The sequence below is a fragment of the Lactuca serriola genome, chromosome 1, assembly GCF_051521515.1.
Source record: "Lactuca serriola cultivar US96UC23 chromosome 1, Lser_US96UC23_V15, whole genome shotgun sequence".
Taxonomy (NCBI): domain Eukaryota; kingdom Viridiplantae; phylum Streptophyta; class Magnoliopsida; order Asterales; family Asteraceae; genus Lactuca; species Lactuca serriola.
In genome coordinates this window covers 7,860,565-7,932,653 of record NC_136408.1, presented here as the reverse complement: position 1 = coordinate 7,932,653, position 72,089 = coordinate 7,860,565, and the positions used below count along the sequence as shown (strand labels likewise).

Below are 72,089 nucleotides of genomic sequence, written 5' to 3'. Positions count from 1 at the left end.
TTAGTCCAATCCCAATAATCCTCCTTAGGGTAAAATGACCATTTTACCCCTAGTCCAACTTGGTCCATATCTAAAGCCCAAAACCATAATATAAAAAAGGCCCAACACTAAGTATGCTTCCCAAGCCGACTAGTGGACCCACTAATGGCCCACTTTGCTAAATTGGACAATCCCTCTAATAGGCCTTATCCTAAGCCTAAACATATTCTTGGTCCAAATTATCTGACTTCTGATGGCCCACTAACGCCCAAAGAACCAAAGTCCAATGTATGGCCCAATCTGAGGCCCAAAACATACCAAGCCCATATCTGATGAGTACGCGGGGAGTACTCCTCTATACGCTAAGCGTATAGGCTGTATGACTTGTATGCTGCGCGTACTTGCATTTACGCCCAACGTACGTCTCTGTTAGGTCACTTTTCCCACTAAGCACTTAATACGCTATTCCAAAGGCTATAATCACATATTCAAGTCCTCTTTAACGTATTAATTCATAAAGTCGATTACCTGATGGCTTGTAACCCACCAAGTAAGACCAAACTTGAAATATAGCAACTAACTTCCATGAATGACTCCAAATTCATGCATGGACATAAAAGGACCTTAAAGGTCGAAACTTTACTGCTTATGGGACATGAATATCGCTGAGAGTGGCACCTCTTGGCTTAGAAACAAACTTGAGTCATAAAGGCCCATTCTTGGAACTAAAAAGAGTCCAAAACAACACTACACTAGATCTAAGCATACTTGAGGAAAGTTTAAGGCTTTATACCTCAAGGTGATCTGGAATGGAACAACAATCTCGGATCTACAACTTCTCCTTTGAAACACCACCTTGCTTTGCTCTTCACTTGCTTGGAAAATGGCTCTTCAACACCAAAATGCTCTCTAATGGCCTTCAAAGCTCCAAGAACACTCAAGGAAGGATTAGGGTTTCGTGGTGGCTGTCTAAGGGTGAAATGGAGGCTGACCATTGAGGCATATTATTCCTTTTATAGTGGCACACCCTAAATTTTAGGGTTTAAGTTTGAATGGAGTACGCACCGCGTACCTCTATGTAGTGTCTATTTACTCTTCTATGTTGGGCGTAGCCCAGCTTACGATGGGCGTACTTTCGCGCCTACCACCTTGCATGCATGGTACTTTCTTTCCATCTTTCTCCATTAGGGACCAGTAATGCCAATAACTTCTTCATTGTAAGTCCGTTTCCGACGAACTTTATATCCACGAAAAGTTGGCGGGAAGCCCTATGCTCCTAGCTACAACCCAATCCTAAACCCTTCCTTATAAGACCCGATACCCATAAAATGCCGAATCGTCACATTACGCCTATACCCTTGTCCTCCGAAGCGATAACCGAGTACTTTCAAAAACGAGTGTTACAAGGTCGTGGGGAGAGATATGAATCACCACACCAGCTAAAGGTATGTTTGATAAATTACTCTATAAGTAGGGGTTATCCAATTAGGTTCAAGAAATGTGATAGTGTAAGGCTTGTGGTTGTATGTGCAAGTGACCCTGAGAAATTTCAATGTCCCGTTGTGGTAAGGGCCTCATGGATGAGCACTGAAAGATCATTCCAAATAAAAAAATTAGTTAAGCAACATACTTGTGTTAGGAATTTCTGTAGTACTAAACTTATGGATCCCACATGGATAACTAGGCATTTTCTGAAGGAGATGATTAGGAAACCAAATCTAAAATGTAAGGAAATGTAAGCTATTATTCAAAGCAGGCTCCATTGCAAGGTTTCATGCCTAAAATGTTATAGAGCAAACTTTAAGGAAATTTCTTTGATAGATGGAAAGTTAAGTGATCACTATGCAAAAGTATGGGATTATGGACATGAGTTAATGAGATCCAATTTAGGGAGTACAATTCAAATATCTGTCACTGTAAACCCTAATAACACTACTACTTTCTATAGAATGTATACATGTTTTAAGGCTATCAAAGAAGGATGGAAAGTTGGTTGTCCAAGAGTTATTAGGCTTGACGAAATTTTTTTGAAGGGACAATATAAAGGTGAGATGCTAACTACCATAGGGAGGGATGCAAATAACCATGTGTATCCCATTGCTTAGGTTGTAGTTGAAATTGAGAACAAGCTTAACTGGAAGTGGTTCTTGGAACTATTACATGATGATCTAGAATTACAAGCAGGCTTGGATTTGTGTGTTATTTCTAATCAACACGAGGTAATGTTTTCGATTATATTTAGTTGTCATTTCATTTATACATGTATCAAATAGTTACTAATGAAATGTTTTAATGTAATTGATACAGTCTTTTGGAAGGTCTAAAAGTTGTACTGCCACATGTGGAGCACAGACAATGTGCAAGACATGTGTATGCAAATTTCAGAAAGGTCTTTAGTGATATAGAGTTCAAGAATATGTTTTGGACAGTTGCCAAGTCAAATGTTGAGGGAGACTTCAAATTGAATATGGAGAAGGTCAAAGAAGTCAATCCTGCGGCTTATGATCATTTGATGGCAAGGGAGCCTAAATCTTGGTGCATGGCATTTTTTAAAGGTGGAATGGCCCATGAGGCTGTTGAAAATGGAATGGCGGAGTGTTTTAATGCCATCATACCTGATGCCTAAAAGAAGCCTTTGTTGGCCATGCTTGAGGAGATTAGACGATATGTGATGGAAAGGTTCTATAACTTGAAGCAAGGTGCACGTAAATGGGTGAATGATGTATATCCAGGATCTATTAATAAAATGGATGAGTTTGATATTGATATCAAGTAAGTATCATAAAATTGGTATTACAATTATCAATATGTATACTAACAAAAACTATTATTGTGTTTGCAGGAGTTGATATGTTCATCCAAGTGGTTTGAATGCTTATGAAGTGAGAAATGGCTTCTACTCATATGGAGAACTTAGAGGGGATGTATTGTCCATGCATATTTTGAGAATTGTTTGGGATACCTGTACCCATGCCCAAGCAACCATAAATTACACACAACAAGATCTAGCTAGCTTCATCAGCACATGGTTTGGTAAGGACAAGTTTTTTGCTACATATGAGTCTAACATCCTTCTTGTTAATGGAAGTAATATGTGGGAACAAACACCCTACACTAAACCACTGCCACTTGTTGAAAGAAGGATGCCAGGAAGGCCTTGTATGAAAAGGAAAAGGCATATTTTTGAGCATGAAGACAGGTTCTCCCCAGTCTCCTCTAAGCACAAAACTGTCCAATATCGGAATTATATGCAAAGGGGGCACAATAAATTATGTTGTAAGAATGCCTCAATCAACCCTACACCAAAGCCTAAGAAGAAAATTGGAAGGCCAAGGTTGAATCTAGAATTGACCAATTGCACAAGAGGTGGGAGAGGATCAAAAAGGGGTAGTAGAGGTAGTGGAAGAAGGTCTACTAGTGTTTATGAAAAATGTGAAAGTTTTGGGATATCCAAAAAAAAAGAACATGGGATTGAGCGTCAATTTATCACCCAAACAACACCTGATGTTGAGAGTGAATTTGTCCCACAAAAAAATATTAAGATTGATGTTGAAGAAACACAAGAGGAAAATGATGAAGATGGAGTTAAGGATGATGAACAACACCTATTATTGATAGTGAATATATTCCAAAAAAAATATTGAGGTTGATGTTGAAGGGGATGGTCTTGATATGACTGATATGGATCAAATACTGCATGAGTTGAGTTACCTTAGAGAGTCAAAAGATAATGAAGCAGAGATCCTTTTATGTATTAACATCACCCAATCACAACTTAAAGAATTTGATGCTTTGCTTCACCAATCCAAAAAAAGTTACAAAGGTAAAATTTATTTTTCAATAACATAACTAACTTGTATTTTTTCCCATGCAACTATGCAAGGATGTGCCTTTGGAGAGTGAACATGTACCATAAAAACAGGAGGACAATGATGAAAACAAGGAGGAGAGTAACTATGAAGATGGAGTTAAAGAAACACAGGAGGACAATGATGAAGATGGAGCTGAGGATGATGAAGAAGGAGTTGACGATACTCAAGTTAGGGTTAGATCAAGAAAACCTTCTGAAAGGATCATTGAAAACATGTTGAAGAAAATTATGGTGGACAAGAAGGGAATAGGAATGGCTCTAGAAAAACCTCTTACTTTGGATTAGATTGGTTAGGATTTAAGCAATTATATGTGCTATTTGGGCAAATTTGTTAGGAAGTCCTTTTTGGTAAATTTGTTAATATGCTCTTTATTTTGTAAACAATATACAATATGGTTGAATTGTTAACACTTTGGCCAATTTCGGTTTGTTTTGTTGATGTATAAATTACATCCATTTTGGTCATTATGTTATGTTGAAAAACATCCTTCATTTGCTCACATCATACACTTCCAATTGTACATTGCTCAAACATTAGGTATCCATAAAACCATTTTTCATTCCATAACATACAACTTACATCCAACTGTCATTTATGTAATCCAGATTACATACATTGCCAAAAGTTTTACAACAACCTAAAACTACTTCAACATAGTCCACACAATCACCAACAAACATTAAAAAAAACAATCTTCCATTTTTCACATTCACCTTGTACAGGAACCTATTGAATTCTACTGTTGTAAAAATCCATAGTTTCTTCCACAAAATCATTGTGTACTTAAATTGCATTGTTATGAAAATCCATCAACATGTTTATGTACCAGTTGTTTGGTAATGGGGGGGAGGGGGGGAGGTCGGCCCAAGCAAAATACTTGCAATCTTTTTACTCATCTTGTTATATAGGAAATAAAACCTAATTGGAAGATATTTGAGATGTAATTAAAGAGGGTTAAGGGATACTTACCCAGAAATTAGGGTAGTCGATGAACCTCCTGCCAGGGTTTGTTGGCCTCCATGATATCTACTTACCAACGGGGTCATCAAAAAAGCATGTTGCCCTTAATGCTTGCCTTTGTGATCGGATATTGTTCCTGCTTCCCACTGAGCTTAATGATACAATTTTTGGTAGAGTTTTGCTTCGACGGAGGGTAAGAAAGGGTTTTTACAGAGGGTTGGGTGACAGGGAGGATAATGGATGGTAAAAAGGACGAGTCAGCTGGGGTAACCAGATAATAGAAGGATTACGAGTTCGAAGGTCTAAACTAAGTGTAATAGTTGATAACTTGTCCTTTTTCATAAACGAAAATTAATTTAGGACTAAATCATAAAATGGGATAAAAGTTTGGGACTTTTCCACAAATTTCCCAAAGTTAAAATGGGAAAAAGTACCAATGTATAGTTTAGGGAAAAATTAAATGAGGCATATATAGGATTCAAATTTTTGTTACGAATAAAAAGAAGAACAAATTACTAAAATCATCCTTGTGCTTTGCATAAATTTTGCATTTGGTCCCTATCTTTTGTTTTGCTCTCAAACTGTCCTTATTTAAAAAGTTTGCTTTTATTAAGTTTTTCATCCTTTGTAGACATAAAAATACTATATTTCCCTTTATATATTTTTTCAATTTTTAATGTAACACCCTATTTCGAATTGTTTCATAATTTGGTCCGTGACCCAAAGATTAACTATCATAAGGCTTCAGACCATGGGGAATAGGGGTTTGGACCTGTTGTGATAGTTCTTCAAGCTTAACACCATTAGTGGATCGTATCGTCTAGTTAAGCCTAAGAATCACAACAGAGAAAGAGTCGACATTAGTCGTCGTCCGGGAGGGTGTAACGACCCGAAAATCACGACTAAAAATTTCTTTTAAAACATTACTAAAACTGGATTTATAAAACATATCATAAATCAAACATAACTTTCGAGTATTAAATTCAAAACATAATATCATTATCAGAGTCAAACATTCTCATGCTAACTGACTATGGTGCGTGCTCTGCAATCTTCCCGAGCTCCTCTTTTGAAAACCGAGTACCTGAAACCAAAACTGAAAACCGTAAGCACGAAGCTTAGTGAGCTCCCCCAATCTACCACATATCACACAAAAACATATAAAGCACACATTGGGCCTTGCCCACTGCATCGGACCGAAGTCCGGACTAACGGGGCCTTGCCCCCTACATCGAACCGAAGTCCGAAGCTGACATCGGACCGAAGTCCGAAGCTAACTGACTGGGGCCTTGCCCCCTCCATCGGACCGAAGTCCGAAGCTGACTGTCTGGGACCTTGTCCCCTCCATCGGACCGAAGTCCGAAGCTAACTGTTTGGGACCTTGTCCCCTCCATCGGACCGAAGTCCGAAGCTAACTGTCTGGGACCTTGTCCCCTTCATCGGACCGAAGTCCGAAGCTAACTGAACACAGCATATCATAACATATCAATTGGCATAAACTCACATATACTGCATACTACATCGGGCCGTAGCCCGGAACACATAACACATAAATCCTGTTTGAGCCACGAAGGCATCAAACATACTAACTACTGTATCAGATCAACATCCGAAAACTACTGCTAGCTAAACGGTCCGGCATTGTGGCCTTAGACTCGTTCCTACTGAAGGGAAACTCACCTGGACTGCTGAGCTCTGCTGATAAACCTCTGGCTGCTACTCAACAATCCCCTGAACCGCTGCTCCTCTAGCTCTCCGAGCTATCAATATACATATGACACTTAGTCTGACAGCCAACTAAGTCAACTCTGTTCAAAGTCAAGATCCTGGTCAAAGTCAACCTTCCAGGTCAACCCTACTCGCCGAGTCCTCCTAATGACTCGCCGAGTTCATAAGCTCAGGGTCTTTCTATTCGCGACTCGACTCGCCGAGTCAGTCCATGACTCGCCGAGTCCAACTAGTTCCAAGTCTTGTCCTGTCCAACTCGCTGAGTCACCACCCGACTCACTGATTCGAGTCTCAACTCGAAGGGTTTGAGGTTTCGCGACCTGACTCGCCGAGTCCACTAATAGACTCGCCGAGTCCAAGGCAATCTTCAACCAACTCGTCGAGTTGTTCTTCCAACTCGCCGAGTTGATGCCTAACTTCATCCGACTCGACGAGCTGTTCATCCCACTCGTCGAGTTCCTCCTCATCTTCAAGATACTCGCCGAGTCCACTCGAAGGACTCGCCGAGTCTATTCAGTCCTTAATCCATGCAGTGGCTTTTCGAGCCAAGCAGGGCTTCCAACTCATAGATCCATACTTCTAAGGCCTATCCCCCACGTAAAGTGGCAAACTTTACGTGTAGATCAAGAGATCTAGGCTTAAAACACATTCAAACTAGGGTTTATGGCAACATACTTCTTCAACATACCAAGGGCTGATACTTTAGGGGATTCAAGACCAAAACCAACATGGATCTGAGGTAGCAACCTCATATCTGAACCTCCAACTCGAATTGGTTACATATCATACCAATAATGACCAAAACTCACACATAAGAATAGATCTAGATGCAAAGGGAGTCCAAGCAACAGCTTATTACCTCCAATTGGTCTGAAATGACTCCTCAATCCCAGATCTACAGTCCCTTCTTGCACCTCCAAGGTCTTTCTTCCTCCTCCAAGCTTTAGTGCACTCTTCAAGGCAAGATCTAGCTCAAAAACGGATATGGCGGCCAGGGTTTGGTGTTCTGAGGTAGAGAGGCAGTAAAGGGACCCTAGGAAGGAGATTGAGACGCTTAAATAGGCTCCAAGTCCCGGATTTAGGGTTTTTCCTCGTTTAGACCCAACTCGTCGAGTCTCCTTGGCCGACTCGCCGAGTCAGTCGCTTACACATCGACCCGGATCCCGCTCGGACTCGCTGAGTCCCTCCTTAAAATTGAGGTCTTCTTTCTTTTCTTGACTTTCCAAACTTTGGGGTGTTACAGAGGGGGTCCCGAAACAAGACTCCAACGATCTAGAAAGTAAGTGTATATGAGAATTAGAGTTTTGTATTATATGGAGAGAAGGAGATCCTTTCTTCTGGAGATGAAGAATCTCTTTTATACATGTCTTCAAGGGAGGATGTCCCCAACAGTACCTTTTGTCTTGCTTTGATTGTTAGGACATGGAGGTGTCCTATCGGTGAGTCGTCAACCACTAGTTGTTATCCGCTATTGGTGTAGAGTTACTGAGAAGTGGTGCTCTGAGCGCTCCACTGATCGTTATGGGGAGCAATCAGGTACTATTTTGTCCTATTATAGACCTTAGTGTTAGGAAGTCGGGGCCTATGACGACACCGCAAGGGCGAAGGCCCAAACCTAACACCAACAACGGGTAACGACTGTTAGCTAGGTCGTCCAATGGATAATCATCCCGTTATCTTTGGTGTATTCTCAGAGGGATACGTTAACAAGACCCCTAGACTAGTAGAAGCCAATGTTGCCCTGTTTCCTGAATCGGATCACCACTTTCCATGGGGATACCTTCAGGAGGACAAAATCTCCGACCTGGAACTCTAGCTCGGATCGTCGCCGGTCTGCGTAAATCTTCTGGCGACTCTGGGCGATTAGTAACCTCTGTCTGACCTACTGAATCTACTCTGTCGTCTTTAGCAATATCTCAATGCCACCCATCACTCGTTTCCCTACCTCTCCCCAACAGATGGGAGTCCGACACCTCCTCCCATATAAGAGCTCGAAGGGAGGCATACCAATACTGGAATGGTGGCTGCTGTTGTAAGAAAACTCAGCCAAGGGAAAATAGGTTTCCCAACTTCCTCCAAAGTCCATAACACATGCACATAGCATGTCCTCAAGCTTCTGAATCGTCTACTCACTCTGCCCGTCTGTCTGCGGGTGGTATGCGGTACTGAAATGCAACCGGGTACCCAACTCCTTATGAAACTTCTTCCTGAACCTGGAAGTAAAACGCACATCTCGATCTGACACTATCGAGGTCGGAACTCCATGCCGTGCTACCACCTCCCTCACAAAAATCTCGTCTAATTTCTCTGCAGAAGAGCTCTCACTAATAGCGAGGAAGTGAGCACTCTTAGTTAACTGGTCTACAATCACCCATATCGCGTCAACCCCATGTGTAGTCCTCGATAGCTTGGTGATATAATCCATCAAAATATGTTCCCACTTCCACTGGGGAATCTCTAGAGGTTGTAACGGGCCATGTGGACATTGGTGCTCCGCCTTAACCCGACGACAGGTCAAGCACCTCTCAACTACCCATACCACATCCCTCTTCATATAGGGCCACCAGTAATCTCTCTTCAAGTCCAAATACATCTTAATGGCCCCCAGGTGGATCGAGAATCTTGATCTATGTGTCTCCTCCATAAATATATGACGAGCTCCACCTGTATAGGGCACCCAAATCCACCCTCGGAAAGTCATAAGCCCATGACTATCCGTCTCAAACTCGGAAACCTACCCAATCACCCGCTCCCTTTTACGGTTCTCCGCTCTCATGACCTCCACCTTGGCCTCTCAAATGGTATCTAAGACTGGAGTCATCGCTGTCATCCCCATGTACACATCTTGGATCGAAGCACTCGCTGCTCTACGGTTCAGGGCGTCGGCTACCACATTATCCTTTCCTGGATGATATAAGATCTCACAATCATAGTCCTTCACTACATCCAACCACCTCCTATGTCTCATATTTAGGTTGGGCTGATCCATGACGTACTTCAGGCTCTTGTGGTCTGTATATATGGTACACTGGACTCCATACATGTAGTGGTGCCAGATCTTGAGGGCGAACACCACCGCCCCCAAGGCCCCAACTCCAAATCGTGGGTGGGATACCTCGTCTCATGAGGCTTCAACTGCCTCGATGCATATGCTATCATGTGCCCCCTCTACATCAACACCGCACCCATCCCGGATATAGAAGCATCACAATAAACTACAAAGTCCTCCACTCACTCGGGGAGGGCTAACACTGGGGCTTCGCACAATCTCTGGCAAAGAGTCTCAAATGAGGCCTGTTGTTCGAGCCCCCAGGAAAAAGTAACACCCTTTCGGGTTAATCTGGTGAGAGTGATGACAATCTTGGAGAAATCTCTGATAAACCTCCAATAGTAGCCGGCCAAACCCAAAAGACTCCTAATCTCAATCGGGGATCTTGACACCTCCCATCTCATAACTGCCTCAATCTTGGTCGGGTCGACCAATATCCCATTTTGATTAATGAGGTGTCCCAGGAAGTAGACCTCTCATAACCAAAAATCACACTTGGAGAATTTGGCATAAAGCCTCTCCATCCTTAATACTCTAATAATCTCTCTAAGATGCTCCTTATGATGCTCTTTGGATATCGAGTACACCAAAATATCATCAATGAACACGATCACCGATCAATCCAACATAGGCCTGCACACCTGGTTCATGAGGTCCATGAACACTGTCGGTACGTTGGTGAGTCCGAAAGGCATCACCACAAACTCATAGTGCCCATAACGAGTCCTAAAGGTTGTCTTCTGGATATCCTCCTTGCAAACTCTCATCTGATGATATCCAGATCTCAAATCAATATTGGAGAACCATGACGCCCCCTGCAACTGATCGAACAAATTGTCGATCATCGGTAGCTGATAACGGTTCTTGACCGTCAGCTTGTTCAACTCCTGGTAATCAATACACATCCGGTGTGAACCATCCTTTTTCTTGACAAAAAGGATCGGCGCTCCCCACAGTGAGCTACTCGGTCTGATAAAACTTTTCCCTAGCAGCTCCTGGAGCTGTGAGGATAACCCCTACATCTCTAGTGGCGCAAGGCGATAAAGTGCCTTGGCAATAGGCGCCGCTCCGGGAACCAAATCAATCTGGAACTCCACCTACCTCTCGGGAGCCACACCCGGCAACTCCTTGGGGAACACATCCGGAAACTCACACATTATCAGAACCTCAACGATAGAACTGGCCTCTCCGTAGCAACTCACGTATCCATCATGTACGCCAAAAACCCCATACAACCCTATTGTAGACTCTGTCTCGCTCTGGAAGCAGAGCAGAAGGATGATCCAGATCTGGTACCCTTGCCATACACCGTAAGCACTCCCCCACTAGGGTCTCGTATAGTCACCAACTGATGCTCACAGTCGATCATAGCTCCAAACCAACTCAACCAATCCATGCCTACTATGACACAGACATCTCCCATCGCGATCGATACCAGGTCTATCGGGAACTCAACACCAAAAATCTATAGTACACATCCTCAGATTACATCAGTAGCAAAAACTGCATGCTCTTCGGCTATAGAAACCCTCAGAAGTCGACTCAACACCTCTCGTTGGATACTGATGTGGCGACTAAAAGTTAAAGACAGGAAGGATCGAATCGCACCCGAGTCACATAACACCAAATCAGGTACAAAACTCACAAGAAAAGTACCTATACACAACACAATATAAGCACAAAATATCTCAAAATAATCTAAATAAAGAAGTACGTACCGGCCATGACATCAGGTGTTACGCGGACCTCCTCCGCTGACAGCTAAAAGGCTCTCCCACGAACCCTTGGTGTCTTGACCTTCATTGGATGACTCTTAATAGTACATAAAGAAGCGGGTGCAGAACCATATGTTGATCCCTGAATGAGCTGAGGGCACTCGGCCTTTCGATGGCTGGTCTGGTTGCAGTGAAAACAAACTGCAAACCCCTTGGGGCAATCCTTCGCCATGTTCCCCTCTTTGCCACATTTGTAGCAAATTCCACCCCCCCCCCAACACGATCCCTCGTGACTCTTTCCGCACTTGCCACAAGTGCGGCCCTTTTGGCCCCCAGCTCTCGTATCAGCGGGCTTAGCCCGCTTCGTCGTCGGCTGTGACTGCACTAGTCTCCGGTCTCTACCCCAAGACTCCTCCTCCTTCCTAGTCTGCAACTCTAACTCAATCTCCCTCCACTTGGTATTGGTCTAAGGCTCAGCCAATGTCCGGTATATTGATTTCGCCACAAACTCTCGTATATCCCTCCTCAGTATGCTCGGATATCGGCTCACACATGCCTGCTCGGTGGACACGTGCTCAGGGAAGAGCAATGCCCTCTCGTGGAACATCCTCGTAATCTCAGTCACTAACTCTATCTTTTGTTTGAGAGATAGAAACTCTTGTGCCAAACGTTCCCTCTCCACCGGGGGAACATACTCATCTTGGAACAACTGAGTGAACCTATCCCATGTCACTGTAGCATGGTATGCAAGAGTAAAACTGTTAGTCACAAACTTCCACCAGTCCTTCGCCCCCGAGCGAAGTTGGTTCAGCGCAAACCGAACTCTCAAATGATCAACGCATGAACACGTGTAAAAACACGCCTTGATATCATAGATCCATCTCATAGCAGCAATCGGATCCCTTGTCCCATCAAACTCTGGTGGCTTCGAGTTACTGAACTCCCGGAACAACAACGAGTCACCTCCCCGTGGCCTAGCAGCGACGACAGTTGCGGTGGCTGCAGCAGCAACCGCCTCAGTAACAGCAGCATATCGCTCGTTAAATGTCTCAATCAGTGTGGTCTTAATAGACCCAAACATCACAGGTATCGCCTATCGAATGGCTGCGGCCACCTCCTCATGAATCATCTTGCGGATCTCCTCATTACTAGTCTCACTGCTATCGAGGTTGTGGCGTGTACCCACCATGATGTCTCTAAAACACAACACAAAAATCATCAGAGACTTGCTCGAGTATTCTCACACTCGATCACCCGTCCCTACTTGCTCCTTAGCATCCTAAGGATTTTTACTTGTGTTACGTATAGATCTGGTGCTTTCAGTAGTACGGGCCCAATACTACCTTCCACACCAACCTGTAGTCACCCCAAGTCCTCCTCCTAGGATCCCAATTCACAAGTGCTCTATCTCTCACGCATAACAGACTACTCTCTCAGTATACCCCTCGTATTCTCACCTAGGTATCTCTCCTAGATTATCCCTCAACTCAGAACTCTCTCTAAGTGTTTCTTGCTAAATACTCCTACTCAGCACATACCCAATGCAAATAACAGATGGCAGCAACTCCTAGGCTAAGGCATCACAAATCAGGAAACTCTAGCCCTAAATATGAAATACCTAGCCTATCCTCTAGCATACATCCCTAACATCTCATAAATATCTCATAACACAAATAAGTAAGGGTATTTTGGGAAATCACTGTTTGGGCTCTGGCTAATTGTACACACTACTCCAACTCGTTATTCTCTTTAAAATCTCTTGTTTTAGAAAAATCATTTCTTTTGAGATTTTTTTCTCAAATCCTCAGTTTGAGTCCAGACACACCCGAAGGTACATCCGAATCCCTCAAACCAAGGCTCTGATATGAACTTGTAACACCGTAAATTTTCAAACAAAAATTTTCATTTAAAATCATATTTATCTCATTAATACAATCACAATACCCCAAAATATCATGTTGTAAAAAACAAATGTTCATAAGTTGTTTAAAACACAATCCAGGATCCTCCAAAGCATATCTCCAACTCGTGTGTGTACAATCAAGCTGGTGTCTTCTCGTGATCCTGAGAAGTACTTGTAACACATAACACGGTAAGCACGAAGCTTAGTGAGTTCCCCAAAAATACCACACACATCTCATTAGCCTCTCATGGTTATACTCGAATAGGACCTTCTGTAAATGTGTCTCAGTGGGACCCTTTGGTCCCACAACTCGGGTGGACCCTCCAGTCCTAACTCAGTAAGCTCAGAATAATACACAGCATAAATCACAAAGACTTCATGCAGGATATCACAATACTCGATATAAGCACATAACACCCTCCGCTCACACAAAGATTACCACTCTAGGTAAGTATAGTGAGAAGACTCACCTCGTAAGCAAGCAAACAAATAATCTCGTACACAAATCTCTGAACTAGCCTCCGCCTAACACATGGGATAATTATATCTAAATAACACTTAATTCACAACTCTAAATAAGCTAAGTTATTTTCTCTCTCAAACTCTTGGAATGGGTAAAAGACCATTTTACCCCTCCATTGTCCCTAATAATCCTTATCTTGACCAAACTCTAAAGTCAACAGAAGTTAACACTCGAGTCAATAGTCCATGTTGACCTGACTTGCTGAGTGCATTTATGTGACTCGCCAAGTCCCCATTGTTCCTTCAGAATTGTCATGAAAACCCAACTTAACTTGCCGAGTTGTCTCATCAACCCGTCGAGTTACCCATGTCCAGACTCACTGGGGAAAACCCTAGCCGACTCGGCGAGTCCATTCAATCTATGTTCTCATTCATATGTTTTAAGTCAGATCTACAACCCCAAACTCTAGATCTAGCCTCCCAAGGCTGAGATACCACGTAAAGCCACAATCTTTACGTTCATGCATGGCACTTTGGGCTCAAATATGCCATAACAAATCCCTTTTTGGGGTTTTAGTCATGGAGGCTCTTTTATTGCTGAATAAAGTTGGGACGTTTGGACTCTAGGGACCTCACAAGCTCCAGATCTGATGTCTCACACACTTAAAAAGCTCAAGTCACCCAAAATCTCAATGAAATATGGAAAACCCCTAAAAGCTTCCTTTCAACAAGATCTACACAATATAATGAACAAGGTGATGACTTTTACCTTCTAACAGAAGCTCAAGGTGGATGAACATTGGATCCCACAGTCCTTCTTCGTTCCTTTCTTGATTCTCTCTTCTTCGCTTCCAATGGATCACAAAACACTCAAATATTAGCTCTCTTTTTTTCTCTTAGCTCATTATGGTTGATTAGGGTTTCACTCAGGGAAGTATGGTGGCTGGTGAGGTGGAAATTAGGGCTTAAGTCCCTTTAAATCGGACACAAATGTGGAATCTAGGGTTTCTTCTCACAGCGCCAACTCGCGGAGTTGGTATCTCCAACTCGTCGAGTTGGTTGTAAAATCCACGTGGCCAATTCGATTCTACTCGATGAGTTGGGGCTCCCACTCATCGAGTTGCTCAGTTTTCTCATAATTATTTAATATATAAATATTATGCCTGGGAGTCGGGATGTTACACTTGGAAGTGTATGGAGTCATAAAAATCATATCTTGGAGGTTAAGACCCAACCATGCATGTGTTAGTGACCAGCTAGGTGAGTTAGAGGGCTTATTTCATAGTTTGAGCCCCAACAAGGCATGCAAAAGCATAAAATTTGCAACTTTATGGCTTAAGACGCTATTATGAGCTTGGATCTAAGTTTTGGATGTTAAAGTTGAATGGATTAAGACTTGGGAACAAAAATGGGCTGATTGGCCAGTACGATGGGCGTACTCTAGAGTGCGTTGCGTGTATTGGGCCAGTACCCCGACTTCCGGATCATCAGCGTATGATGGGCGTACGATCCATGTACACTGCGCGTACGCCATCTGTGGGCTTGCGAGACTTTTGGGCTCTTGTTTTTGTTAGGCTTTGGACTTGTTTAAGTTTGGACTCAGGCCCACCTATTGTAGTGGTACATTTTTGGGATTAAGGCCATGTTGGGTGCTCTTGGGCCATATTGGGCCCTAGGGGGACTTGTAGTTGGGCTTGGAATGCTTTTGGACTAGTTGGATTTGGACCTTGGTAGGGCATGCCCAATGAGGAAAGGATTAAGCAACCCTTTCTACTTTTAGGATAACAATTAAGTTTTAGACCCTCGGGCTGGAGTATTGGCCCCATTTCTAAATAGGGTTTTGTGTTAATGCCTTAGGGAGAGTATTTCACAATTCATCCGCTAATTGTCATTTGATATCTTCAATCTGAGGTGATTTTTCATTCACTGTATCTGTGGGTCGAAGGCACCAATGCCGACCTACTAGTTTTTGATGTAGTGTGGCGATTGTCTTTGTGACAACTGTCAGTTATGCCTGTATTTGCTTGTTGACTCTATGATTGTATTATGATATTATATGGTAGTAGTAAGGGTGAAATAGACATGATATTTGGTTGAAATAGAACAAAGGGGATTTCAAGCACCCAAATATTCTTGACAGTATCCGGTTGAAATAAACCGAAGGGGATTGCAAGCACCCATATATGTTTGATAGTATCCGACTGAAATAGACCAAAAGGGTAGACAAACACTCAGATATGCTTGGTTGTATGTTTGTTTAGTATGTGGTATTTTAGGGGAACTCACTAAGATTTATGCTTATAGTTTTCAGTCTATGTTTCAGGTACTTCCAGTTCGAAGGGGAAGGGCCCGGCCTGATCGCACCGTATCACCCTATGGTTTCCGCATTTAGAGATTTTGGGAATTTGTACTCTGATAACATGTTGATATGATACACTTGCGACAATTTCATATTAGTATCGTATGATTTTAATGAATTAAAAACATAATTTTATCCGTATTTTTGGGTTGTTACAACAAAACTATAGCTCCCAGCTCAATGTCATAGGTAGTGTAGTTGTTCTGGTGCACTTTGAGTTATAGGGAAGCATAGGAAATAACATGGTCCCTTTTGCATCAACAATCACCCCAATCTTTGACGTGACACGTTGTGATAAATGACGGAGTCCTCTGTTCCTCTAAAAAGGGGTAGGATTGGTGTTTTACATCATTTGTTTCAACTTTTGGAATGCAAATTCATTTTTTTAACGGGTCGACATGGATCCATTCGTTGTTGAACACATTCCCTAGAAAGTGTACTTCTCTAATCCAAAACTCACACTTAGAGAATTTGTCATATAATTTCAACAATTCAAGGACTAGCCATAATTCTTGGTTGAAACCCTCCTTGGTTCGTGAGTATATAAATATGTCATTGATAAATATGATCACGAATTCGTTCAAGTATGGTTTGTGTTCATGGTTCATAAGATTCATGTATACTATCGGAGCATTGGTCAATCCGTAAAGGCAAAACTAGAAACTCATAATGATCATATGGAGTCCTAAATGTGCTCTTCAAGACATCTTGACGATATCTTGATGTTAGATCTATCTTAGAGGTGTGGTTGGATCCTTGTAACTGGTCGAACATATCATTGATTCTTGGGAGTGGGTAACGAATCTTGATCGTTAATTTGTTCATCTCTCGATAATTAATACACATTTGAAGGATTCGCCATTTTTCTTGAAAAAAATAACTGATTCTCTCGAATGTGAGAAACTTGTTCCGATAAAGCCCTTTTCAAGAAGTTCTTGTAATTCACTAAATAGTTCTTACATCTCTGATGGGGCTCACCAATAAAGAGACTTTTCTACTAATGTTGATCCTGAGACTAAGGCCCCGTTTGATAGTTGCTGATCGAGAAAGTGCTAACTGAGAAAGGTCTGTCTTAGTAAGAAATTCTGACTGAGTAAGAAATCATGTTGTTTGATTAAAAATCTGATTGAATGTGCTGACTGGTGCAAAATGACCATTTTACCCCGATGCTCTACACGTTTCTATGCAAAATGAAGATGATAATAATAATAATAATGATAATAATAATAATAATAATAATAATAACAACAATTATAATAATAATAATAATAATAATAATAATAATAATAATAATAATAGACATTGATAATAATAATAATAATAATAATAATAATAATAATAATAATAATGATAATAATAATATATAAAAAAAACTTCCAGCATAATAGACATTAAATATATTATTTTAGAAATAAAACACAAAAACCCATTCAGCTTGCTGGTAAACACCATCATTTTTACAAAGGAGACCTAAGTTCTAATCCCATAACCTTCATTAGCTATGAATTTTTATCCAAGCCAAGGGTACTATTGGAAACCTTCACTTTCTTTCTGGGTCAGCCATCTCCTAACTTCTTTCTCGATCAGACCTTGCTTTCCGAATCAGACGTCAAGATTTTGTCTATCAAACACTTTTGTCTGACCGAGTCAGCCAAAAATGTCTGACCTGACTCGGTCAGATGCATATCAAACAGGGCCTAAGTCGTTTCAAACTCGACTAGTTGAATTGGTGGTATTCTAGATAGATCTTCAAGAAGTTCATCAGGATAGCGTGCAATGTTATGTTTATGACAAGTTCATATGGAAAAAAACCCATCCTGATATGATTATGAACGAAATCTGATGTTAGGATTGTTATTTTTATTTCGATTTTTGTTTATCTTGCACTTGATTTCGATTTTCTTTTTGTCACCTGATACTAATTTCAAAGAACATCAAGAAAGAGTTCTACAAGTATGTAGACTGCTAAACACCTCCTGGTTTCTAGATTTAAGTGCTAGAAACAAGATTTTTTGAGGTCAAGAGCTTGTGGTTTTTTTTTTTCCAATTTGTCCTTGTTTATATCCATATAACAAATGTGTATAAAACAAGTATATCCATTGTCTAGTATTAGTAGATTTTGCTTGTGGTTGGTTCTTGATTCTCATCATTTTGCCTCACAATTTACTAGTTTACAATGTTCAAGTTATGTGGTTCCTGCTATAACCTTATACATTGAAATAAGTGATTACATTTTTCATGGTAAAATAAACTAATATAATAATTATGAAAATAAAATGCTATAACTGGATTAAAATTCAAAGCGTAATGTTATAAGAGAAAGAAATAAAAGTATGTAGTTTTCTTTAAGTGCTGATGTAAAGGAATTATTATAAAAAATGTTGTTTGAGGGTAATGTAGTAATTTTGCACTATCAGTTAGATGAAAAATCAAACAACAAGTTTCAGTCAGAAGTTAACTCAATCATAATTTCTAACTGAATCAGTTCTAACCTAGATAGTAACTATCAAATAACCCCTTAGATCAATAAATCAATGGAAGGGGAACTAAAAGAACCCAATAAAAGTGTCTATGGTTTGTTGATTTGTAGATCTTGATGTTATTGTTCACCATCTCTAAGTATAGATGAGTATAAATACATGTAGTAGATCAACCCAATCTAAGGTATAAATTGAGAACAAATTAGCTTCTAGATTTTGATTAGATACTTCATCAACGTTATACCCCAAAAAGAGGAGAAAATAAGCGGCTGTATGTGGATCGATTTCCATGACAACCACTGGTTTCTTAGGCGATGATGACGGTGGTGGTAACAATTTTCGTAGTTTTATGATGAAGGGGGGGATTGAGATAGATAGATAGAGATGTTCGTTTTGGTGGCGACGACGACGGAAACGGAAATGGGTGGTAGCCCTAACGATGGTGAGGCCAGTGCGATTGAGGTTTCAGATACCTTTCTTTCAAGAAATGGAGGGGGGACAAAAACATATATGAACATTCAAGCAAAGCTTCTAACAACAACAAGGTCCAAACAATTCAATTACAAAGAACTTAAAATAGCCACAAATTGGTTACATTCAAGTCGGATCATTGGGCATGGTGCTTTTCGACCTGTTTACAAGGCATTTCTGACATCTTCGGGCAATGCAACAACTATGAAGAGATCAAGGCATTCTCATAAAGGTAAAACAGAGTTCCTAGAAGAGCTATCAATTATCTCCTACCTAAGGCACAAGCATCTTATGCCACTTCAAGAGTGGTGTGTTGAAAAAGGGGAATTGTTTGTTTATGAGTTTATGCCTTAGGAGAACATTGACAAGGTGTTATATTAAGACATAAAGCATTGAAGTTTCTTAAAATGGAACCACATCTACACCATCATATTTTGGTTAGCCTTTGTTTTGAGAAACATGTTGTATGTGTTTTTGACTATTTATATGTGTGTGTTAGAGAGATAGATTGAGATGTGAGTATCATATTTCTAATTAATAAAATTTTAAATTAAATAGAAAAAACATAAACATGTATTAGAATAATATTTTAGTCTTTTTAGTTTTTTTTTTAAAACAAAAATTACAAACAAACATGGTCAAATGGACCGGCATAAAAAAAAAGGTTTGAATCAAAACTCAACAAAAATACATACCATAGACCATTTTTTTAGTTTTGTCAAAAATAAATATATTCATTAACAGTCAGATTTTTGCTTTCTAGTAATTGGGCAACTAGTTTAGTTCAAAAATTATAGCTGATACATTAGATTTTAAAAACATACTTTATTGGGTTGGAGTATATATGTCATAAATTATGAGAGTTTTAATTCAAATCATTACTTTAGATTTTTTAGTTCGAGTTTGATTTATAAGGCTTTTTTATTTTGTCTTTACCAAAAAAAGAAATTGATCTTTTAGCAATCATCTGTCACAAATGTTAATTTTCTTTATTAAAAGAAAATGTAGTAGAAATTTGACAATAATAATTTCAAAACCGAAATATGACAGTTTTAAATTTAACTTTATTTTCAAGTTGCGCCAATTACTCCCGCCACTCTCCAAAAATCGAGTGGCACCAGCCACCATGAGTCCAAGACAAATACGGTCAAAAACCACGTATTTTTGGGGAAAATAACCCGGTTCAAATTAAGTGACACGTATTTTGGAATATTATTGGTGTCTATAAATCAAATAAAATAATTAGAAAAATATTTTTTTATGTTATTGAGTTGTAAAACATTTTGATCCTTCAGTATATTTTTCTAATAACATTTTTATATAATTTATTTATTAATAAATCTCAAACAGTTACTATCTAATAAAATTTCACAAATGGTCCTTATGGTTTTGATTTTGTCCAAAACAATCTTTATAAAACATTTTTTTATATGAATGGTTTACTTTTACACCCCAATGATCCTTATGGTGGATGTTTGTTTGATGATGTGGTTAACATGCTCTATGTGTCTTGCAAATGAAAGCATTTTCGTCATTTTCCCTAAGGTTTATAGTGTGTACATATATGTTTAACTCCTTTTCTTCATATCTCACCCTAATTTATACCTTTCAGGTTTTCACCTCCTCCATGCACTCCTCTTAAAAGTCAAAACCCACAAGACCTTCTCCTTCCTTTATCCTCTGTCGGCAATCCCTCAACACCACAATCAACCCGTCATCACAAAAACAACTTGGACGAGGGTCACCGACAAACCCATCCCCACCCAATCTTTTCGTTGTTCTGATCTAACATCGAAGTCCCCATCTCGTCACATTCTTCTCGACACTCGCCCCTATAATCCTTCGTCTCTGATGTGAATCAACACCCCACCCCACCGGTAATGACGGTTTTGTATAGGTGCCTATAGTGTCACCAACAACACCTACCATGTCTGTTCGCAATGGAAAAAATTTCTATTCTTTTTATCTATTTTTCCTACACAGGCAACACCTACTTCAACCTCGACAACACCGGTAAATGAGATAAGAATGAGTTAGGTTTGTTCTAGTACCATCAATACGAAACCCCAGACAAAAATCCAAAAAATATCGTCACCCCCGAAACGATTCATTTGTTTCCTTGACTGCGACAATTTGAAACCCAAAATACACTTAGAGGTTTTATCTTAATTGATGGTCTAAGGAAAAAGAATCTTCGATTAAGGATCAAACACGATGTTCAAGGATATCGCTTTTTGAATTCAAACCCATCTAAACCACCACCTACTATGTTGATCTTTAAAATAATGCAACCTAGTTGAGGTGTTTTTCTAGCAGATATCTCATTGAAACTACATGTTTTATTTTTATTTTTCTCTTCGGAAACCTACCTATGTAGGTAAACGATTTTGATGTCGTGGGTGGTGGTACATGATGCAATCAAATTGCAGGGTATAAGGGGAGTTTTGATTAGTTGTCATGAAATGTTTATTTTAGGCATGATTTGTGGGTTTAATTTCTAGACTGGAGAAGGTGTATGTGTCGGTGGTTAAAGGAAGTGGTGGTGGTGATATATTTGATGTCGGAGATTATGGTGTTGTTTGGTGTTAAAGGTGGTGGTGGCAGTAGGCAGACGGTGGTCAATAAGCAGATGTTGGTGGTGGATTGTTAGTTGTCGGTGGTAGCGTTCTTGAATGTTAAGAGATGGAGAGGGAAAGAGGTATAGGAGATAAGGGTATTTTAGACCTTTCATATTTTGTTTTTTATATAAAGAATAAAAAATAAAAACAAAGGGTATTTTTATCATTTCATAAACATTTAACAAATATGTTAACAAAGTTAGTTATAAGTAGGGGTAGAATTGGTACAGTACCAATTCATTTTTCTCTAAACCGTGTACCGTATGTTAGGGTGCAAAGTCATGCTTGGATGTAGTGTTTTAGGCTTTCCTCTTTGTATGTGTAAATGGGTTGAGTCTTTCCTATAAATAGGAAGTGAGTGACTCTCATTATGTAAGTGAATCCATTTGGAGTGTTAGACTAGAGAGAGAACCTTTGTACAAACTCATTTGTATATTCTTTCTAGATCTAATAAGAGCTTACAAAGATTTATTTACTCCATGTGTTCTTGATTTTACATGATGATTCACTAGATATTTTCTTATTCCGCACATGCCATCATAATCAACACCACTACAATTGGTATCAGAGCGGGTGTTCTTGATTTGATCAAGAATTGATCCTTGATGACTTTCTTGATTTGGTGATTCATTTTATGATCTTGGATTTTCGTGGTTTAGAGAGTTTTTGGATTCTAGAAATCGAATTCATCTTTGATTCTATTCATAATTCGATTTTCTTCACTAGAATTCAAGTGATTTTTACTTTCTCTCTCTACAAAACCCATTTAAAATCACTTTCTCTCTCTAGAATTCTTCAAGTTTTTGTGATCATGGTGGGTTTACCATATGATTCTTGGATTGTGATCGTTAAAGATGTGAAATACAAAGTAAATGAAGATCAATTTTATGGGTTGGTGTTAAGCAAATTGATTTCATAGGGTAATATGGTTTCTTATGGAGATTTGAAGGATGATCATGGAAGCTTGGTATTTCAACCAATTTGTAAGATTGCATGGTTGAATAAAATTGTCTTGTCCATATTAGTTCGTAGTAGAAATCAAAAGGAAGGAGAAGAAAGAGATTTGTTCAATAAGAAATACATTTCTCTAATTGAAAACCCAAATGATCTTCGTGCTCTTAAGTTTGTTGAAGTTCTTGACAATGGAGTTCAATGTGATGTTCTTGATGCTCAAGAAAAAGGAGTTCAATTTGATTTTCAATATGAAAAAGTTTTTTGCTCAATTGGAGTTCAAACCGATGATATTTTTTGTTCCTGTGATTCGTTTGAAGGAATGATTCCTTATCGGAAGCCGGTGATCCAAGAAAATCACAAGTATCAAACTCCAAAAGATTTGATTCAAACTCAAAATGTTCATGTTGTTGAAAGTGGGTTTGTTCATCAAATCAAGTCTTCAAGATGCAAAAATATGAGAAAGAAAAAGAAGAAGAATATGAATTGGAAGAACAAGCGGGTTTACTCACAAAAATCGTCAAATGTTGTGAAGCCGAAATCCGTGAAACAAATTTGGGTTCCAAAGAAACAATCTCCAAGTGTTGCATTGAATTTGAAGTCAAAACCCAATAGTGTTGGAGGTTCTTTTGAAGATGTTCTTAGTTTGATGAAGAACACGAAGAACGAGTTGTACATCTCGCATGGTGGGTGGTACAATGTTCGACTTGGAGATTTTCTCATTCCAACAAAAGAACCAAGATCTTCCAAATTCGATTCGTTTGTTGAAAATGGATCTCGATTCGTCAAAAAGGTATCACAAATTCTCAAATGGATTCCAAAACGTCCATGATTTCGATTCATATTTTTCGTTTTTCATTTTTGATCGATTTGACTCATTGGATCAAATCCGTTTCAACCCCATTGTTGATCCAATTATTGTTTTTAGATCAATTCAAAAATCAAAATCAATTTCTCATTGTGATCAATTGTTATGATCAATTAAAATCTCGATTACTGTTCATTCTCGATTTGAGCCCATAAAGTTTTCAAAAACTGTTCATCTAAAGCCCAATTCGTGAAAAGATTGCTCCGATTTTTCTTTTGTTCAAACTTCTCGATTATTCTTAATCAGTTTGTTCTATCTTCTCATTCGATTCAAGATGAATACTCACAAAATCGAAATGCAAAATTGATTCATGTTCTTGTTCATATTCTTGTTCTTCATTCGTTTCCAGTTATTGTATTCTCGATTGATCTTGATAGCGAATGAGATTTCATCTTGTTGTTTTTAACAATTGATGAGTATAACTTTGTCTTGTGAATCGATCATATTTGATTTATATAAATCTAAAGTCGATTATGATCAAGCAGTCAATATTTGATTCAATTGAAAGTCAACATAATCTCTGAAAGTCAAAACCAAAGTTTTTTTTGTAATCGAAGGCTTGAAGTTCACAGTCGATGATTAGGAGTCGATGGTTGAAGGCGTGAGTTGATTTTCATTTTGGATGTCAAACTCTTCTGTTGATTTTGATATGTGAACAAATAATTTTGATGTTAGAGGTCACGATTCAGTTTCGTTTTGAGTAGGTTTGGTTTTAAGATCGAAATCAGGTTCAACGTGTTGTGCTCAAATTGATAGTCGAATTCCTGGAGACGAATTGGAATGACGAATCAGGAATCGTTTTTGGTGATGATGATAGTGCGAAGCCATGGATTTTGAAAACCAATCAGGGTATTTGCTTTTGGAGTTAACTGTGAAGAAAACGCGAAGAACTCTAGTCCAGGATTGGAATCGATTTTGATTTTGGAGTCGCTTATTGACAATTGAAGATCGATGTCGATAGTCGACTGGGTCAAGATCGATTGGTATTCTTTGAAATTCTGAAAACTTGATTTTTGAAAAGCGAAAACTTGGAATCTGAGTTTGATTTTGGAGTTCTTGGGTTGATTGATGAGGTCTAAAACCAAAGAACGAAGTGTTGATGATTTGGTTGGTTGTGTGAGTTCGCAAGTTCGATTGTTGATTTATGATGTATAAAACTGAAGAACGAAATGCGAAGATGTTACAGGAAATGAAAATTTGATTGCTTGTGTTTGGATTGTGAATGAAATGCGAATAATAACAAATTTGTGGTTGGTGGTCTCAAAATGGTTCGCATATAAAGATGTGATATGGAGTTCGCATCTGGGAGCAGTTCGCATATAAAAGCAAAAATGTTCGCATTTGATGATTGGGTTTGCATATGAAATCAATTGAATTCGCATATGAGTGATTCAAAGTCGAGTTCGCATTTGGGTTTGAAACATGAGTTCGCATTTGAGTCTCAATATCAATTTCGCATTTGGTTAGACGGGTTAAAGATGCAAAGTATTCATGGTTTGTGATATTTTTTTGGAGATGTGCGAAGAATCTGAGATGCGAAGTCTTTTACTGCATATGGTGATTTGGGGAAGAACACAAAGAGTTTTAGTTTGCACCACTGATCTTTTCACGAAATGACAGTTTATACCCAACTTCGCAAATGGGTAATAAAAGCTGAGAAATTGAAGAATTTTAAGTTCTGGTCCTTGCAGTTTGTGCGAATTTACGCTTTATGCCCGGGTTTGCAAATGGGCTAGATTTTCGCATATTTGACTGTTTTTGGCGCAACCGGTCCCTGCAAGTTTCAGAAAGTGACAATTTCTACCCGAATTTTGAAAAATCTTGCAACTTTCACCCAAAAAGTCAAAAAAATTCATAAATTGGGAATTTTTTTGTGGCTTTTTCGTGATTGTTTTTTCGTGCAAGATTTTTGGTGATTCATTTTTGGTACACATCAATGGGGAGTATTGTGAAGTTTATTCCTCGGGCGCTTCTTATCCTTAGTGGGTTTTATAATCATTTTTTTATTATAAAAAGGGGGAGAATGATGGGTATTCGAAGCTTCTTGGGTTTGTCGAATATTCATTTGCGGATTTGAAGACCCGTGTTAGTTCGAGGGGGAGTTTGGTCTTGATCGCGCTAGCTCGTTGGAGATTGAAGCCGGACATCCAATCCTAACTTTGAGGGGGAGAATGTTAGGGTGCAAAGTCATGCTTGGATGTTGTGTTTTAGGCTTTCCTCTTTGTATGTGTAAATGGGTTGAGTCTTTCCTATAAATAGGAAGTGAGTGACTCCCATTATGTAAGTGAATCCATTTGGAGTGTTAGACTAGAGAGAGAAACTTTGTACAAACTCATTTGTATATTCTTTCTAGATCTAATAAGAGCTTACAAAGATTTATTTACTCCATGTGTTCTTGATTTTACATGATGATTCACTAGATCTTTTCTTATTCCGCACATGCCATCATAATCAACACCACTACACCGTACCAACTCTAATTCATATAAAAAAAATTTCTACCGATACCGTACCAAGTATACTTGGTACCAATTTATTTGGCTACCAACATGTTTGGTTGGTACAAATTGGTAATGGTATATACCAACTTCTTTTAATTTTCTATTGTAAGATTTAAAAATAAGCAAAGACATCAAGATTTTGATGTTTAGTATAGAAATTAGTTACCTAGTTCTTTTTGTTTACAAAAGAATTATACTAAAACAAAGACATCGGGATTTTGATGTTTAGTATAGAAATTAGTTACGTAGTTCTTTTTGTTTACAAAAGAATTCTATTAAAGCAAAGACATCAAAATTTTGATGTTTAGTATAGAAATTAGTTACGTAGTTCTTTTTGTTTACAAAAAAATTATACTAAAGTAATAGTTGAAATATACGATTTCATATATATATATATATATATATATATATATATATATATATATATATATATAAAATAAATGAATTGGTAGGTACGGTATTACCGTGGTATTCAAATTTTTATACCATTACCGTACCGACATTGATCAATTGGTACGGTACTACCAACCAAACATGTTGGCTACCAAATGTATTGACTACCAAGTTTCTTGGTTTGGTTGGTAACATGTTGGTTGGTTTTCCGTGGTACAAACGCAAATAAATGGTAAACTTAAGGGTTTTTTTGCGAATTTAATATAATGGTAACCTGCAACACTTACTATCACCGGTAAAAGAGTAAAACCGAACATTTTTTCGAAAATGTTTGGGTAAAAACGGATATAAATTTCAACTTTGGGCAAAACCGACAAAACCCTGAAAACTTAATGGTTTTTATGACATTAACCCTATATAATATCAACCTATTATTAATAGAAGGTGAGAAAAGCCACACAATTAATTTTGAAGTTTCTTAATTAAATAATTGGTTCGGTTAAATTTAGCATGAAATATTTATTTGACCCACAAATAGTCAAAATCATTATATATATATATATATATATATATATATATATATATATATATATATATATATAAAATTTATTATTGTAAGTGAGCCAAACCTTGGATTTTTTGTTCAGTAACACATTTGTTTATGTTCATTTATTAAACAAAAAAAATACGCACAAGATTTTTTGTTTGTTTAGTTAAACAAACGTGATCTGTAACAACCTCAAAAAATCAAAGAAATTTAAAAAAATTTCAAATCAACCATTAACCAACATTATTTACAAAAAAAGAGCCATTTTTTCAAAATCAGAGTTTTCTCAAAACCTGGTAACATAAAACAGAAAGATGTGCATGATTACGCTTTCGCTTTTCCACGATCCTCAGAAAGAAGTACCTGAAACAATAAACTAAAACTGTAATCCAAAGCTTAGTGAGTTCCCTCAAAGTGCCAACATACTACATAACAAGCAAAGCACGTAAATATGAGCCTTCAGCCTGACTGGACCGCCTCGCAGGGCCTACAACCTATCTAGACCGCTTTACGAGCCTTCGGCATAACTGGACCGCCTCGTAGGGTCTACAGCTTATCCGAACATCCCCCGGTGTCTTGGCCTTCAGCACAAAACAGGACCGCCTCAACCCAAACACAATATGTCAACATATGTGACTAACAGACATAATCACAGAACCAATAAATATAGATAATCATACAGATTGACTAATTAGTCATATACTAGCATATCACTATCTTATAACGAAGATACTTAACCTAGTGGGTCGGCATTGGTGCCTTCGACCCACGAGTACAATGAGGAAAACTCATCTCTCAGTCTGAAAAAGGTATCTGATAGAACATAGCTTTGAATGATAACTCAACTTGTCACCTACATACCAAATGATGGCTAATCACAAATACCACTCAAAATACCTAAAATATCCTTAGGTCAAACTTGGTCAAATGTCAAAGTCAACAAACAAACCGAGTCAACCCAGCCGAGTCCGTTGGGCGTACTCATCTGTACGTAGGGCGTACTCCGATTGACCCATAAGTTGTCCCCTTGACTGCGTACGCACAATGTACCACTTGGTACGCCCATCGTACGTACATGGTCAACCCTTTTTCTTATTAAGAGATTAATACATGAAATCCTTATGTCCAAAGTCAGATCCAAGCCCTAAATGACGTCCTTGACCATAAAGTTCCCAACTTTATGGTCTTGCATGGCAAAAAAGTGCTTAACACTAAAAACCTTAACTACTTAACCCAGTAAGACCTTGTAGCACATGCATGGAAGGGAAGAAATGATCATGACCACATTTTTATGCTTATAAGCACCTCAAAACGTCTGAAAGGACAGCTTAAATGGATTGGAGTAGCTCATACTCAAAATACCAAACTAATGAGACCAAACGGACACAAACTTCATAGCTAACTTAGATCTATACATAGCTTCATCAAGTTCAAATCATTTTACCTCTAAGTGATGCCAAATGGCGATGAGACTCTAGATCCAAAGATTCCTACTCCTCCAAGATGATCTTATCTTCTTCCTCTCTCCTTCAAGGTAATCAAAACACACACACAAAGCTCAAAAGTGCTCAAAAATGGATTAGGGTTTGTTTAGGGACGAAGGTAAGTTGCAGGCTGATGAAAGAAGGTAGTTTGGGGACTTAAGGATGTTTAAATAGAGTCCAAACTAGAGATGGAAAAAAAACCGTACCTGATGGGCACCCGAACCCGAGTTGACCGGGTAAATCCCCGAGTTGACCGCGGATGTGGATGGAGATGAGTTTTACCCGAATGCAAAAAACAAATAAATGGGCGATGATGGTTCTACCTATCGGGTACCCATACCTATACCCGAAACCGGCCCCGGTGGGTACCCAAAATATATGAAATATATAGTATTATTTATGTTTTTATTTTTAATCAATTCGTGAATCGTAATGCATAATTGAAAGTTAATAGACAATAAGATTTTTCAAGAATCAAATGTATGTAATCTTTGGAAGACTTTTAATGGTTGTTTTTTTTTTCAAAAAAGTGTTTTAATATGTAAAATTGAATATTACTGTTTGAATGTTATTGTTCATATATGAATATATTCGGTGATTATAGTGATTTATATTATTTCTATAAGTTTTTTGTTTTGTTGGTTAATATATAACTATGAGTTATTTTTCATAAAAGTTCAAAACTTTGTTATGGGGAAAAATCTTTTACTACCCGTTTGGGATCCTTGTTCCCCATTGGGGATGGGGATGGGGACGGGGATGGGTATAGATTTTTAATCCTTGATGGGGATGGGGTCGGGTATGGGCATGGGGACGGGGATTCGGGTATGGGGATGGGGAACATGAAACCCGATATACCCGTCCTCGTTTTCATCCATAGTCCAAACCCTAAAAACTAGGGTTTAGGAATTACGCACTTAAGCCCCGCGTATGTTAGGTACACCCCCATGTACATGAACTCCCCCTAAAAATTACAAAAATGTCACTATGGGCCATTTTGCAAGCTTTCTCATGCCTAAAGGCCAAAATGCAATAATTCTTCATACTTAGGGTTAGAATTGAAAATACCTCATCATCGAAATGTTGCAATTCTCCCCACTTGAACTAGACTTTGTCCTTGAAGTCCGTTACTGTGAACAATCTCCGGTAATGCTCCCGCATCTCATACTTGGTTCCCAAGTCCATTCAGAACTCTTCCGATGCTACCACTGAACTTTGACTAATGATACCTCCTTGTTGTGCAGGGTCTTTGTCTTTCGGCCTAAGATTACCACTGGTCTCTCTACATAATTCAGACGATCATCAACCTGAATATCCTCCAAAGGAACGACCATTGAATCATCAACCACACACTTCTAAAGCTGAGACACATGGAAGGTGTGGTGGATTTAGCTAAGCTCCTCAGGCAAATCCAATCTGTATGCTACCTTGCCAACCCTGGAAATCACCCGAAATGGCCTAATATATCGGGGACCTAACTTTCCCCTCTTCCTTATGCGTATTACACCCTTACAGGGTGACACCTTCAGTAAAACCATGTCTCCGACCTGGATCTCCAACTCGGATTGTCGCTTGTCGGCATAACTGTTCTGCCGAATTTGAGTTGTTTGAAGTCTCTGTCTGATCTGATGGATAAGCTTTGTCATCTGAAGGACTACTTCAGTTCTTACCATGACCCTATGACCAACCTCTCCCCAACACACTGGTGCGACACTTCCTCTCATAGAGGAGCTCGAAAGGCAGTGCACCAATACTGGAGTGGTAGTTGTTGATGTATGCGAACTCAGCTAAAGGAAGGTAGGAGTCCCAACTCCCACTAAAATCAATGACAGAAGCTCTCAACATGTCCTCAAGTGTGAAAATGGTCCACTCACTCTGACCGTCCGTCTGCGGATGATAAGTAATATTGAGATGCAATCTCGTACCCAGTTGCTCATGGAACGTCTACCATGAACGAGATGTGAACCTAACATCTCGATCAGATATAATCAAGGTTGTAAAAATCGCTTGACGGTAGCTCGACGGTCAACTGGTGTTAAGGGATTAATCGATCTTGGCGGAGATTAATCGGAGACCATAGATTATTAATAAAATATTAAAATTAATAAAATATTAATATATCTTAAGAAAAACAAGTACTTTAAAATTAGAAAATAAGAAAAATTGTAATTTGGAAATTTGGAAATTTGGAAATACGAAAATATGAACATTTTGGTATAATATTTGAAAATTTTGGAGTAAAAAAAAAAAGTTGGTTTTTTGAATTTTTTTTTAATTTTTTAAAAAAATTTTCAATTTTTTTTGACCTTTTTTTTTTTGACATTTTTCGACCTTTTTGACTTTTGTTGACCGATTAATCCCGCCAAGGCCGATTAGTCCCGCCAAACCCGATTAATCCTAAATTTCCGATTAGTTCCCTAATCCTCAACGGTTGGAGAACGCCAAACGATTAATCCACAATTAATCGCCGATTAATCCCGATTTCTGCAACCATGGATATAATAAAGACTGGAATACCATGCTGATCAACGATCTCGCATACTTACAAGTCAGCCAATTTCTCGGCCGATGAGCTCTCGTGGATAGCTAAGAAATTGGCACTCTTGGTCAACCGATCAACTATCACCCAAATTGCATAATGCCCCTTAGCCATCCTAGGTAGCTTGGTAATGAAATTCATAGTAATATGATCCTACTTCCACATGGGAACCTCCAGTGGATGCAACTTGCCATGCGATCTCTAGTGTTTGGTCTTGACCATCCAACATGTCAAGTACCTCTCAACATACCATGTTATCTCTCTCTTTAAGCACGGCTACCAGTAGCTAAGTCTCAAATCCTGGTACATTTTGGTGGCTCTGGGGTGTATCAAAACCCTGGACTTGTGGGCCTCTTCCAACATAGTCTGTCTGACCCCTCCAAAGTTTGGCACCCAAACCCGTCCATATCGGGTCAATAATCTGCGACCGTCAATAGCAAACCTGTCACTCTCGCCCCTGAGTCTCTCTTGCTTCTAATTTTCCTCCTTGAATCCCTCGGTTTGAGCCTCTCTGATCAGATCCAACAATAGTGCATCCAACAAAATCCTAATACACAAACCTCCAATCACAGAACTAGCCGCCTTGCGGCTCAAGGCATCAGTCACCACATTGACTTTCCCGGGATGATATAGGATCTCACAGTCATAATCATTGACCACATCTTGCCACCTACGTTGTCTCATGTTCAGGTTCAGCTGGTCCATAAGATAACTCAAACTCTTATGATCCGTTTTAGATAGTACACCGAACCTCATACAAGTAGTGTCGCTAAATCTTGATAGCCAACACTACTGCCCCCAACTCCAGATAACGAACCTCATGTTGCTTCAGCTGTCGTGAACACAAAATGAAACAATTTAAGGGAAAGTAATCTATGTTGTTTCTGATGGGTTTTGAGCACTACAACAATCCTATGGTGCACATGCAACCCTAATGCTTTGGATCTAGGTTTTCTTAAGTTATAATGCAACATTAAATCATCCAAAGCATAAACCCTAACTATCATACAATTTGTGACATTTACAATCATAAAACAAGTTAGATGAATACCTTTTTTATTATAGTTTACAATCCTTGGCCTTCAAGAGCTTAGTACCTTAAATGTGATACCTCTAATAAGTCACAAGAACCAAAAGCAAGTTGGAAGAATATGAGAGAGATTGGGAGGCACTCAAAATTGGCTAGGGTTTTTCTTAGAAGCATAGGGCCGATTCTGGGTGTGTTAAGGGATCTATTTATAGTGTAGGTTCCTTAGGGTTTTAACCTTTGAAACCCTAATTTACTTGCTTAGGCCTTAAGCAATCCAATTACCCTTATGATAGGCCCTTGGACGAAATCTTCATGGACCCTCACATACATTTCGTCCAACCCTAATCAATATGGATCATTTTCCCAAACTATAAGTATTACTGATGTACCTAATCAATCTCTATTAATTTAATCAGTCTCTTTTGATCACTAAATTAATTTCGAATTAATTCTTGATCAATAATAATTAAATAATATGATTTCTCAATTAATATATTAATCTTATAATATATTAATAAATCACAATTAACCTCTTTCTCAAATCTCCATCCTATCAAATTACTATAGTGAAGGCAACCCAAAAGGACTATGTTATTACCAAGTCAGGTACATACTAATTATATTTATGGACTTAGACACTTAATCCAACAGTTTCCCACTTGGATAAGTCTAATAACTATAACTGCCAATCTAACTTCAAAATCTGATTAGCAATCGTAGCTCTCAAAAGCCGCTGTCGAACTCTGATCAAATCAATGATGCGTCCTTTAGATAAGGAATCATACAGTCCTCTGTTCTTCAAGATATCATGTGGACAAAGACATGGAACATAGTCATACTTATTATCCAACAGTTTATTTCCCGTGTTCTAATTTGTTTGAGATAGAACTTAATTGAACACATCAATTTAGTCCTGACCAAGACCGACACATAATTCAACACAAAATCATCGAGGGGCCCAAGATATCGTTTTTAATCCTCTTAGGATAAAAGGAACAGATAAACTTCGACTTATATGTTTGTCCTAACTACTTGTTAAATCATACACAATAATACGTTTTATAACATCAAGTTACTGATGCTTTTTCGTATTATCAATGCACAATCAACTTGTAATCAACAACTCATATATCTTGGTTTGAAGACTATAAGATACTATCGTCTCACAATTACCCATGAAAAATTCCATGAAGTGATTCATGTGAGCGTGGGTTAAATCCAATACTCAAATCTTATTTCAGGAGCACTCATGAACATTGCAACAAACTTTTGCTATGTCTAAACACCTTAGACGATCTACAAGCCAATTCATGACAATCTTGCATCAATACTTACTTCCAAAGTATGATTCGACTATGGATAATTTGAATAATCTTATTATTCTGGAAGTCAAAACATGCAAAATGAAACAATAGTAAACAATTGACACAAGATAGTAACTAAACTCATAAATAAAACTCATTTATTCAATCATCAAATGTCAATTACATTTTATCTATTACAAGTTTATAAATAGCTATCTAATCATTAAAACTAGAGTAAATTACTGAAATCGTCCCTGTGGATTGGTCAAAATTGCAAGTTTGGTCCCTAACTTTTTTTTTTGCACTCGGATCGTCCCTGTGGTTTGTTTTTTTTGCATTTTTTGACCCTTACATACATAAAGTTAGGGACCAAACATGCAATTTTTACCAAACCATAGGGACGAAAAACGCAACAAAATCAAACCACAGGGACGATCCGAGTGCAGAAAAAAAGTTAGGGACCAAACGTGCAATTTTGACCAAACCACAGGGACAATTTCAGTAATTTACTCTTAAAACTAATACCGTCCTTCAGCCTAATACTCCTAGCATGTTGCAAGTGCTTAACCCTACTCAGTCCTTTCGTAAGGGGATCTACTGGGTTCTCCTCTGACGATACCCTCTTTACTACGAGGAGTCCTTCTTCCACTTGATGTCTAATGAATTGATATTTCCTGTCGATATGCCTGGATTTGCCACGATCCCTCGGCTCCTTGGTTAAGGCGACCACACCCTCGTTATCAAAAAAAATCTCCATAGGCTCCTTTATGGCAGGTACAACTTCACGGTCTCCAATGAAGTTCTTTAGCCATATTGCCTCCTTCGACGCTTCACTCGCTGCTAAGTACTCTGATTTGCATGTTGAATCAGCCATAGTCTCCTGGTTGGAACTTTTCCATGTTACTGCTCCTCCATTTAGGGTAAATACCCAACCTGACTGAGAGCGGAAATTATCTCAGTCAGTCTGAAAGCTGGCGTCACTATACCCTCTCACTCTCAAGTCATCACTCCCACCAAGGGTAAGGATCCAGTCCTTAGTCCTTCGTAAGTACTTAAGAATGTTCTTTACTGCAATCTAGTGAGCTTTACCAGGGTTCCCTTGATATCTACTAACCATGCTCAAGGCGAAAGCCACATCAGGACGAGTACACATCATAACATACATGATCGAGCCAACGGCGGAAGCATAAGGTACTTGACTCATTTCTGCTATCTCGGAATCGGTACTCGGACTCTGAGTCTTACTCAGTTTGGTATTGCTTTGGATAGGCAATTCTCCTTTCTTGGAATTTTCCATGTTGAAACTTTTCAACACTTTGTCCAAGTTAGTACTTTGACTAAGTCATATTAGTCTTTTACTCATATTTCTCAATATCCTTATCCCTAGAATATAAGCAGCCTCTCTGAGGTCCTTCATAGTGAAACACTTCCCAAGATAGGACTTAACCTCCTACAAAGTCGGGATGTCGTTTCCTATGAGTAGTATGTCATCGACATACAATACCAAGAAGCTAACTATACTCCCACTAGCTTTGACGTATACACAGGACTCATCCTCGCTTCTCGAAAAACCAAAATCTTTGACTTTCTCATCGAAACAAAGATTCCATCTGCGAGATGCTTGTTTCAATCCGTAGATGGATTTCTCAAGTTTACATACTCTATTCGGTTACTTTGCATCCACAAAATCCTCTGTATGATTCATGTAGAAATCCTCAGCCAACTTTCCATTTAGGAAAGCGGTTTTGACGTCTATTTGCCATATTTCATAATCATGAAATGCAACTATGGCCAACATAACCCTTATAGACTTGATCTTGGCCACTGGTGAGAAGGTCTCATCATAGTCAACCCCAGGGGTTTGAGTAAAGCCCTTCGCAACCAATCGTGCCTTGAACGTATGCACTTCCCCTATCCATTTCGGTCTTCTTCTTGAAGATCCATTTTCACCCGACCATCTTACGGCCCAGTACATTGCCAACCAAGTTCCAAACTTGATTGCCATACATGGACTGAATCTCGCTATCCATTGCCTCTTTCCAATTCACAGACTCCGGGCCTGCTATGGCTTCCTTGTAGTTGTTAGGTTCATCCATATTTATCAGTGTACTATCACTAATAAATGTATAACCCTCGGTAGTTATATGAAAGCCATATAATACGGGTGGAACACTAACTCTACTGGAACGTCTAAGAGGTAAGGACTCGTCAATTGGTTCAACATGAGTTTCCTCCTCGGGTTGAGCGCTAGTGTTTGAGGTTCCTTCATCACTTGATTCTTGAAGCTCTTCAAGGTCAATTTACCTCCCACTGTCCTCTTGGCATATGAGTTCTCTCTCTCTCTCACACAGAAAACCCTTCTCCTTGCAATGAAGACAACATTGTCACTTGGTCTATAGAAGATATGTCCAAAGGACTTCTGCGGGTAGTCAATGAAAATACATCGCTCACTACAAGGTTCAAGCTTGTCGTGAGTCTCTCGTCTTACGAAAGCTTCGCAACCCCAAACCTTGATATGTGCCAACGAGGGAACCTTCCATGTCCACATCTCGTGAGGTGTTTTGGCAACCTTCTTAGTTGGGACTAAATTAAGAATATGGGCGACAGTATCTAAGGCATACCCCCAGAGTGAGATAGGTAATGAAGCTTGAATCATCATGGAACGAACCATGTCCTACAAGGTTTGATTGCGCCTCTCTGCCACACCATTCAACTGTGGTGTCCTAGGCGGCGTCATTTGTGAAACAATTCCACATTCCTTAAGATAGTCGTGGAACTTGATACTAAGATACTCACCACCTTGATCGGATCGGAGCATCTTTATCTTCCTTCCAAATTGATTCTCCACTTCTTGCTTAAACTCTTTGAACTTTTCAAAAGTTTATGACTTATGCTTGATTAAGTATATATACCCGTATCTGCTATAATCATCGTTAAAGTCACATAGAAGCGATTTGCATCCCTTGTAGTGGATCTAAAGGGTTCACACACATCATTATGTATGAGTGCAATAATCCCTCACCCCTTTCACAATACCCAATAAAGGGTGACTTAGTCATCTTTCCAAGAAAACAAGATTCGCACGTGTCATCCGACCTATGGTCAAACGACTCCAACACTCCATCCTTTTGGAGTTGGGCTATGTGTTTCTTGTTGACATGTCTAATACGACAATGCCACAAGCATGCTTTGTCCAAACCATTAGACGAATCGATATGCAACACATTATTTCCTAAGTTATCTACAACCATCACAGTTTTATATACTCCATTATAAGGCAATGCTTCAAAATAAAAGAGTACCATTATAGAAAGCATTTATAGAACCAATTTCATTATTAAACGAAAATCTAAAACCTTGTCTGTACAAACAATGAAAGGAAATAATATTCATCATCATCTCTGACGAGTAGCAACAATTATTCAACTCTAATCCTAACCACTACTAAGCACTAAGGAATAAAATCCAATCTTGGTAACAGGCGACGCTTTCCTATTCCCCATGATCAAGTTCATCTTCCCATGCTCCACATCCCTACTTCGTCTTAGACCCTGAAAGTCAGAACAAATGTAAAAACCACATCCTGTATCAAGGACACAAGAACTAGCATGTGATGAGTTATTAAATTGAATCGTGTAAATACCTACGAAGGTGGGCTTTATCTTCCCATCCTTGATATCATGCAGATACTTCGGGCAGCTTCGTTTCCAATTCCCTTTTTCATGATAATGGAAGCACTCTGCATCCTTTGGATTGGAAGAGGGGAGCAGCAGAACCACTTTTGGATCCACTGGAAGAAGAACCATCATGAGACTTTCCTTTGTGGCTCTTATAGGGAGCTTTCCTCTTATTCCCCTTCCCATGTCCAATTGCCAGGATTTGGGCAGCAGTAGTAGGAATGGGTACAATAGACTTGCCTTTTAAACCACTTTCAACAGTCCTAAAGTAGGCCTTGAAGCTTGCTTAGAGTGACTTCCTCCATGTTCATATGATAAGTCATTATAAACTGATCATAATAAGGAGGCAAAAAGTGTAGGATAATATCAATAGCCAACTCATCATCAATGTTGACCTTCAACTTCAACAAGCGGTCCATATACCTTTGCATCCTTTGAAAGTGGGCCAGGATGGACTCTTCATCCTTCATTTTTGTTGTTATCATGGAGGCAATGATTTCATACCTTTCTTGTCGATCACTTTGATGGTAACTTTCCATCAAGTCTTGGTGCATTTCAAAAGGTCAGAAGTCCTCATAGGACCTCTGAAGCTCAGGAGTAATAGTCACAATCATGATACACGACACCTTTGTCACGTCCTTCTCATGAGCCCTATACTCAGTCAATTGCTCAGGACTAGCAGTTTCTTCATCAATTTCCTTCAACTCTTTGTCAAGGACATATTCTTTATACTCGTATCGAAGGGCCATGTGTGTGTTACGAATCCAATCGTTAAAGTTGGACCCATCAAAGATTACCCTCCGACATAAGTTCATGAGGGAGAAAGAGCCAGAAGAGTTGGAGCCAAAAGCGTTGGAGGTAGACATATAAAAAAGAAAAACAAGTTTAATTAGATAGAAAATCCTTAATATGACACCCAAATGAGATATTAAGGCTAGGACCGTAACACAATAATTCACAATTCAGAAAAGGGATGTCGTAATCTAATTGCAAATTATTTTAATGGAGTTAAATGGCGATTTACCAATTTCACCACCCAAAGACAAAATTTGAAATAATTAAGTTTTATGAAATTCCTAGTTCTTTGAGATTTATTGAACTTTTCAATGACATGTTTCAATCTCGATTATGCCCTTTAAGTTTGTGACTGGGATACCGAGGATCACAAACAATGTGTGAATAACCATGAAAATATGCATGATATTCTCGATGTCATTTACCACCTAATTAATGTGCCGGTTAGCCACACACGCTCCATTGATCTATGATAAATCTCGAGCTACCCTTTGCCACCCTTCTCAGTCCCAAATTAGTGTGCCCGTTAGCCACACACGCTCCACTAACGACTTGGTAAGGTGCAAAGTGCAATTTCATGGAATAACATCATTTTCACATTTTCCTAAAGTAACTAAGATTGAGAATTTATGAAAACATTTAGTTCCTTTATAAGATCATTATACTTATTAATGAAGAATTAGTTTGTCCTATCCTACCTGTGACGACCCAAAAATCTTTTGTTAACGATGTTAGTTTTCTTTTATATAGGATTAAGTTGTACATATTTTTCATGCCAGATTATATGCTTATTATATAATAACATGATTAAAAAGAGATTAATTATGATTTAAAAGATTTAGTTAAAATTTAAATTATTATCTAGGATTTAGTTAGTAATTGAAAAAGATTAAAGGATGGTTATTATATATTTTTTTTATTTAAATCCAATTCAACGATTGTAAAGAAAAAGAGGAAATCATATATATTATGGTTAGGGTCGTTATTAAAAGAAGTATCCAAGATAAGGGTATCTAATTGTAAATTACAATTCAATCGGTGAATTGAATTATCTAGGTCTGACAATCGTGTCGTGTTCGGGTTGGCGTGTCGCGGGTTAGCGGGTTGACGGGTCAAAATATGTCAACCCAAACACGACCCATTTAAATATACAGGTCACGGGTTGGCGGGTTTGAAACATAAACTCATATATGACCCACCAACCCATTTATTTATACGGGTTCACAAGTTGGCGGGTTCGTGGGTCAAATTTGGGTTCGTGGGTCTAAATTTTAGATATTTAAGTCTTAAACATCCAAATGAAAATTAAAAACATTCGTAGAAATATGTTACAGACTTAGCCTTATAAGTTACGACTTATGACCTTAGACCATCCCCCACGAGTAATAATGTCAAAACAATCAAATGGTCTATGAATAAATGATATATATTATATAATACTTATTAAATATTAATAATTGATACATAAATACATTTAAAAATATAATAATTTTTTTTATTAAGAATATAAACGGGTTGGCGGGTTGACGGGTTAGCGGGTTGGCGGGTTGAAAAACTCAACCCAAACCCATTTATTTCGTGTCGTGTCACGTGTCGTGTCGAGAATTATCAGCCCTAGAATTATCTACCTAACTCACGATTGTATATTAGTTTTAAATAACCCTACGGAGGTTAAGGAAACTGCCACAACCTATCTGCTCTTCTTCGTTTCCGTTACCATATCGATTCACAATTTCACATACTTCCCCAACACCCTAAGTACACCGATCAAACCTCCTCCCTGGGGCTGCCATATTTGCGTCGACCAGAGAAAAAAAAGAAATAGGGAGAAAAACAAGTGTGAACAAGATATTAAAACAAGAGAGAGTGAGACTAGAGAAAAGGGAAGTTCGAGGGTGTGGTTATCTTGGGGACGTGATCAGGTCCTTCGAGAGTGGAAGAAGAGAAGCAAAACGTATTTGGCCTTGTTCTTACTATTGTGCGATCAACATCAGGTATGCACATACTAACTCGAGATTGAAAGGTCCGAAATTGTTATTGCGAAGTGCTACCAAAATCCGAATTAAAGCCTATGTCACTATGTGTTGTGAGATGATTCATGCCCCCTGATGCACTCGATCCCAGTAGCCCTATATGTTAGTGTTTTTAACCCTTGTTAGCTGTTGAATGACTTTGAATTGGTACCCAAACGTGTCCTGATTACTATTCCACCTCGCTGCTAATGTTTCTGTTGTAATACCCTTGCTGCATGATCTCTCTTTTTTCCATTGGTCTTGAATAATACCAGACATAAAGTGGTCGTCGTTTCTTTAAAGGTTCAAATTCTTTGTAACCTTATGTTATATGTTTTTAGTGATTCGTATACCAGTTTAAACCCTTATACAAATTCATCCACTATTTAGACATTATAGTACAATTATATTGGCCGCTTTTAGAATAAAATATGGAGTTACAATTAAAACCGTGAGTAGCAAGCTATACGATTTATATTTATAGAATGCACAGTAAAGTGGTGGGTGTTTTAAGAAATAATGATGATTCATGTTGACTAATTCTTAAGTAAAAGTGGTAATAAATTTCGGCTTTACATTCTTATTAATAAGACAAAAAAAATGAGGTTGAGCCATGGACGTACTATTTTGGTTGCAACGATTAATAGTATATTAATGTGGTTAAAAGTTCTTTGGCAATGTTATTAAACAATATACATAACTTTTACTTACATAAGCTTAGATTGTAATTGTAGTAAAATTATAAAGGATATTAATAAGAGGAAAACGTTATTAATTGGCTATCGTGTTTTATTATAAGTTTTTCTATTAATTATTTAAACTAATAAAATGGTAAGATGAGGATAATTATATGTATTATGTTTAGGTTCTCGACGACTTAAAGATATTACAAGGTGACAACTAGGGAAACCTTTTATATATATATATATATATATATATATATATATATATATATATATATATATATATATATATATATATATATATATATATATATATATATATATATATCGAGAAACTAAGGTGAGTCAATAGACTTTTCATAAACCTTGTACATAGTCGAAAACTATTTTTTGGAAACGGCTCGATTAGTCAAATTAGAATATTATTAATTGTTGATTATGCCTATATGTGCAGTATGAGATATGTCATTGTTTTGACTTTTGTGACATTTGCATGCTTAGTAAATTTAGTTGATATGCCTATCTTGGTACTTGATACGATAAATTGCAACTATGATATGCTATATGAAATGTGTGATATTTGACTATGACCTTGTTGAGTATCTTCTTGGTATAAATGTTATGAATCTTGATTATGATTATACGAATATTGCATGCTTGTACTTGATTTACGATCGATTATGTGAGGTTATGCATAAAGGGCAAGGGTAGAACCTAGCACTTAGCATGAAACCCTATTTGGATACATTTGAGCCTAGCTGGTTGAAAAATACCTTCTAGGAAAAGAGCTTAAGTCATTTATGAGTTGCTCGGTCTTTCTAGATGCCCGTGTGACACATGGTATGCATACACTTCGGTGTTTGCGGACTAGAGTGATGTTGGCCATTCGAACGAGGCTTGTACAAACATCACGTAGGTGTTGGGAGGTGGCGGACGAATGCCACCGCTTGTACCAACACCAGAACGACACCGTGATGTACTTGTACATTGCATAGTCGGAGTAGTGAAAGTGGAATCTTGGGGTCGGTGTGACGGGTGGGAGTCGCGAACCACCTAAAGCATTTGGTTGGCCAGACACACAAGCAGCGAACATGTTTTTATTTTGGGGTTAAGTATTACTATGAGACTACCTACGCCTATACGGTTATGATACATTCCTTTGATATGATGATATATGATTACCATATGATTATGCATGAAATAAGATTGTTGTTACACAAATGAACGATATGAGTGAATGAATGATACAAAATTGAATGATTGAATTTTAGGTGAAAGATGATTGATTAATGATTGATATGTATAATTTGTCTATATGATTATAATTTGAATGATTGACCCGTTAGGGGATGTTAATTTTTCCATTTGATTGTGTACAAACTCCTATTGGCTCACGAAGCATTTGTTGACACTTGTTTCTTTGCTTTGTGCCTTTATGATTGGTACATGTAGCTTAGGAGCTTGGCTTGGTGAGATGGGGTCATTTTGAGTACTTTATCTTATAGAATAAAGATGCCACTTGGACACGTTATTTACTTTTTGATACTTATGCTTCCGCTACAATAAAATATTTTTGATATTTTGGTCTTGAATTGAACGTAACATTGTGGTTTGAAATGTTTTTGAAATAAACAAAGTTTAAAGTCTTCCGCTGTATTTTCCGTTAAAAGATTTTAAGAGTAAATGAAAAAAATGACCAAAAATCATGATATTACACTACTCGTCCGGCTAACGACCCTTCACAAATCAAGGAAGCGGTGGGTCAGAGTGGACACTCATTCAACCGCCATTTTATATGCAGTTTCCTTATACCCCACTTATAGATCGGCTTCATGAATGAGACCTACTAACGGTAAGACCAGATTGTCTTATACATATATAAAAATATTAATTTGTTAATATTATAATAGTATAAAGGTTGAATTTTAAACTTTTAAAACTCTAGGGTTTAGAATTTAAATATTTCAAAATCAAAACTTTTTAATCAATAATTTAAATTCCAAAATTTGAGGGTAAATTTTGAAACTTTTCAAAACCTCTTAGATTAAATTTGAAAACAATTAAATAATCATATAATTAATGTTTATCACAAAAATTGACATAATCTACTTATATGGCAAGATAATTCAAATTAAATAATACAGATAATTAGTTTATTGATTATCTTAAAATTTAACAATTATCTTTTAATTGGATGAGGATAATCATTACCATATCAGAAAAATCGAATTGTATTGGTCAAAACAGTTTTTGGTAAAGATCCTAATCCAATTTTGGTCAAAATCCTGAAAAATCTGCCAACAGACGAGCCGACTCGTCGAGTCAAGCAATGGACTTGTCGAGTAGCCCCAACTCGTCGAGTCCCACAATGGACTCGTCGAGTTCATCAACCGATTGTAGATTTCAATTTGCTTCAGCTTTGAACAGTTAACCAATGTATCAAGATAACAAAAAACACCCTAAGCACTGATACCATTGATGAGCTTTGAGCACTACAACAATCATATGGTGCACATGCAACCCTAATGCTTTGGATCTAGGTTTTCTCAAGTTATACATGCAATATTAAATCATCCAAAGCATAAACCCTAACTAGCATACAATTTGTGAGCTTGTTATCCTTGGCCTTCAAGAGCTTAGTACCTGAAATGTGATACCTCTAATAAGTCACAAACACCAAAAGCAAGTTGGAAGAATATGAGAGAGATTAGGAGGCACTCAAAATCGGCTAGAGTTTTTCTTAGAAGCATAGGGACGATTTTGGGTATGTTAGGGGATCTATTTATAGTGTAGGCTCCTTAGGGTTTTAATCTTTGAAACCCCAATTTACTTGCTTAGGCCTTAAGCAATCCAATAACCCTTATGATAGGCCCTTGGACGAAATCTTCATGGACCCTCACATAGATTTCGTCCAACCCTAATCAATATGGATCATTTGCCTAAACTATAAGTATTACTGATGTACCTAATCAGTCCCTATTAATTTAATCAGTCTCTTTTGATCACTAAATTAATTCTTGATCAATAGTAATTAAATAATATGATTTATCAATTAATATATTATTCTTATAATATATTAATAAATCACAATTAACCTCTTTCTCAAATATTCATCCTATCAAATTGCTATGGTGAAGACAACACAAAAGGACCATGCTACTATTGGGTCAACTACATACCAATTATAGTTATGAACTTAGACATCTAATCCAACAGTGTTGTGTTAGCAAACAAAAACACGTTACATGTGGTGCCGTGTTCAATTTAAGAGAAAGTAATCTATGTTGTGTCATGTTAGGAAAAAAATGAAATGATTGCCTGATTTTCCACCTCTAGTTAAAGGTTGAAGTTCTATAAGTTTAAAATATGGACATAATATATAGGGATACGACGAGGGTAAATTGTAAACCTTTTCAAGTTTTACTTTTCATTAAAATATTTTGATAAATATGATATTTAGACATTTTTTTAAGTTTGCGTAGAGTTTGGGCGGTATTGTAAGATTTACGTATAATTATTTTATTTATATATGTTTCATATGTCCAAACCTTACTTAATATTTTTATAATATTCATTTTGGTTATATTTTTGGTACAATAGTTTGTTTATGGTGCTTACCCCTCTTATTCCAATTTTTTGTAAAGTTATTATTCATTATTATAAAATGCCCCCTTAGCTTTCTATAGATACCAAATACACATTCTAACGATTTTTCTATAGATTTAACAAGCAGGCTATAAAAACCAATCAAAATTTTGGACCAATCTGCAAAGATAGTCATCATAACTCTAGATAGAGTGAGGATCATTCATTGGATAAAATATATATTAAACTAGAATTCGTTTTCTAAACACATTCTTTTACCTCATGCCATTTGGAATTTCCTAGAATTAATTAAGAATTTTAGAAGATCAATATTGCAATCAACCATCTTTTTGGAACACACCGTAAAGAATGCAACTTCCACCCAACTTGGAAATGAAATCAGGCTAAGGCCTTCGAAGGGAAGAAACTAGACATTCTTACCAAGCTCCGTCACAAAACCTCATGCAAATTGAATTTCCATAGATTTAATTATGAATTTTACAATATAGCTAATGCGATTAGAATGCAAATTGAATTTCCATAGATTTAATTATGAATTTTACAATATAGCAAATGCGATCATAAGGTTTTCTATATCAATCTACATTGATTGAAATTTCTACAACATTTGTATTTGGAAATAGGTTAAGTCCTTTGAATGGAAGGAACTAGACTTCCATGCCTTTTCATGGATATAAAATTAAGGAAATACCATCTAGGCCTACAAGTCCCTGTCAACTATGAAAGCTTACACTAAAACTCTTATACTTGGACAATTAAAGTAAAATTTCTAAAAAAAATTATTATTATTATTATTATTATTACTATTATTATTATTACTATTATTATTATTATTATTATTATTATCTCTTTAAATATTTATAAAATCCTTATTATTTATTTAATTAACTTATCAATCCTTTATAGTTTTATTTCTTAATGTATACTTATTCTTATAGTATATTAAATTCTTTTGAAAAGTTGTATCACCCTACACATATTTATGATTAACTAGCTTATAGTATGTGGGAACCACATTTACAAAATTAATTAAACTTTCATAGTAAAAAAACTCAAAATTATAAATCAATTATTTTAAATAAATTATTAATTAAGAGATGTTTTTTTAGTTATATAAAATTATAATCTTTAATTTAAATAAATGTTTGACCTTATCATCTGTATTAATTTTATTTTAATTTCTATTATAATGTTATTAATTTAATATAATTAAAATGAAAAATTTAAAATTTAAAATTTAAAATGGAGAATTATTATATTGACAAGTAACATGACATTAATTAAGATGTCTAATAAGATGACACATGATCAAAGAAGAATAAACATATTTTTTTATTAGAATATGAATTGTTGTTTAATTTGGTGTTGTTGCACACAACATAGAATAACAATTTTTACCAAAAAAATATGATCATATCTTACGATAAAGATCATAAATTCATAAAAAATTCCACAAAACAACCATTTGTATCTTGTAAGTTCAATCAGTGTAGCTTACAACACGAAGATTTCTCATCAGTTGGCGAATTAATCACTTTTGCAGAAAATTGGGGAAGAAACCCAAGGAAGGCGATGAGATTTCTCAACATATGTCACAGCCTAATTTGGATCTTATGGAAACTTAGGAATGACCGAGTGTTCAATGGAGTATTTCATACTTCCACTTATGGTGCTGGGACAATTAAGTCAGTGGTGTATTTTTGGATAAAGTGCAGGGGCACAGAAGGAATTGGTGATCGGGAAAACTGGAACGTTTCTCTATTTATATTTTAAGTTCATACTAATGTATCTCATTCCATGAATGTTTCTGTTTCGACTTTGTAATCCCGTTCCCTTGCTAGTTACTTGCTAGTGGTGGTTCGTTTTCTTAATAATATTCGCTGTTTCAAAAAAAAAAAATCAAGGTTGTAGTTTAAGAAAATAACTTCATTCGTTATATTTATGTTCGAAACCTTTTTATCCCATGAAATGCATAATCTTTTTATCTTTTATTCTTACTTATCTTTCTAACTATATTTTTATATATGACAAATATTATATTTTAATAAAGTTAATAATATGTTAATATACTTTATCCTCGTATTAAATAAAAAAAATAAAAAAAAATATTTAATTTCTAATGTAATACCAACTTTTTACCATTGATCAAATATTTTAACCAAATATTTAAAACGCCTCTCAAAGTTAAAAAGATATTGACCAAATTAATGATATCGTGTGTTAATTATTACTAAATGCCAAAGTTAGTAACATAAAGAGGAAATTTTGTAATACATTCACACACAATTAGCATGAAAATTAACATATTTATTTTAAGAGTTTATTTCATAAAATATTTTACATTTTGATATGTTGATATTTTTTAGATTTTTTTTATCAAAAAGTACATAATTTTTACCTACTTTTTATTTCAATCACTAAACCGATTACCGACAGATAAATTGAGTTTATTCCATGAAAATTCATACATTTTGTATTTTATTATTATTATTATTATTATTATTATTATTATTATTATTTACAAAATAAAGCTAACTTTAATACATTCTTTGTTATTTCACAATGTATGAGGCCCGTGCATTATATTGATTGATTAAAAAAATTAAATATAAGATGTAGACATTAAGTATTTTCTAAATTAAAATTTTGAAATAAATATAAATGAAATAATGAATAAGTAATTCAATCTATACTAATAAAAAATTATTATCATGTTTTAAATAATCATGTTCAATATGAATGTGTAAAAATTAAGTATTTTTTAAAGTAAACTACAAGGACCATTTATGTAATTTGTCTTAATTAATCTATACTAATAAAACTAATTAATATAAATTCATAGGAATTAATTAATATATTAATATTAATAAGAATTCACAAATGGAGGTTTATTATATACATTAATTCACATTAATTACTATGAGGTGATATTTAATAGGTGGAAATTGAATAAAAATGAAAAAAAATACAAAAATGACAAGTGGAAAAGAAATAATTCAAAAACTCTTAGAAAATGACATGTGTCAAATTCAATGATAACATGACATTTGACAAAATTATCTTTATTTATTAGGGTAGATTAATGAAATAACAAAGTTAACCATATGTCTCTAACTTACATGCTCATAAGCATCGATCATATAAAGAATAACCGATTCTACAACGTAGATCATATTGTTGTTGCTTCTTTTTCTTTCTTTTTCTTGTACACCACATTGAGCCCCTTTAAATGGTTTCTTATTCAAGCATTAGAACGTAAACTTAAAATTTGCTATTGTGAAGATGAAACTCCTCTATTTAGCCCATGTTCCAAGACTATTTTCACAAGGTCTAATGATATGTTTTATTTTCATAGTGTAATAGATAATTTTATAAGTAAGTTGCTATTTATTATTTATTACTTTTTTTTTAAACTTTTAAGACCATTTTATCTCAAGTATTAAAAGCGTTTCAAAATGGATAGACAAATTTATTGTCATGTTTTTCATTACCTATCAACATTTTACAATAACTAATAAAATCAACATGAAGCTTAAGTGACCACCAAATGCACTATTAACACCGAAAGACGTATTAGAGGAATTCATTGTTACATATGCTTGAATAAAGATGTTTAGGAGAATATGTTTTGATCCACGAGTAGACATTCCAATCATTAATAAAGATCTCACCATGGTTCACGTTAAGCTAATGTCTGAGATCCTCCATTCATACAATGCCTGAAAAAAAAATGTAATTTCATGTTGGAGGTTATAAAGATAAAAAATAACTAATGCATGCGATCATCCATCCATACAATGTTTGAATAAATTTAGTACTCCTTGTAAAACGTTGATAAATACTTTAAACAAAAAGGTCTTAAATGTTAAAAATAACAACTTATTGCAAACTTGTCCCAACATTCTATTAAAATAAAGATACTATTAGACTTTGTGAAAATAGTCTTGGGACATCCTTTGAAAACATACTCAATCTTGTGAAAATAACAACGAGATATGAGGTAAATATATGAGCTTCATCCTCACATATTAAATCCATTTCAAACATTCATTATTAAGTTTATGTATTTGATGCCAACCCGTTGGGGAGGTATGGTGGGGAGCGACGCGATGCGTGACGCCCAGGCAGGCGTGCCCTCAGCCGGATGGCTTCGGGCGCAACTTGCGTTCAAAAACTCGATGGTTCACGGGATTCTGCAATTCACACCAAGTATCGCATTTTGCTACGTTCTTCATCGATGCGTGAGCCGAGATATCCGTTGCCGAGAGTCGTTTGTGATTCCAAGGAGGCCACGACCTGTACGCACACCGCAAACGGGGCGAAACAGGTAGTGTCCTTCTCATTTTTGTTTTCCTTGGCACATACCGTGCCGGGGTTTTGTTATGGTCCAACGGAATCCATGATGCCCCAAAAAAGACACCACGAACTCACGTCGGGAAGGGTTAGGGGATAAGGACCGAGGCCCTTATCACGGTCACCCCGTTGTGGTTACATGTTCACGGGTCGTTCTGCCTTGCAGGGTTCGACAATGATCCTTCCGCAGGTTCACCTACGGAAACCTTGTTACGACTTCTCCTTCCTCTAAATGATAAGGTTCAGTGGAATTCTCGCGACGTCGCCGGCGGCGAACCGCCCACGTCGCCGCGATCCTAACACTTCACCGGACCATTCAATCGGTAGGAGTGACGGGCGGTGTGTACAAAGGGCTTGAAGAAGAAGTCATTTTAGGGAATCCAATATGATATACAAAAAAAAGAAGGAGCATAAACGTGACTAGAGATTTATAATTAATTATTTTTAAGTGATTGGTGTTTAGGACGCACATGAATTAGATGGATACTAGACTCTATTATAAAATTACAAAGAATAAGTTAAAGTTAAATTTATTCTGATAAAACAGTTTAGGCCTAAAAAAAAAATACAAAATATAAAATTTTTTATATAATAAACTTAATTTACCAGTTGATAACGAGTTTCATGTGCAAAATAACAATGAATAAGTAAAGTTATTATTATTATTATTATTATTATTATTATTATTATTATTATTATTATTATTATTTTGAAAAAGGTCTAAATTAAAAAAATCAAAATCAAAATATAGAGTCTTTATTATTTTTATACAATTTTAATTGATATGATTTTATCAGCATTATTTTTTATTATATGTTAAAACTCTTGTGAATCATCATAATTTTATATCGTTCTCACTAGTAAATATTCGATTTATTAAAAACAACATATTTAATCGAGAGACGGATATAACATAGTTTTTAATATCATTAATATTTTTGGTTCTTCCAATTTAGTTTGATATCGATATTTTGGCTCCTCTAGTTTGTTAGTATACTAGGTGTGAGACCCATGTATTACATGAGTTTAATTAAAAAAAATAAATATAAAATTTTAACAATTTCAAAAGTTTGAATTTATAAGAAAAATGAGAAAAAATTTAAATTATTATAATTAATAAGACTTTAATGTATTGAATATATTAAATATATAAATCCTTTCTAATAAATACTTTACATATATACTACCTTACACATTAAATGTGGAATTTTAATTTAATAAAATAAAAAATACAATAAAATGACAAGTGAAAAATAGAAAATGACATGTGTCCAAATGAAAGAGAAGAGGACATGTGGCAAAAAAAACCTTCATTTATTATAGGAGATATAATTATAAAAGAAGAGAATTTTGATTAAAACTTTTATTTTAACTTTGTTTATTTATTTGGAATGATACAAGCAAAAGGCCAAAAGCCTAAAGTAATGTACTCTTACACAAACACAACAACAACAACAACCCATGACATTTAGTCGAGAACAACAAACACGTTGACTGCACGTGACCATCTACCAACCCAATATACTGTTAAACAGGTGGAGAGTGAATGTGACTTTAATGCTGAAACCCCACCACCATCACCCCCACCACCGTCATCATATTCAAGAATCAAGATTCACCAACATCATCTCCTCTTTCAATCTAAAGATACAGTTTTGATTTTACCCTTTTGCCCCTCTCACACCTCCAAGAACCACCGTACCAAACGGTGGGGCCCGCTTTCCACCACCAGATCCGGGCCCCACTTCCGTAGATTACAACTCATAGCATCAAAAAAAAACCCATCCATCAAACCAATCTGCATCTCTTCCTACGCATTCGACTTCCATTTTCTCTCTAAAAGTTCCATTAACCTTTTCGTTGTCGATCTCTCCTTGTACCCATATCTTTCTTTGATTATAATAATCCCACAAAACTTATAATAATATTAAATTGGGGTTTGTTCTAAATTATATAGATAAAAAATTACACATATGTCGCTGTTTACATTACGTTTTCGGTATTTTTTCGACGCGGGTTTAGGCCTTAGGGGTTTATGAAAAGGGTATTTGAAGAAAGCGAGTAAAGTGAAAAAAACGCTCTGTACTTTGTGAAGAAACTCTTCAATTTATGGCTACCAAAGGAAGACTGGTAGCCGGGTCGCACAAGAGGAATGAGTTTGTCTTCATCAATGCGGATGAAGTTGGAAGAGTAAGTTGAGCTCTAAAATGCTGCAACATTTTTTTTTATACGAATTAGACTGATTTGAGGCAGATTTTTCCACTTTTAGTGCAATGTGTGTTCTTGGTGTTAATATTTTAGTTTGAAATCCGCTAAGTCTTATCTTCTCATTACTTTTGTCGCTGGTTTAATGCTGTTTAGAACATTTGCTTTTTGGGAGAAGTTAAAGTGAATGCATCTCGAATTTTGTTTTGAGTCACGGAATTTATCTGTATTTCTAGCTGTAAGACATTAATTCACACATGCTAAACATCACTCTTCTTCGTGAACCAAATTTTGTATTTTGTCTAATTTTAATTTCTTTAACTCATTCATGATTTTATTGTATCCTTTTCAATTATCTGGCTTCATGAAGATCCTAATTGCTTTTAAGCTGCAAACTTTTGATGTTCTTAATTTCTCCTTTTTTAAACAAGATTTGATGAAGATTCCTATTTTGGGCAATTGGGTCTTTGGATTCTTGTTTTGAAAGTACTTTTGCTTCAACAGGTGACCTCTGTAAAAGAATTAAGTGGGCAGATCTGCAAGATTTGTGGAGACGAGATTGAAATAAGTGTGGATGAGGAACCATTTGTGGCTTGCAATGAATGTGCATTTCCTGTTTGCAGACCTTGCTATGAATACGAAAGAAGAGAAGGCAATCAAGCTTGCCCTCAATGCAAAACCAGATACAAACGAATAAAAGGTATCAATAATGCTCTACTTCTTTCCAATTCTTGCTAGTTTCATGCATGTCTTTTTAGTGAAAAGAAAAGGAATGAGTTGAAAAGTTTAATATCAGGGAGTCCAAGAGTGGAAGGTGATGAAGAAGAAGATGAATTTGATGATCTGGATAATGAATTTGATGTTAGGAACTGTGAGGCTGTGCTTTCATCACGCCTTAATACCAACCCTGAATCAGCCAATATTTACGGTTTTGCCACTCCATCAGAGATGGATGAAGCCACGCTAAACCCAGATATCCCGCTTCTTACATACAGTCAAGAGGTAATAACACAATTAATTACACTCTATGTACATTTGCTTTAAGGTAAAAAATTGAAGATTTATGAACTTACTAATAATTTGAACTTTCAAAAACTAAAGGATGATGAAGTTTCACCTGAGAAAAAAGCTATAATTATCCCACCAATCATGAGTCGTTCAAAGCGAATTCATCCTATGCAGTTTTCCGATACTGGTTCGGTAGTCTCTTGTAAGTTCTCAAATTTCTTATGTGTGTGTTGATTTATGGTGTAGTTGTGTGTGGTTAGGTTTAATGTTAGTGTGGTTATTGGTGTTTTTGTTGTAGTGCCACCTAGACCAATGGATCCTAAGAGAGATATAGCAGTTTATGGATATGGAACGGTTGCATGGAAGGATAGAATGGAAGCATGGAGGAGAAGACAGTCTGATAAACTTGAGATGGTTAAGCACAATGTGAATAGTGGATGTGAGCTTGATGGAGATATGGATGATTGCGATTTACCCAAGTAAATAGTTTTTATTTTTGTTTATATTTAAAGCTATGTATGGATGTTTGATTTTGACATAATAGAGAAAGTCAGAAAGGCAACTAATAGAAATTTATAAACTTTTTTGGTTTTATATAGGATGGATGAGGGGAGGCAACCACTATCAAGAAAGCTACCGGTTTCTTCAAGCAAGATAAATCCATATAGAATGGTGATTTTGATGCGAGTGGCAATTCTTGGTCTCTTCTTTCATTATAGAATCCTTCACCCTGTTCGTGATGCATACGGTTTGTGGCTCACATCGATTATTTGTGAGATATGGTTTGCTGTTTCATGGATCTTGGATCAATTCCCAAAATGGTTTCCTATTGAACGTGAAACATACTTGGACCGATTGTCATTAAGGTATACGCAACCCTCTTTCTTCCCTTTTATCACATTAACACCGGTTCGAGTTCCAGTCCCAGTGCACAGTACGACTTGTTCTATCATGTCATGTCCTTGAGTGCTTACAATTGTGTTAAAAGATGGTTACTTTGTATAAAGGTATGAGAAAGATGGGAAGGCTTCTGAGCTTGCTCCTATAGATGTTTATGTGAGTACGGTTGACCCGTTAAAAGAACCACCACTCATTACCGCAAACACGGTGTTATCGATTCTTGCGGTGGATTATCCGGTGGACAAGGTGGCTTGTTATGTATCCGATGATGGTGCCGCCATGCTTACATTCGAAGCACTATCAGAAACATCCGAGTTTGCAAGGAAGTGGGTTCCGTTTTGCAAGAAGTTTAACATAGAGCCACGAGCTCCCGAGTGGTATTTTGCTGAAAAAGTTGATTATCTTAAAGATAAAGTACATCCTGCTTTTGTCCGAGAACGCCGTGCCATGAAGGTTGGAAAATGACTTTCTTTTTTTTGTTAAGCTTGGTCATATTTTTTGATTTGATATCTGATACAATCATATTATCCAATCATTTGAAATACAGAGGGACTATGAGGAGTTTAAGATAAGGATAAATGGGCTTGTGGCCATGGCTGAGAAGGTTCCAGAAGAAGGATGGACAATGCAAGATGGGAGTCCATGGCCAGGAAACAACGTTAGGGATCATCCCGGAATGATCCAGGTATTATAGCATCATACTTTCATTTCTTTCTATCACAACATTCTACTTTCAGTTCTTGTCTTATTATGACATTGTATTTTGAAAAATCTACCCAACTATTGAACTATAATATTTCAGAATTGCTATGCATTTGGATGACAATAACATTATAACTCGGGATATTACTCGAAGTAAAATGCAGTAGTATGAAAAAAAAACCGAATGTAGAATGCTAATGTAAACAAATCAACGAAAGTACATTGTTATTTCTTCCATTTGACCTTCAAGTGTATTCAACAGGTTTTCCTAGGAAATAATGGTGTCTTGGATGTTGAAGGAAACGAACTACCACGTCTTGTTTATGTTTCTCGAGAGAAAAGACCAGGATTTGACCACCACAAAAAAGCTGGTGCCATGAATGCTTTGGTATGAACTTTTATCTTTATTACCATATGGATTATATTTTTTCAATATCATTAGTTGTTGCTATTAATTAACCTATTGTTCTTTCTTTTATGTAGATCCGAGTGTCGGCTGTGATCACAAATGCACCTTATATGCTGAATGTTGATTGTGACCACTACATCAACAACAGCAAAGCGCTCAGAGAATCAATGTGCTTCATGATGGATCCCATAAATGGGAAGAAGATTTGTTATGTACAGTTTCCTCAAAGATTTGACGGGATCGATCAGCATGATAGATACTCAAATCGCAATGTTGTGTTTTTTGATGTATGTCACATTTTGTTACTCGGGATACCTCAAAAATATTCTTTTAAGATAGCCTAGTTTTGGTTTCTAATACTTTATTATTGTTAGAACAGATTAATATGAAAGGACTTGATGGAATCCAAGGGCCGATATATGTTGGGACCGGATGTGTTTTCAGGAGACAGGCGTTGTATGGACATGATGCTCCGGCCAAGAAGAAACCTCCCGGAAAAACCTGCAACTGCTTGCCTGAATGGTGTTGCTGTTGTTTCAAATCAAGAAAGAAGAAAAGCAAGGGAAATGCAAAGAAGAAAACAAGAAAGATGAAGAAGATGAGGGAAGCTTCAAAGCAGATACACGCATTGGAGAATATCGAAGAAGGGATTGAAGGTAAATGACCGGTTTCAAGGTATTTTGAAGTTTGATTCTTTTAGTTGTGTTCTTGAAAGGAACTTTTTTTTTTTGTAGGAACTAGTGGTGAAATATCTTCACTCGCGCCTCAGATAAAGCTTGAAAAGAAATTCGGACAATCTCCGGTGTTTATCGCTTCAACACTTTTGGAAGAAGGCGGTGTTCCTTCTTTAGCGAGCTCGGCATCACTCTTGAAAGAAGCCATTCATGTCATTAGTTGTGGTTATGAAGATAAAACCGAATGGGGAAAAGAGGTGTGTGAAATAAAAATAAAATTTATATGCATACAAATATGCATCAGGCATATTGTTGTGCCCGATGCATATTATATGCATCGGGCACATTGTTATGTATCAGGTACGAAATTTGTGCCTGATACATAGAATTATGTATGAGGCACATTGTTGTGCCGTATACATATTGATTTTATATTTTGTATTTTGGGATTTTTCATTAAGCTATGAAGTTAAAATGCAAACGACAAAACAGGTGGGATGGATATACGGTTCGGTTACCGAGGATATCCTGACGGGATTCAAGATGCATTGTCACGGGTGGCGGTCGGTGTATTGTATCCCGAAGAGGCCCGCATTTAAGGGTTCGGCTCCGATTAATCTTTCGGATCGTCTTCATCAAGTTCTTAGGTGGGCCCTGGGGTCGGTTGAAATCTTGTTGAGTAAGCATTGTCCGATATGGTATGGTTACGGGTGCGGTTTGAAGCCTTTGGAAAGGTTTTCTTACATAAACTCTGTTGTCTATCCCTTGACCTCCGTTCCATTGGTTGCTTATTGCACACTTCCAGCAGTGTGTCTCCTCACCGGGAAATTTATCATTCCCGAGGTAAGAAAATAGCAATATACTTTTAGATTTGTTAATTATTTATAGCATCCTACCTTCATTTCTCCTTACGACATCATTGTATTTTGAAAAATCTACCCGATTTTAGCGTTGTCATCCAAAGACAAAGTAATTTACGATTGATAATTATAGCATTATAATTTGGTGGATTTTCGAAAGTTCACTTACGAAAATCATCTATAATAAATAAATATTTCTTTCATTTAGCACTTATGAAAACCATTTTCTAGGGTTTGGGTAACCTAATTTTGTGTATGTCTGATTATTTAAGGGCTAAGTAACCAGTTTAAACTGGCTGCATCAAAACTGGTTATCAAAGAGTAGACTAAATTACTTATATATCCTGGTGTTTGCTATTAATTTCTTAAATGCTCAAAATTTGCCCAACTTTTAGCAGTAGAAGCACATCCCAAGTCTGTCTCTTGCAACATGTTTATAATATTGTATCATATCTTCTTCTTGCAGATAAGCAATTACGCGAGCATTCTCTTCATGCTCATGTTTTTATCAATTGCTGTAACAAGTGTCTTAGAAATCCAATGGGGTCGTGTGGGCATAGACGATTTTTGGAGAAATGAGCAATTTTGGGTGATCGGTGGTGTGTCCTCCCACTTATTTGCTCTTTTTCAAGGTCTACTTAAAGTCTTGGCTGGTGTCAATACAAATTTTACAGTCACTTCCAAAGGAGGTGATGATGGGGAATTTTCAGAGCTCTATCTTTTTAAATGGACAAGTCTCTTGATCCCACCGTTGACTTTATTGACCTTCAATATAATCGGTGTGATTGTTGGGGTCTCGGGCGCGATTACTAACGGATACGAGTCGTGGGGTCCGCTTTTCGGGAAACTGTTCTTTTCGATATGGGTGATTTTACATCTTTACCCTTTCCTCAAGGGTATGATGGGAAAACAAAGTGGTGTTCCGACTATAATTGTTGTTTGGTCAATCCTTTTAGCTTCGATTTTGACTTTGTTGTGGGTGCGGGTCAACCCGTTTGTTGGTAAAGGTGGGATCAGTTTGGAACCTTGTGGGCTGGACTGTGACTAAGAACGATAAGGTATGAGTATCGTCGAGTAGTGTAGATTGAAAGAAAGAGGTTGATTAGTGTTTGTAGATAACAAAAGGCAGGGAGTTGTGGCTAGAATATTGAGTTGACTTTGACAAGTCATATTTTGACTTTTTTGGGATTCTCATTTTGATTTATTCTTTTAGGTTTGGGGATTATTGTAGGATGAAGGGATGGAATTCAGGATATTTATCTGTCATGTAAATCCCATGAGGACATAAAATATTAGACATTATTATATAATTTGGTGTTCATTTTCCGGACAGGTGAAATGATATTTGTTACATGTTTTGTATGTCTTCTCTCGATATTTAACAACATAATATTTTGAACCATAATTTGTATTTACATGTTAAGTGTTTATTATTTGTTGTATGCTAATCTATTTTATTATGTTTTTTGCTTTAGTTTATTCGTATACGTTTCAAACTTTCATCTTCTGTAGGTGGTTTTTTTTTTTTTTTTTTTTTTTTTTTTTTTTTTTTTTTTTTTTTTTGGTAAAATCAGAAAGACATTTGCTATGTTGGCTATTTTGAAGGAGCATAAAAACAGTTATTATGTTGATTTGCTAGACTTATCATATGTTGTATTTTATTGGGATATCTCAGTAATTTACTATAAGGTTGAACCGAAATATCTATATATTATTTATCTCTATTGTCTTTTGTCAATGACTTAACTGGTGTGTGTTCTACCTTGGTCATAGTCGTGATAAGCATTCATAATTTCCAGTATGTTTTTATGAATATTACATTAGTTTTTAATATTTCTTTTGTTTTGTTGTAACTGATGTTTATAATTAATTATTAGTTGACTCATAGTGTGAAATCGTGTTAAAGAATAGTAATAGTCTCCGACATTGATTTATGGCCACTTCCTAATTTGTACTCAACTTTTTTCGACCAATTTCAAAATTTTAGCTCAAGAGAGTGAGTGCGGTTTTACCTTACCTTAACCACGGTTTCAAGGAGGAACACCGCTCCCTGACCGCGGTTTCAAGTTCATACAATTGAATAATACTAATTGAAAACAAGTTAACCAATGACTCTGATACTACTGTTGGGTTTTTTTATACAAACAATCCTATGTGTACATGCAACCCTAGAATTGAATCTATGTTTTCACTATTAGATACACAACATTATGAACACATAATAAAACCCTAATATGGCTTACTATTTTCGAAATTCACCAAGAAGGTTAGATTACATACCTCTTGTTGTTATATTGTAATAACAACTTAAATCTTCAAACCCTAAGTCTTGAAAGCAAGCACCACAAGTGTAGTGCCTCTAATGGCTCACAAACACCAAGAGCAAATGGAGAGGTAATAGAGAGAGAAGAAGGAGGTAGAAATCGGCCCTAAGAACCCTTTAGGAAGCATGGATGAATTTCATTAGCCACGAGGTCTTTATATAGGGTTGGGATTAGGGTTTCAGTCCTTATCCTTATCCAGTTACTTGCCCACCAAGCAACCACAAGATAAGCCTTGAAAAACCCTTATCTCTTGGGCCTTGGACGATTTCAAGGATATCCTTATCCTTGAATTCGTCCATCCTTTAACAAGGATAACCATTGCCCTATTTTGCAACTATCACGTAATTATAATTCAGCCCCTCTAGTTTAATTAATTACACTTGATCACAAAATTAATTCCTGATTAATTATTGACCAATATTAATTAAACAAATATGATTTCTCCTTTAATATATTATTCTTATAACATATTAATAAATCATAATAACCTCTTTCTCTATTATTTCTCCAGTCAAGTTGCTCTGGTGAAGGCAACCCAAAAGGACCAAGCACAATCGAGTCAAGTACTTGACAAATATGGTTACGGGCTTAGACACTAATCCAACAGTCTCCCACTTGGATAAGTCTAGTAACTATAATAGTAAGTACTACCCAATTAGCAATCGTAGCTCTCAAAGACGCTGTCGAACTCTGATCTTATCAGTAACCTGTCCTTCAGATAAGGGATCATATATTCTTCCATTCTAGATATCGTATAGACGTGAGTATGGATTGAAATCATTCTCTCAATCTATGTGTTGTTTCCCGATTTTCGATTTACGACGACTGACTAATTGAACAAATCAAATTAGCCCTAGCCCGGCCGAGCATTTACGTTTGTCATCACTAAATCATCGAGGGGCCCACATATATCGGTTTTATCCCACTTTGGGTAAAAGGAACGAATAAACTTCGACTCAATGCTTGCTTGCACTCACTCACCAAATCACACACAACAATAAGTTTTATAACACCAAGTTACTGGTGCGTTTACATATTATCAATGTGCAACCGATTCGCAAGATACAACTTACACATCTCGGTTTCAAGAATACAAGATATTATCGTCTCACCAATCGCTCGTGATAAAATCCATGAAGCAATCTAGGTGAGCCCGGGTTTAACCCAATGCTCAAAATCATATTCATAAGCACTCATGAACGTTGCAGCAAACCTTTGCTATGTCTAATACGCTTTAGACAATCTACAACCAATTCATGACAGTCTTCATTCATACTTACTTCCAACGCATGACCGACTGTGGTCCATTTGAATAATTCGATTATTCTTAATAAACTCAATTATTCTGGGAGTCAAAACATGCAAAGTGAAACACAAAAGTAATACTAATCCTATATAGTCTCAAACCCTTGAGTATAAATAAAACACCTTTATTTAATCACCATATTGATTACTCATTATCCATTGTTTAACGTTTCAAATAATTAACTTTATAACTCGAATTATAACCACAATTGTCCCATGCTCCAAGCATGCACACCTTGGTTTCCTATGGTCTATACTTTTTGAAATAGATCAAATGAACACATTTTTCAATCATACTCATTTCACAATTCCCAGTTCTTATCATAAGTACAAGAACATCAAATTCTTTCCACTTATAGAATATGTCAAATTCTAATATTTTATGCAATAATCCTCTTGTGAAGTTATGACACAAAAATACAAAGACTCAGCCATCGAAATCACAAGGTACTCTATCAAAATAGTTACAGAATAATTCTATAGATGTGATGTCTCTCACTCAAAGTACATTCCTTGAACATCCTTTTGCATAAAATTTTCTAATCTAGACATAAATTTATAATTTCCAACTCCCAATTATGGAAACATTTCCATATTTACCATATGACAACTCATTCTTGATAGAATCTTATCTATTCAAAATAATGTCGATATGGTCCATTCAATGCCATACTTCCAACTACTCACATGCAACCAATCCTCAGCGAACTTTGGATTGTCCTTTGACAGTTGTTTAATTATCTTAGTCAAAACCGATTCTTGTCCTTTTTCCCTCTTAATGCGTTAGACATTTGGAAAAATTTAGAATGGTCAAATATTATAGCATTTGCAATCGGTCCTATACCCGAAGCGTATGGGACACGATGCATAATGTCTTACATAAAGATACGATACTCTATCAATCTTCTGCCATAATATTTTATGTGTCACATTCTTACAATTCAATCTATGAAAAGGGACGCCATAATCATAATTGAAATTTAAGAACTCACTATGTATCCTTTGACTGAATTTATTAAAATTTCTCAATCTAAGCTTTAGATTATGAAACGGAGTACAATATTCTCTCCCTTAATTATAGAAAAACAACTTTTCAACTCTTACAACTTTGCAAAGTACAGCTCTTGTTTTCTATAATTAATATTGCTAACTTGCAATACTTACCATAATAATCATGCTCCCACTTACATGATGATTATTTCTTTACCAGCATAACACTTATGCTCCCACTAGCTTCGACATGTATTCAGAAATCAGCTGAACTTCTAGAAAACAATTTATTAAGTTCATATTTCTAATACTTGATGCTTTGATAAGACTTTATCTAAGCTTCTCAAACTCATACACTTTTCCTTGGACAACTCATATGTATATGTCTAAACGATTCTAGGACTCATATCAACAAGTCTAAAATGTTCAGACCCATTTGCCATTTCTCACAATTCGAACTATGAAGAGGTATGCCGTAATCATAGTTGAATTTGAGAAACCCAATCATATAATGCTATCTTCAAAATCTCTCCTAGTGAAAGCGTTTCCTCACAATCATTTTCATGAATGAGAGAAACCTTATGACACTTAGATTTTGTGGTGTATACATTCCCATCCATGTGAATTCGTCATAACCATAATCACAAGATAATGTTAGTGACAAATTCAAACTTCTTATGGATAGAACTTGGTCATCTTAATTTCTTGCCATCAAGGGTTCCACCATTACTTCCAAGTTATTGAACAGCCCACCCCTTCATTTCAATGTACTTTCCATTGAACAAGGTGTCTTGCCCCTATACAATCCATTGAGAACTCGTATAACTTACATATACAGAAAACTCAATTGGAATGGCACAGAAAACATAATAGTGTCAACACGATAGGTTGTAAACCTCAAGTCGTGTGCTAGTGATGATTGATGAGGTTATTCTTGATTTGTTCTTGAAACCTTTCAAGACCATTAAGACTCCCACTGACTCCTTGACATATAAGATTCTCTTGTTAAGAAACATTTCTTGACAAACAAATATTCAAGAGTTAGTGCAACTTTTATCAAGACAAAACTCTTCACATAATTGGTCCTAGTTGGTCTTTATCTTATCCAAGACATCACAATTTACCAATTTTAAATGTGTAAGAACAAGAAAAGCCCTTTTTCAAATTTCACATTTGACGAAAGTTATAAACCTTCTTAAGACTTATCACTTAATTCACAATCTTGGAGTATAACTCTAAGACTTGAAATGGGAACGAAGTATGATTGACTTCTTGATTTAACCATTTCCATAATTCTCGTCTCCTCTTCTTAGACATACAAATTGTACTAAGAATCACTTAGAGGATCAATTGAGATACGGTTCTTAATCATTAATTCATATCATAAAACATAATAAAAGGTATTCTCCCTTTTTCTTAGAACAAACAAACTTTTTATCTTTCTGCCTACTTGATTCTTCTTATTCATTCTGCTATTGATTGAAACTCTTTTAACCAATCCAAAATTATACTCAATCTTATAAGTATAACCATATTCTCTAAACTTTAGTAAATTATGACGAATATCTTTATCACTCTTGTGGTGGAATTGATCAACACACAACTTTGTGTACTTGATCTCATAGTCCTTCACTTGACGCTTTGTCAAAGACTAGTCTAAATTTCCTAAATGTGATAGTTTTCATTCATCATGCAATACATGTTGCACGATTCCAAGTTCCTATCCACTTGAAACTTGGGCGATGAGAAACTCTCCCTATTTGGCAAATTTTTGACACTTCCACAAGTAACCTAATTAAGAATCAAATCCATTTTGCTAATATTAGAAGTACACAAACATCAATTTTTTTTCGTATATGCTATTGTAAGGATAATATAAAACCAAAATTTATTTTATTCATCAAAGCAGCAGAAAACATGTCCTTACAACGCAAAATTCAAATGAAAAACTATGTATTCAAATACTCCTAACAAATCTATCATAACTTCCTAAGCTCAAAATCTGATCTTCGAATCCATGCGATCATAATCCATTTCTTCGTGATCAGACTCATCTTGCTGTTCCATCAACCTTCCTTTCTTTTCTTTGATCATACAAAACATGCAAATGTAATCTTATCACATTATGTATAAAGAATAGGAATTTAATGGAGTTAGATAGTGGATTTTGTACCTCAAGCAGAGCCACACTTCTTGACTCTTCCATCTCTTAGACTCTTCAGTTCCTTTGGGCAGCTTCGTATCCATTTCCCTTTCCCTTGGCAGCAGAAACATGTGGCTTCTCCTAGAACGTCCACGGAAGCATGGTTGGTTGATTCGCTAGACAAATATGCCCCATTACTTCGCCAAATCATTTCTGATTCAGCAGCAATAAGCATGTAAGTTAAGTCAATGAGGGTCGCGTCAATGTCCATCATATAATACTCTCTTATGAACTTATCATATGATTCAGGGAGTGACTGAAGAACCCAGTCCACAACCACCTTATTGGGGAAAGACGCACCCAACATAATCAACCTATCAATGTGTGATTTCATCCCTAGGACGTGAGCACACACGGGTTTACCATCTTCATGTTGCATTTCCAATAGGGTCTCGGTGATCTTGAACCTTTCAAATCTTCGATCTTGTGGGTCGGGGAGAACAACGGGAGGAGGAGGAGGGAGTGAGATCAAGCTAGTCCACATTGATCCTTCATTTTAGAACAAGCTTTCACTTTCAACAAGAACACCTTTTCCTTGGGATTCGGGAAGACCACGGTTAGAGTCAGACATCTACAAAATGGGAGAAATTTCAAGTTAGTTGATATGAATCCTTAATGAAACACCCAAATGAGACATTAAGGCTAGGATCCAACAACATTATTTACACATTAGAAGAGGGATGCCGTAATCCAACATGCAAATAATTTGGAGGTAAGTGAATGACGATTCACTAATTCTTCACCATGAAAAACATAAAGGCTTAAGTTTTAAATGTATTAAGAATTCCTAGATTTCTTTTGAGATTCATTGAACTATTCAATGGAATGTTTAAATCTCGATATGCCCCTCTTGTTTGTGACTGGGATGCCGAGGATCACAAAGTGGGTGTGAATAACCATGCAAATCTACATGGTGCCCTCATTGTTACAGTCACCTATTCGATGTGTCGGTAAACCACACACGCTCCATCGAACTGCGATAAACATTGAGTCACCCTTTGCCACCTTTGCTTAGAACCAATTAGTCTGCCGGTTAACCACATACGCTCCACCAACTTCTTAGCAAGGGTGCAAAGTGTAGTTTCATGGGATTGCATCAATTTCACTTTTTTCTAAAGTAACTAGAATTGGGAATTTGTAAAAGCGTTTAGTTACTTTACATAGATTCATTATACTTATTAATGAAGAGATGATTGCCCTATCCTACCCGTTCGACTAACGACCCTCCACCAATCAAGGAAGTGGTGGGTAAGAGTGGATATCCATTAAACGGCCATTTTATAGGCCATAACCTTATACACCCCTTATAGATCGGCTTCCTGAATGAGGCCTAGTAACGGTAAGACTAGCATTTTAGTTATACATATATACTATTAAACTTTTAATGTTATACATAGTATAAGGGTGTATCTTACACTTTTAAAATACTAGGTGGTTTAAATTACACTTTTAATTAACCAATATCATTATGGATTTATTAACTCTCTTTTAATTATACACTTAATTAATTTAATAAAACCATAAGGGTTTAATTTGAAATTTTCAAAATTAGGGTTTTAAAATTTAGACTTTCAAAATTAAACTTTTAATCAACAATTTAAATTCAAAAACTTGAGGGCAGGTCTTGAAACTTTTCAAAACAATTAAGTTTTAATCTCATTTAATTTTTTTTTCGAATTTATGACATTTAAATTAAAAATTTTAAATATTAAAACTCTTGATTTAATAATTATCTTGAATTAGACTATTAATTTTAATTATCAAATCATAAGGGATCATCTAAATCATGAGGATAATTACCATTTATACATTTAAGATATCCCAATCCTTTAAAAATCTTCATAGATTTCGAAAATAAGGGATGGGATATTCCAAAATCCTTAATTACCATATTAAACTGTTAAAGGATATTTACAAGATATGGGATAATCCAAATCCCTAAAATTTAGGATCTTATCTTGGGGAGGAGGCCAATTTCGAAAATCAAGGGGTTATGACAAACCCTAGATTTCGAAATCTAAAGGTTTAAGGAAAGGATTTGAAAATCTTTTTCAAGCTTTTGCAAATTAGGGTTTGGAAACCCTAATCTCGAAAATCCTAGCCTCCTAGGGTTTATTGGCTATAAACCCTAATATGTCAAGTTCATACAATTGAATAATACTAATTGAAAACAAGTTAACCAATGGCTCTGATACCACTGTTGGGTTTTTTTATACAAACAATCCTATGTGTACATGCAACCCTAGAATTGGATCTATGTTTTCACTATTAGATACACAACATTATGAACACATAATAAAACCCTAATATGGCTTACTATTTTCGAAATTCACCAAGAAGGTTAGATTACATACCTCTTGTTGTTATATTGCAATAACAACTTAAATCTTCAAACCCTAAGTCTTGAAAGCAAGCACCACAAGTGTAGTGCCTCTAATGGCTCACAAACACCAAGAGCAAATGGAGAGGTAATAGAGAGAGAAGAAGGAGGTAGAAATCGGCCCTAAGAACCCTTTAGGAAGCATGGATGAATTTCATTAGCCACGAGGTCTTTATATAGGGTTGGGATTAGGGTTTCAGTCCTTATCCTTATCCAGTTACTTGCCCACCAAGCAACCACAAGATAAGCCTTGAAAAACCCTTATCTCTTGGGCCTTGGACGATTTCAAGGATATCCTGATCCTTGAATTCGTCCATCCTTTAACAAGGATAACCATTGCCCTATTTTGCAACTATCACGTAATTATAATTCAGCCCCTCTAGTTTAATTAATTACACTTGATCACAAAATTAATTCCTGATTAATTATTGACCAATATTAATTAAACAAATATGATTTCTCCTTTAATATATTATTCTTATAACATATTAATAAATCATAATAACCTCTTTCTCTATTATTTCTCCAGTCAAGTTGCTCTGGTGAAGGCAACCCAAAATGACCAAGCACAATCGGGTCAAGTACTTGACAAATATGGTTACGGGCTTAGACGCTAATCCAAAAGTTTGTTCCTATGGACTTTTCCTAGGGATCATCGCCTACATCGCATAGACAATACTGATTCGGGGATTACTCCCTCAATACATGCCCAGTAAGGGTTAGGGTATCATCACATGAATACGTAGTTACATCGCCTGAACTCGTAATTCAAAGTAGGGGTTAGATTTGATGGGTTTTGACCATAAGAACTTTCCTATGTGCGCATGCAAAACCCTAATGCTTGGATCTAGGCTTTCTAATAAACATGCTTTGAATCCAAGTCTTCTAATGACTAATTAGGTTAAATAACAACATTGAAACAGATCTAGAATCATACCTTTGAGTTCCTTGTTGATCTTGAGGTCTTGGAGCTTCTAGAGTCACAAATGTCACTCCTCTAATGGCTTACAAACACCAATAGCAAGAAGAATGATTTAGGAGAGAGGAGAGGGGAGGAATTCGGCCAGGGTTCTCTTACTTTATGAGATGTATCGAATTCCCTATGCCATGGGGTCTATTTATACTTGTAGACTCCTTAAGGGTTACAACCTAAACCCTAATTGGATAATCTTCTCTTAAGGCTATCCAAATCCATTCCATAGATAAGCCTTTGGACGATTTTGGCTATCCTAACACTCTTAGAATTCGTCCAAAGCATATCCCAATGGATTTACAGTCTAAAGCTTAACTATCAAACAATTGACAGTTTATACCCCTTTATTTAATTAATCTCTTTAAGTCACCAAATTAATTCTAATTAATTCTATGACTTATATTAATCAAATAACAAATATATTATTCATTATATTATTCTCATAATATATTAATAATATTTACTCTCTCTTAATAAATCATCCTATCATGTTGCTATGGTGAAGGCAACCCAAAAGGACCATGCACAACCGGGTCAAACACTTGGCTAATATAGTTGTAGTCTTAGACACTATTCCAACAAGATTGTCATCACATGAATACGTAGTTACAACATCACCTGAACTCATATTTCACAGTAGGGGTTAGAGTATCATCGCATGAATACGTAGTTACAACATCACTTGAACTTGTAATTCAAAGTAAGGGTTAGAGTATCATCGCATGAGTACGTAGTTACAACATCGCCTGAACTCATAATTCATATTAGGGGTTAGAGTATCATCGCACTAATATGTAGTTACAACATCGCCTGAACTCGTAATTCAAAGTATGGGTTAGAGTATCATCTCATGAATATGTAGGTACAACATCGCCTGAACTCGTAATTCAACACCTACAGGTTATGAGCCTACTGGCGTTTCCACATGAATGTCTAGAATAGTCCGTGGTCGCCATCTATACTATGGTAGATGACCACATCACCACATCGCTACATCGTCGGTCAAGGTTATGGTATCTCCTCTCATCTCACATCACCTATCTATCATCACTTAATTATCATCATCTATCTACCATCACCTATTTATCATCACCCGTTGCTACCTAATATATATTTATAAGTATAAAAATACGTATACAGTTTAAATCACGTAAACATGTATAAATCGTTCATCTAGCATAAATACCAGGAACACAAATAATATGAACACATAGCACGTAATTTATATTAAATACTTCATATCTATGTGTAAGATGAAAGTAACTATGCACTCACTTGTTAAAGTGATGATTCCAAACTCGGGCAACGCTTGTTTCTAACAATTCTAGGTTCCTTCGATGAAACCTAATATCATTACCGCTAGATTTTAGTCTACTATTTATCGCGACTATTTATGAACGATTTGGTTTTATAAGTGTTAAACAATACTTTTTCAACCACTATGTACAGACAAGGGCCATCCATGAAACACCGGAGGGCAGGACCATTTTGACATTATAGCACTTCTGAAATCCAACAAACCTATGCGGCCCTTCAAACTTGATTCCCTGTACCGCGAGTAGTTAAAAGATATTATAATAACACTTTGTATATTATATTTTATAATATATATATATATATATATATATTGTTTATAAGTTCATAATAACAATATTGACTTAAACATAAGCTATACTTAAAGTAGGGTAATTATAACTCACTTACTAGGAGGTTTGGCTAGGAATCGGGATCTGCGGGGGCAAAACTTCCAAGCTGAAAAGCTCTTCTTCTCAGAGCCTTCTGGTGATCCGGGACTCGCCTCTTAGCACTTAGGAAGTACTAAGGGTTGGGAGAGGTTTAGAGAGAAGTTAGAGAGAGAGAAGGGTTAAGGTGTGAGGAATTGTGAAAAGCCTCGCATGGTATTTATAGGGGGCTGATACTTGGTATGTTGGGCGTACACTCGGAGCTATGCTGCGCGTACGAGGGCTAGATGTCAATCTTCGGATGGGATGACGTGGAAGCTTTTGTGCCACACATGCGAGACCGCAGAGTGTACACATGTACCCTCGCATTCAGCCTATTCCGACTTCTAAATTCCGTAATTTTTGCATAAAAGCTCCGTTTTTGACGTTCTTTATATTGCCACGTAGGTGACGACGTACTATACAACTTTCGTTTAGACTCCGTCGGCTAATTTTGAATTTATTTTTTAAGTTATATTTTAATAGATCTGGACAGGTAAAGTCCGTTAAAAATTTATAACTTTGTCATCCGACATCCGTTTTCGTCTATCTTTTCATCAATGAGCTCTTATTAATGAGATCTTCAATTCTCGTTTAGATTGTGTTGGCTAAAAATCGATCGATCTAAAATTTGAATTTCGGGCTGCTGTGTATTGTTATGCTAAATCTTAGAAAAATCATAACTTCCTCATACGAAGTCAGATTTGGACATTCCTTTTATGCACACTCTCGGTTTAACATATACTAAGAATTTAGTTTATATTTATAAGGCTAAAAAGTATTTTATCTCAAACTCACTTTTTACGATTCCCGGTGTCGTGCTCGTTTTGCCGTAAAATTTCGACGGGTCATAACTTCTTCGTTATAACTCGGATTTCAACATTCTTTATATGTACGGAATCCTTGTGACTTATGATATAACTTGGTTAAGATTATTTATTCTAAATATTCTTCTATCAAAAAGTATTATTTGACACTCATTGTCTCTAAATTGACTAGCCCGAATATGCGAACGTTACAATTATTGCCCCTTAGGATGATTACGTCCCGGAATCATCAACAAAACAGGGCATATACAATGACTCCATAAATTATTATCCTAGGTAATAATTGCAACTCTTATGTCCTTTTAAATGAGCATCTAACTCTTGGACTTCTTGACTACAGGCGGTGCTCGATCTTGCAATCGCTATCTATTTGGACTTTCAATCGTAACCTTCGAGTTACAAAATCAATCCTTATTAGAGACTCCTTCTTCTTCTTAACAGACTTAAGATAAGTTCTTTCATTCGATTACCATAATGGACTGATGGGTCATGTTCTAATGACCTTTCATCGTATGATGCAACGCTTAGACTCAGGTCTTTTAGAGTCAAATGCTAGAATGGAAGTTTCCTTTCTTCATGTTCTAATGTGATATAATCACATTCTCGCATGTAGCACTTCTAGCTACAAGCTCTTACTTTAACAATGATTGTAACACTTCTATTGATCGCTTCGATCACCTTTCACTTCAATCGTTTGTCTTAAGTCAGATGTTACATCGATCTTGGTTCTATGAACCACGTAACATACTCATCTTAGTCGAGATTGATTTGATATGATCACTAGGGTCGGAACATCAATCATATTCTTGGTCATTACCGAAACGATGGTAACGACATACATGAATAAAATGGAATCAATTACTAGCGCCTTGGTAACCTTGTGACTTTCCCTGATCCAAGTGCGAGTCCTGTGCTTACAGTAGTATAGGCCTCTACTACCTTTCACACCTACTTATACTCATCCCAAGTATTGTGTCTCAGTTCTCCAAGTCACCATACAAGAATTTCACATAGTCATTTAACACATACGAATGTGTCCAAATAATTATAAAAATTTCCCTAGACTCTACTAGGACTTCTTCCATGCGTATCTTCAATCATCAATTCTGCTTCAACTAGGTTGGTGATGGAAACACCAGATGATAGGAAAACTTTATGAACTACACCAATCGTTCTATCATTCCGCCAATCAAATGTGTACATTCAGATGTACCGTACTCCTCTATACGTACTGTTATTTTATTAGACGTATTCTAAAGGCGAGATCCCACTTTTATGATATCTCCGATAGGTATCATTTACTATCGTAAGCCTTCTCATTTCCTCAATTTGCTCAATTTGCTACGAGTCCTCATCATGACATTCTGCACACCAAAGCAGTAGTTCGGTGTATCGAGACGAGAATATAGATAGAGCAAGGTTTAGACACATATTCTTCCTTATTACTTCGAAAAGTTATATGCCAGTTCTGATATCGTAACTAAACGTTTAGAAATATGAACACATAGAGTTTCTAGATCCGGTCGGCAATAGACCATAGACCCGATCATATAAATCATTTAGCACATAAAAGCAATTTATGCATCTTTCCTAAAATAAGCTAGTGATCGTGTCTATTCAGACATACTTCCTAAATATATTAGACACACTCCTCACGATCATCGCTTATCATTCTAAGTTTAAGTCTATAAATTTCCTAAAATTCCTAGTTTGCTTAAACTAATGCTCTGATACCAACTGTGACATCCCCAAATTCACAGTCATTTTAAAAATTTTATTTATGCTTATTTAAAAATCAAAGTATCCATTTTGAAGAATAATATTGTAGAATTTTTTCCCAGAAAACATGATAAATATATTATCAAAGCATTTCTGAAGAAATGTATTTTTTTATATTAAAACTGTGGGATGTCATCGTCAATACAGAAACATAAGCATAAACAGACCTTACATTCATTTACACTAGTGATTTACATTGCCTTTAATCTCTCAGTGTAATGTAGCTTCGTATTAATACTAATGATACAAATAAACTGAGTGGGCCAGGTTGGGAAACCTGGTGAGTACATAGGGTTTTCAACCCAAAATAATATAGTTAGTTTGTTTCTTCACATACTTCATGTTAAACAATTAACCCGATTACCCATCCCCATTATCTTTATTTATTCTTCCCTAAAGATTTACCCTAAGGTCCATCTCCTACATCGTATTTACCTCTCATCACCTTACATCGCATTTCCTTACATGTTTGTTCCTAAGAACTTTTCCTAAGGATCATCACCTACATCGCATAGACAATACTGATTCGGGGATTAATCCCTCAATATGGTTCCAGTAAGGGTTAGGGTATCGTTGCATGAATACATAGTTACAACATCGCCTGAACTCATAATTCAAAGTAGGGGTTAGAGTATCATCGCATGAATACGTAGTTACAACATCGCCTGAACTCGTAATTCATTGTAGGGTTTAGAGTATCATCGCATGAATATGTAGCTACAACATCTCCTGAAATCGTAATTCAAAGTAGGGGTTAGAGTATCATCGCATGAATACATAGTTACAACATCGCCTGAACTCATAATTCATATTAGGGGTTAGAGTATCATGGCATGAATACGTAGTTACAACATCGCCTGAACTCGTAATTCAACGTAGGGGTTAGAGTATCATCACATGAATACGTAGTTACTGTTAGATTAGGTGTCTAAGCCCATAACTATAATTGAGATGTACTTGATCTGATAGTAGCATGGTCCTTTTGGGTTGCCTTCACTATAACAACTTGAGATGATGAATTATGGAGAAAGAGGTTAATAAATGATTTATTAATATATTATAAGAATAATATATTAATTGAGAAATCATATTATTTAATCAATATTGATAAAAAATTAATTTTTAATTAGTTTAGTGATCAAAATATACTGATTAAAACTGATATTGCAAATCATTGATAGTTGCAAGTTGGGTTGATGGACTCCTAAAGGAAGGAGTGGACGAAATATATGGGAAGCCCATAAAGATTTCATCCAAGGGGCTTTCTAGAAGGATCCCATGGATTGCTTAAGGTTTAAGTAGAGAATTAGGGGTTCCCTCTAAAACCCTAGCAACTCAGCTATATAAAGACCCTTGGCTTATAGTTTTCGGCCCTTATGCATTCTTAGAGAACCCCAACCAAATTCAATAAGCCTCCATCACCTCTCTCTTGTTCATCCTTTTCTAAGTGGTGTTTGTGACTCCATTAGAGGTGCAACGCTTGAGGCACTAAGCTCTTGAAGGTCAAGATCAAGCTACTAACAAGAAATGTATTTTTCTAAACCCTAATATGATTAGATTTCGTTTTTCTTGTATGCTAGATTAGGGTTTTGCTTTGAAAAATTAATTTGCACGTATAACTTGAGAAAAACCTAGATCCAAAACAATTAGGGTTGCATGTGCACCATAGGAATGTTGTAATGCTCAAAATCCATCAGTGGTATCAGAGCTTAGGGTGTTTTTATATTATATATGATGCTTCAAAGATGAATCAAATTCGTTTTTGGTCTCTGCAACTTAACGAGTCCACGCATTGAATCGATGAGTTGGTTCGTCTGTTGGCAAATTTTTCGGATTTCAGCCCTAAATTAGATAAGGATCATTACCTTAAATTATTTTAACTGTTTAAATTCGAATTTTCTGATATGGTTATGAGTATCCTCATCTAATTAAAAGATAATGGTCATATTTTAAGATAATGTTCAAAATTATGTGATTAGTTTAATTATTTAAAATTTGATCTAGAAGTTTTGAAAAGTTTTAAAATTTGCCATCAAGTTTTGGAATCTAAAATTTGATTAAAAGTTTTAATTTTGAAATTTTAAATTCTAAAACCCTAGTGTTTTAAAAGTTTAAAATACATCCCATATACTATTATAATATTAAAAGATTAATATGTATATATATGTATAACAGTATAAGATGAGTCATTCTTACCGTTAGTAGGCCTCATTCACAAAGCCGATCTATAAGGGGGGTATAAGGAAATTGCCTATAAAATGGAGGTTGAATGGGTGTCCACTCTCACCCACCGCTTCCTTGATTGGTGGAGGTTCGTTAGCCGAACAGGTAGGATAGGACATTAATTCCTCATTAATAAGTATAATGAATATTATAAAGTAACTAAATGTTTTTATAAATTCCCAATCTTAGTTATTGTCACCCCCCGAACCGGGACGACAGAAATGTCCGTGGACGGATGACTTCATGTACAGTATCATAACGATTGAA

The 72,089-nt window shown here is 36.4% G+C and overlaps 1 protein-coding gene, 1 non-coding gene and 1 pseudogene across 2 annotated transcripts; 1 reads left to right on the top strand and 2 right to left on the bottom strand.

Moving 5' to 3' along the window:
* Positions 1 to 48,100: 48,100 nt before the first annotated feature.
* LOC145080604 (5.8S ribosomal RNA) lies at positions 48,101 to 48,256 on the bottom strand. The gene has a single exon (XR_013695204.1). It is a non-coding gene; the product is annotated as a 5.8S ribosomal RNA (ribosomal RNA).
* Positions 48,257 to 48,520: 264 nt separating this feature from the next.
* LOC145080872 (18S ribosomal RNA) lies at positions 48,521 to 48,681 on the bottom strand (annotated as a pseudogene).
* A 1,278-nt stretch (positions 48,682 to 49,959) lies between these two features.
* Positions 49,960 to 56,459, top strand: LOC145093569 (cellulose synthase A catalytic subunit 2 [UDP-forming]-like). Its single transcript, XM_079031757.1, has 14 exons — positions 49,960 to 50,529; positions 51,049 to 51,244; positions 51,341 to 51,546; positions 51,646 to 51,754; positions 51,851 to 52,031; positions 52,152 to 52,418; positions 52,560 to 52,905; positions 53,000 to 53,137; positions 53,417 to 53,542; positions 53,638 to 53,850; positions 53,943 to 54,219; positions 54,298 to 54,494; positions 54,730 to 55,080; positions 55,564 to 56,459. Exons 1-14 carry the CDS (start codon positions 50,449 to 50,451, stop codon positions 56,143 to 56,145), a joined length of 3,270 nt encoding a protein of 1,089 aa, XP_078887883.1. The 5' UTR covers positions 49,960 to 50,448; the 3' UTR covers positions 56,146 to 56,459.
* Positions 56,460 to 72,089: the final 15,630 nt, after the last annotated feature.

What these genes read in the sequence shown, in the direction of transcription:
- LOC145093569 (XM_079031757.1), top strand. Translation starts at nt 50,449, where the DNA reads ATGGCTACCAAAGGAAGACTGGTAGCCGGGTCGCACAAGAGGAATGAG. An exon ending in GATGATTGCGATTTACCCAA is followed by an intron (nt 52,032 to 52,151) that starts GTAAATAGTTTT and finishes GGTTTTATATAG; the next exon opens with GATGGATGAGGGGAGGCAAC. An exon ending in GCAATGTTGTGTTTTTTGAT is followed by an intron (nt 53,851 to 53,942) that starts GTATGTCACATT and finishes TTGTTAGAACAG; the next exon opens with ATTAATATGAAAGGACTTGA.